Source organism: Loxodonta africana, chromosome 3 (assembly GCF_030014295.1).
Source record: "Loxodonta africana isolate mLoxAfr1 chromosome 3, mLoxAfr1.hap2, whole genome shotgun sequence".
NCBI lineage: Eukaryota > Metazoa > Chordata > Mammalia > Proboscidea > Elephantidae > Loxodonta > Loxodonta africana.
In genome coordinates, this window is record NC_087344.1 from 195,621,479 (window position 1) to 195,682,426 (window position 60,948).

The window sequence follows — 60,948 nt, forward strand, 5'->3', positions numbered from 1 at the left end:
CTTGAGTTAATTTAGGAGTTTATGTGTTTCTAGGAATTGTCCATTTCATTTATCTAATTTGTTGACATACAATTGTTCATAGTATTCTCTTATGATCCTTTTTATTTTCATAGTGTTGGTAGTAATGTCCCCACTTTCGTTTCTGATTTTAATATTTGTATCATTTCTTTTTTTTTTCGGTCAGTCTTGCTAAAGGTTTGTCAATTTTGTAGACCTTTTAAAAAACCCACTTCTGGCTTTGTTGATCCTCTCTATTGTTTTTCTATTTCCTCTTTCATTTGTTTCTGCTCTGATCTTTGTTATTTCCTTCCTTCTGGTAGTTTTGGCTTAGTTTGCTCTTCTTTTTTTAAGTCCTCAAGTTGTAAATTTAGTAAATTAATTTCAGATCTTTCTTCTTTTTAATGTAGGATTTACTGCTGTAAAATTTCCTCTGAACACTGCCTTTGCTGCACCTCTTAACTTTTGCTAAGTTATGCTCTCGTTTTCTTTTGACTGTATTTTCTGATTTCTTTTTTGATTTTCTTCCTTGACCCATTGGTTGTTTAGTTTTCATATATTTGCATATTTTCCAGTTTTCCTTCTGTTACTAATTTCTAGCTTCACTTTATTGTGCTGGGAAAAGATACTTTGTATGATTTCAATGTTTTAAAATTTATTGTGATCTAGAATATGGTCTATTCTGGAGAATGATCCATGTGCACTGGAGAAGAACATGTATTGTGCTGATGTTGGGTGGAGTATTCTTTATATGTCTGTTAAGTCTAGTTGGTTTATAGTGTTTTTCAGGTCCTATATTTCCTTATTGATTTTCTCTCTAGGTGTTCTATCAATTACTGAAAGTGATGTATTGAATCCTTCAACTACTATTGTAGGATTGTCCTATTTCTACCTTCGATTTTGTCAATGTTTACTTCATATTTGGGGTGGCTCTGTTGTTAGGCACATATATAAGTGTTATGTTCTTAATGAATTGACCCTTTTATCATTATATAATGCCCTTCTTTGTCTTTTATAACAGATTTTGGCTTATAGCCTATTTTGTCTGATATAAGTATAGCCACACATCTCTCTTTTGGTTACTATTTCCACGGAATTTTTTTCCATCCTTCCATTTTCAACCTTTTGTGTCTTTGGGTATAAGATATATCTCTTGTAGATAGCATATAGATGGGTCATCATTTTTAATCCTTTCTGAAAGCCACTCTCTGCCTTCTGATTGGAGAGTTTAATACATTGACATTTAAGGTAATTACTGATAAGGAAGGGCTTACCTCTGCCATTTTGTCATTTGTTTTTTGTGTGTCTTATACCTTCTTTTTTCTCATTTTCTCCAATATTGTCATCATTCATGTTTAGTTGATTTTTTTGGTAGTGAATCATTTTGCTCTCCTTCTTCTTTCCTTTTGTGTATATATTTTAGATATTTTCTTTGTGGTTACCATGAAGATTACATTAATATCTTAGATTTATAACAACCTAGTTTAAATTGATACTAACTTAACTTCAGTAACATGTAAACCCTTTAATCCTACCATTCCTTCCTCCTCCCCCTTATGCAGTTGTTATCTTTATACATTATGAGCCTACTCTAATCAAGAAATGGTGGGAAACCTCCCAAAACCCAAGTTCTTAGATGCCAGTCAAGGGCCAACTTTGTAAGCAGGTCTTTCAAAGGATAGCAGCCTCAGGCCTGTCTGTTAACTCTTTTCTCACAGGAGGTAAAATTAATAATATTTTTCTACTGCATTCCTAATCAAGGGTTTTATAGAACGGCACTGGGTTGGTTTTTATCAAGGAAATAAACTTAAGAGTAAATAAAGTGATATTTTTGTCATTGCAACATGTATCAAAGGATTGCCACATTAAAATGTAAAGAAGTTAAAAGTTGCACAGACTCTTGCATTTTCATTAATTGATCAAATATTATACATTGAGGACTTTCTTTGTACTGTGTACTGTGGGTACAAATTGTGAGCAAATCCAGAAATGGTCTGTGTCATGATGGAGCTCACAGTTCAGTGGGGACAGAGAGACATTAATCAAATAATCTTACGGAAAAATATTTAAAGACAAAATTTGAAAATTGCTCTGAGGAAAAGAGGCATGGTACAATGAGAGCAAAGAGGGGTGGTGACTACTATCTGGAGCACCAGGGAGGACTTCCCCCAGGAAGGGACATTTGATCTGAGTTCTGATGGCTGAGTGGGTGATAACTAGGTGAAGGTGTGTATTGGAGGTAGTGAGGGCAATGAGGGGGAGGTAAGACATGTAAGATAGAGGGAGAGTCCTAGCGCCGACGAGTAGATTAAATCAAATGAAATGTGCCATCAGAAGGCACTGGAAAAACACTATCCAAATTTTTGTGAATATTAAGTTGGAGTATAAATATAATAACTGTTATTGTTGCTGTTGTTATTATTGTCTCATGTGGTGGCTGTATCTGCTCACAGAGTTTCTGTACAGGGCCTCTGTAATTCTTGAGGTAGCAGTTTAGTTTTAGCCCCACAAGAAGAGGATGAGGTGATGTAGCTGCGGAGCTGGAAACCAAACACACCTGCAATGAGTGGTTCACAACAGAGGATCTGGGGCTTTTTTATAAGCAGGGAGTAAAGGAAGTGGCTTCTTAGGTCTTGCAGCTTCCATTTCCTCTCACAGGCAACACCATTTAGAAAGTCACTTTCCCTTAGGGTTTTGTAAAAACATGCTGAGGTCCTGAGTCAAAGAGACCCACAGCCTCATTCTCTTCACTGAAAAGTCTGGTTCTTTTATCCCTTTCTTGCAAGTGGCACTGTGGGTCACTCATACAATCCCTACTCTCTGATTTCCTAGACTCAGACTCTGGAAGTTGTTTCCAGTGCCTCCCATTCCCTCTCTTGGTACTCTGGACCCTAATCTGAGTTCAGTTCAACAAACATTTATTAGCCTCTAATAGATTTTGAGGCATTGAGGTTCAGTGGCAGAATTCTTGACCTCCATGCAGGATACACCCAGCCTTAATTCCTGGCCGATGTACCTCATGTACAGCCACCAGCTGTCTGTCAGTGGAGGCTTGCATGTTGCTATGATGCTGAACAGTTTTCAGCAGAGCTTTCAGACTAAGATGGACGAGGAAGCAAGGCCTGATGATCCACTTCGGAAAGTCAGCCAGTGAAAACCTTATGGATCACCATGGTCTCACCCCTAAACCCTCATGGGGATGGCACAGGACCAGGTAGCATTTTGTTCTGTTGTGCACAGGATCACCATGAGTCATGGGCTGACTTGATGGAAGCTAACAAAACAATAGCAATACTAGTGATTGGCTCCTGTGACGGAGTGCTGTGAATAAAAAGATGAATGAGACAAAGCTCCTGCCTTGGAGGGGCTTACAGTTTTGTGATGGAGATGAGCCCCAAAACATGTGACTTAAGTACCCGATTTCCTTCTCTCTAGATGATTAAGGTAGAACCCCCTTCTCTCTAGCCACATGATTCTGCTCCACTCTGGTTTCCCATTATTTCAGGCATTTGTACTCCCTGTCTTTTGCTTCTCAGTCCTCTCCCAGGGTCCCAGTCATCTCTCCAACATTGAACCTCCTTTTCTCCCTTCTCTGCCTTCCCATTCTTAATCCCTTGGTCTCCTTGTGTCTACTCAGGGTTTGGATTTTCAGGCTGCACAAAGTCTTTATCATGCTGACTATCTCCTTTGCTGTCTCAGTTACTTTATCTCTTGTCTGAAAACAGAACAAAGTAAAACACAAAAAGAATATATGCATTATCAAATAATATTTATTATGTTTACCTGATGAAATGGAGCCTGTAGCCCAATTTCTTAGACACTTACAAGGGAAAATATATGAGCAATATTTTATTAATGGAAATTTACAACTGCATGAAATTGAAGATGACTTGTAGAGAGGATGAGATATCCTGGCTTCTGATATTGGTTCAGCAGCATTCGCTACTAGTAAGCATAATCTTCATGTTTACATTAATTAATTAATACAATAAGCAGTTTTTGAGGATCTAAGGTTTATCAGATACCGGGGACACAAAGATGAGGAAGAAAGGTCCCTGGCCCCAAACAACTAATTGCCCAGTAGGAGACAGTTAAAAAAATACCACAGCTATATAAACATCTTAGGATGTAAAAAGTGCTACTACTATTCACTTCTTTTATAGAAGCTGGACTGTATGAAGAAGAACTCAACATCAGGACTGGAGAAGACCCATTAACAACCTGCCATATGCAGATGACACAACCTTGCTTGCTGAAAGCGAAGAGGACTTGAAGCACTTCCTGATGAAGATCAAAAACCATGGCCTTCAGTATGGATTACACTTCAACATAAAACAAAAATCCTCACAACTGGATCAATAAGCAACATCATGATAAATGGAGAAAATACTGAAGTCAAGGATTTCATTTCACTTGGATCAACAATCAATGCCCGTGGAAGCAGCGGTCAAGAAATAAAACGACATATTGCGTTGGGCAAATCTGTTGCAAAAGACCTCTTTAAAGTGTCAAAAAGCAAAGATGTCACCTTTAGGACTAGAGTGCACCTGACCGAAGCCATGGTATTTTCAATCTGCTCATATGCCTGGGAAAGCTGCACAATGGTTAAGGAAGACTGAAGAAGAATTGATGCCTTTGAATTATGGTGGTGGTGAAGAATAACGAATAGACCATGGACTGCCAGAAAAACAAACAAATCTGTCTTGAAAGAAATATAGTCAGAATGCTTCTTGGAAGCAAGGATGGCGAGACTTCATCTCACATACTTTGGACATGATATTAGGAAGGTCCAGTCCCTGGAGAAGGACATCATGTTTGGTAGAGAGCGAAATAGAGGAAGACCCTCAATGAAAAGGATAGATACAATGGCTGCAACAATGAACTCAAGCATAGCAACAATTGTGAGGATGGCTCAGGACTGGGCATTGTTTTGTTCTTTTGTACGTGAGGTCATTTTGAGTTGGAACTGACTTGATGGCACCTGACAACAACAACACTAAGCACTTGTATACTAAATGCTGTAGGAGTGTAAATACCAATTGCTGTCGAGTCAGCTTTGACTCCTGGCCACCTGATGTGTATCAGAGTAGAACTGTGCTCCATAAGGCTTTCAAAAGCTAATTTTTTCAGAAGTAGATCTCCAGTCCTTTCTTCTGAGGCACCTCTGTCGACTTGAACCTCCAACCTTTTGGTTAGCAGCTGAGCTCTTATGTATTTACACCACCCAGGGATTTCAGGAGTGTAAATCGGGAGCTATATATTTAGCTTTTGGTGGGAGGTTTGCTTTGGGAAGTACACACAGAGGAGATGTTCGATCTGGTTCTTGAAGTATGAAACAGCCAGAGACACAAGGGCAAGAAGGGCATTCCAGGCAAAGGACACAAAATGGGCAAAGGATTTGGTGGGAAAGAATTTAGGGGACTCACAGACCTGTGATAGTTCTGTCTGACTGGAACCTAGGAAGTGGGCAGGAGAGGGGACAGGAGGATCCGAGGGGTCAGATTGCTAAGGAGTCTAGTCCTGTAGGAAAAACTTTTCAGTAAGGGAATGGAGTGATAAGATTTGTGTTGTAGAGAGATTGCTTTTTGTGTGATAGCAGCCCAGGCAACATGATGTGGGAATGATCTGAAGAAGTAGGCATGGAGAAGGAGGGTGCATTTTAGAATTAGGTAGATTGAGGGGGTGCAGCTGAAAGGAGCCATGGAGTTGGAATTGACGGTATCTAATGGACTCTGGTGGCCAGTGGTTAAGAGCTACGCCTGTTAACCAAAAGGTCAGCAGTTTGAATCCCCCAGCAGCTCCCTGGAAACCCCACAGGGCAGTCTACTCTGTCCTATAGGGTTGCTAAGAGTCGAAATTATCTCAGCCGCAATGGGTTTAATGGTCCCTGGGTGGCACAAATGATTCAAAAGTTTGGTGGTTTGAATTCACCTGGTGACACTGTGAAAGAAAGACCTGATGATTTGCTTCTGTAAAGATTTCAGCCAAGAAAACTCTGCGGAGCATCTCCTCTGTAACACAGGTATCTCCATGAGTCAGAACTGATGCAACGGCAATGTTTTCTGTTTTTTTTTTTTTTAATGACTGATTGGATGTGGATATGGAAACCCTGGTAGCATAGTGGTTAAGAGCTATGGCTGCCAACCAAAAGGTCACAGTTCAAATCCACCAGGCACTCCTTGGAAACTGTATGGGGCAATTCTACTCTGTCCTATAGGGTTGCTATGAGTTAGAATTGACTAGACGGGAACGGGATTGGATATAGGGGGACGTTAGGGTGACAGGTAAGAAAGAGGGAGGAGCTTGGGTAGATGCCAACTAGTGAGGGACCCTAGAGTAGCAATTCAGCACACAGCCCCTGGAGTTGGAAGTCCTTGGGTTGAACCCTGGCTTTTCTATTTACTTGGATGACTTACTTAGCCTTTTTGTGACTCAGTTTCTTAATTTGTAAACTGGAAGATGATAGTATCTATTTCAGAGGGAGATGGGTTTTAATGAATTTCTTTTGGGTTTTAGGTGAGTTAGTACATTTGAAACTTTAGGACAGAGATTGGTACATAACAAGCACTCAATAACTATTAGCTATTACTATTATTGCAGATCATTAACTAGGATGGGGAAACAGAAGGAAAGCATGTTTGGTGGGGTGGTGATGGTGATCATGGAGAGACCCATAAGTTCAATTTTGAGCCCACTGAGTTTGAGGTGACTTTTAACATTCAGGGGGAGATGGCCTATTAACTGTTGGAAATATTGGTTATAAATGAAATGGTTGAGATTATATGCATTTAAAAAATTCCCTGACAGATAACTTATGTAGTTATTTGCCTACAGTAAGACCTCAAGAGAAAAACCTGTATTTCTCATTTGCAAAGATATGGCCATTTTCTGATCATATAGTTGGTACAGTCCAAACCCATAAACTTGAGTAGGGGTGTTCAGAACTGTCTGGGCAATCAGCCAGCGAGAGTTAATACTTATCATCCGAAGAGTGGCTAATTATGTTCCCTTATAAATTCTCAAAGTAAATTTCCCAAAGTCAGCACGTCTTTAGAGAATGTACTGATCATTATTTTATTTCCTCAAATCAGAGTTGAGGATTCTAGCTAATGGTCTTTTCATATGTTTTGAACAACAACCAAGGGAGGACACTTGGCCAGGGGCTCATTAAAATCTCAAGGTACACAGCTGATTTTGAAGCATCAGAAACAGTGCAGCAGAATTCCCCAAATTCATACCCTTTCTTCCTATCCTACTCTTCCTGTGATGTTAGTAGTCAGAATTCACACTGTATTTCTCTCGTTTTGTAACAACTCATCAGAAGTGCTGATGAACAGGATCTCTTGCTTGCTATAGAACCAGCTCTCTCAAAATGCAGACAGAGGGCTCTATCCAATCTTCTTTAATAGATATTTCCAACAGGAAAGTTGAGTGGTTACTCAGATGACAACAGGATCAATATTTAGTGCCTTTAAAATATTATTATACACACCTATTTATGCAACAGACATTTGTGACCCACCTATTATGCGTTGAGTAAAGTGCTACACACCTGGGACAAAATGCCAGGTGCTGGGAATCTACAACAGGTAAAGGGAGGCGGTGTGGCAAAGTGTAAGTGCATGGCCCTTGGTGACGATGGTCTTGAGTTCAAGTCCTATCTTCCCAATGTTCTGGCTTTGGTAAGTAAGATATTTATTCTCTTAGTCTTCATGGACATAGAAGAATTAATTTTTACCTTACAGGGTTGTTGGGAGTGTGGACAGTACTGTATAAAGCATCTAGTAAGTAAACTCTAAATTAGTTATTAATTTGGCACAGAAATTCAACTCTAATTATTACAGGCTCCTTGCCCTTGAAGAGCTCGCCATTTTAATGATTATTAATATTCAAACACAGCCTCGCTCTCTCAGTCTAGTTGGAGAGACAGGTAGAGCATCAGATAATTAGAGTGTAATTAGAGTGAGTGAAATAATACAGGGTCCCAGACATTGCATATAACAAAATAGATCTGAATTTAGGAGGACTGAGAGTTAAAAGTTGGGTATATACAGCATTAATATAGCATCGTATCAGCTGCACATCTATTGCAAGAAGCTTATTTCATAAGTTTGGATTAGCATCTTACGAAGGTTTCAGACCTATCAGAATAGCTTGGATAGCTAGCATTGACTGAAGGCACTGCCACGTGCAGGCATATTCTTGCACCTCTCATAATCCCCACATTAACCCTACAAGGTGGAAACTATTATTAGTGCTATTTTACAGATGGGCAAACTGAGGCACCCAGAGGTTAAAATAACTTGGCCAAGGTTACATAACTACTAAACCAGGATTCAGAACCAGGCATTCTAACAACAGAGCCTGTGTTTGGGACAGCTCATTACACTTCTTCCTGCGGCTTTTGTTTTTTCCAGGTTCACCTTACAACTAGTGGAGATTGTCGCTAATTACTCTTAAGAAAATTATAAAATCCAGAGGAATTCAGGGAAAACTCAGGGAAGAAAAGCAGTGGATCTGGAAGAAGATATATCCCAACCCACTGCCGTTGAGTCGATTCCGACTCATAAGACAGAGTAGAACTGCCCTATAGAGTTTCCAAGGAGCGCTTGGCGGATTTGAACTCTTGGTATATATAGCACTTAACCACAGGGTATATATCCCAGCCGTTGCTTTTTTCCAGGTGGAACCTAAGAGGTGCTCACAGTTGACTCAGCCCAGACCCACCAGGCTCGTTCTTACCTAAGCCCAGTTTCCAGAGATGGCCCAGCCAAGCTTTGTCTTGTGACTTATAAACTCTTGTAGCTTACAGTGTTTTAGAGATTAAAAAAAAAAATCGTATTTTCAGCCAGCCGCAGTTTCTTCTCCTGAGGGCTATTTGCTGCAACAATTCTCATTTTCTCAGTTCCCCGCTAAGGAAGCACTGAGAGGCTGAATGACTTGTCTGAAGCCAGTGGTAACTTGAAGGCAGAGGAAGGATTGTCCTGGTTTACTGGTGCTTTCCATGAGAGGATTGCCCTGGGATTTCAATTTTGTTGCACGCACATTTTAACAGCTGGAACATCTTGGTCTGGTACAAGATCCTGTTTCCTTGAAAGAGTATTTTGGTTTTATAGTACTGCTGGCCACACTCTAGTTAGTCTGGAAAGTTATGAAGGGGAAAACAAGATTACACTCATTTTACAGAAAAAGAACCTGAGAACTGATACCTAGTGAATGGGGTAAATAGCTCACGTCTTCATAAATCAGAAGATTCACAGGAAAGAAGCAATACATAAGAGCAGGGCGGTCCTGAACCCTCGAAGCCACCTTCAGAATTCCTTGGCACCGGCTTAATCCAATTTCACTCTCCTGGAAGCCCTAAGAAACTCTTGCTCCGGATTCATTATTATTATTATTATTTTTGGTGCTACATACTGGGACATTACTTCACACACACACCAGTTGCTGTCAAGCTGACTCCAACTCATGGCAAACTCATGTGTGTCAGAGTAGAACTATGCTCCATAGGGTTTTCAATGGCTGAGTTTTTTGGCCTTTCTTCTGAGGTGCCTCTGGGTTGACTTGAACCTCCAACCTTTCAGTTAGCAGCTGTTAACTATTTGTACCACCCAGGGACTCCACTGGGGCCTTAGGACACTAAGGATTTGACTGAATGAGCTCATCAGCGAGAGGCAAGGATGTTGCAGAGTGATTCCCCAACTCATCTGCAGGGTGAGGAGTGATTTTATTTCTAGGGAAACTCGGCCCGTTCAGTATCACTTTGGAACTTTTCCATCCTTTATGTCCAAGTCTCTTTATTCCTTCCTTCCTGCCCCTCCCCAGGACATCTGCCTTTCACCTCCTCACACATGGTTCATTGCTTTAGTTGACCTCTTAGTTGGCCTTTCTAACTGGGTGTCTTTTCTGTCCAATATGCCCTTTCATGAGAACAGGCTCTGAAGCCTACATCTTGATATTTAATGCTTACTATAATTTGACTTCATTATGTGACGCTGAGGAACAATACTGAGTCTACCATGAACTGCCAGAAGAACAAACAAATCAGTCTTAGAAGAAATACAACTGGAATGCTCCTTAGAAGCAAGGATAGTGAGGCTTTGTCTTGCTTAGTTTTGATACAACATCCTGAAAGACATCATGTTTGGTAAAGGGTCAGCCAAAACAAGGAAAACCCTCAATGAGATGAATTGATACAATAACCTCGACAAGACTGAAACGTATAGATCATGAAGATGGCACAGGACCGGACAGCATTGCATTCTGTTATACATAAGGCCATGAGTTGGAACCAGCTCGATGGCAACTAACGACAACAAATGTTTATCGGCTTCTTTCTACTTCTGCTTCTAACAGTTTATTGCTCACAAACTGGGTACAAGATGCTATGGTGGATGCAGAGGTGAATAAAGATAGGAATAAGTCATGGATCTTGCCATCAAGTAATTTACAAAGTAGTGTCGGAAACAAATAATAATCTATACTGTAAGACACAATGAGTTACACTGATGGGAAAAAACAAAACAAAACAAAAACCAAACCCATTGCTGTAGAGTCGATTCTGACTCATAGCAACCCCGTAAGAGTAGAACTGTCCCACAGAGTTTCTAAGCAGTGCCTCGTGGATTTGAGCTGTTGACCTTTTGGTTAGCAGCCATAGCACTTAACCACTATGCCACCAGGGTTTCCAGTGATGGAAGGGCTGGGAAAAAAAATGAGTACAGAGTCATGATTAATTTTGACTGGTGATACCAGGGAAAGGTTCATAGAGGAGGTGACATCTGAGCTGGGCATTGAAGGATGTACAAATGGACAGGGTTTGGGGGGTGCATATTCCAGTTCAGGTACTATGCCATGCATAGGCAAAGGACTGTCAACACGTATGGCATGTTTGGGAGGTGCCCTAGGTATACCACACAGATCCAGGCCTCTGCTAGTTTTTTTCATGCTTCCCTCTCTTGAATGCCTCTGCCTTCCTCATTCTCTGTCCAAATTCTATTTATCCTTCAAGGCCCACCTTCAGCCCTGCCTCCCCCACAAGATGTCTTCTGACTGCTCTAGCTCATGACTCTCCTTGCAGCATGCAGTTTGGGATTTAACTGTAGTGTCTATACTGGAATTGCCTCCACAGGTAGACAAAGGCAGACATTATATCCATCTTACACTTTGGGGCCTGAGGCCTTAACACAGTGTTAATGGCAGTTGGTGCTAGATGGTTCTATGGGTCCATACCTTCATTTTGCCTCAATGCAGCTTATTTCTGCTGTTTAGCCTGGAATTGTTCAAGGGAGTTTAGGATTTAGCTGGTTATATTTGATAACACTTAAGGGAGTTAATTCCGCAAATGACCATGTGAATGTCCTGTTCAGCTGTGGGTGATCCCTTCCCAGTGCTGGTAACCAGAAGTTAACGTCTGTGTAAGGCTGGTTGTGTTTTTGTGGGTGTTGCAGGGGTGGGGACACCCAATCTCAGCTTGAGCCTTATGGCTCTCTGGGCTGAGCCTTAGGAAATAGAATAAACCCTGGTAGTTTCATCATCCACACCATAATCTTCCAAGTTCTCTCTGTGGAATGACTGCTTCCTTCAACGTCTCTTGTTTTGATGGCTGGGTTATACCTAAAAAACAACCTAGTTCCCCTAAACTGCCTTGAAGTGCTTCTCAATTTCTTGTGAAGAGTAGGGGAACTGGGTAAGGCTTCTACTTCTTGCTGAGGCTGCTTGGAATGACACAGAAGGAGACTTTGGCCAGAAAGAAAACCTTACTTGGCTTCTGAAGAAGAGCCTGGAGAAAAGTGCTGCAGCAGTACAGTCCCTACAGAAAGAGATTTCTCATTTGGAGAGTGTCTCTGCACGGCTGAGATCCACAACTGTTACAGCCATGCCATCACGTGTAGTTGGGTTGGTTGAGCACAAGCGTTCCTGGGCAAAGGGGCTTGGAGAGCTGACATACAGCACCCATTCTGCTTGCCAAGCCATTCACTTGGGTGTGGAGCTGCCTCTGCCCCAGTGGAAGGGTGCCATTTCCTAATTTGCTTAAGCTGCTGTGTGGACTAGTGGAGACCATACATCAGGGCTCCTCACACAGTGTGAGCAGTTTCCCAGATGGTGTGCCATGGTATATTATAGGTGTGCAAAATATAGATCACCTCCACCCACAGGGTTGCTGAGCAGGGTCGTCAGCTCCAGTCACAAGAAGCCTCCAGGCATGTGCAGTCTACATACATCATAAGCAGTCTTGATTGTTTACCCTAGTGTGCCATAAAAAGATTATTTTCTATGTGTGCTACGAAGTGAAGAAGGTTGGGAAGTACTGTGCTAGGGAATCTGCCTTGTCATTCATCCAGAAGGGAGCCGTCTTAGAAAGGGTGCCAGCCCATTTGTCCATCTAGGCACAAGTTACGCCCAGCTACAGAGGGTTTCCTGCTTCGCTTGCATGTTGGAATGTGGGGATTTGCAATCTTCCAGTAAGACCTGGGCAGAGGATCTGGGTCCAGGACACCTGCCAGTAGAGTTGGTTGTAGTTCAGTTTCTGGAGAGAAAACGCTGCCTGGAGCCTAGATCACAACTTCATAGTTTGAAGTCCCAAGAGGTTTTCTGTCACATGTGCTGCTTTTCCCCATCTGTGCACAAGAGGGAGATGTGAGGACATGTTTACCAAAAGGTGCTGCTGAGGAACTCCAGGCCCATGGGGTACCCAGGGGAGATAAGCAAATAGCGTGGTGATGCCTTTGACTTCACCGGTGCTGGGGAAATCTGGAGTAGCAGATCCTTGTCCTCTGCTGAGTCCCACACCTCTGCTCCAGCCACCCCACTTGAGAACCCTTGGTCATTCAACTTTTTAGAACAGAAAAGAGAAGGAGGAGGGAAGGGGGTGTTATTTGGCATTGATTTACAATACAAGCTGAAGAAAAATTCCAGGCTGAATCTACCTGCCTTCCTTGTTCCTAAGTGAGCCCTAGTTCCTTCTGTACCCCAGTAACTCCACCTTTGCCTGTGCATGGTGGTGAGTCACTAGTAATGTTTCATGTGTTCTGGTCACTTAGAGTGTTACAAACAACATTCCCACTGATTTAAAGAGTCTTAGGGTTTAAATTACACAATAAGTAATTCAACTTGTCTGTAAAGATTTATTTTGAAATGCTTCAATCGAGGACCCCCTAATTAAACCCTCAAATCTAGTCCTTTCCAGCTGAAAAGTCAGGTTACTCATCTTCCTCCCACTCTCCTTCAGATCCTGGCTCAAACATTTTGGGTACCTGGCCCCTTACTCCTTGCTTCTCCTTCCCCTTTCCTCCTCCTCTTCTTTCCTCACTCCTCTCGTTTTCCTCTTCCCTCTCCTGATTACTGAGAAAGCAAAGGTCCTTCGGCCTTATTCTCCAGGACATTTAGTTGATCTTTAGATTCCAGCTGAACTCTGCTTCAAGTCCCTCTTCAAATGAAGTGGCACCTCCTTGCTTATCCAGCTCCTAGACATCCTCACTATGGCCTTGTAGAATTAGCTCTTAATTCTTATTTATGGATCCATTTGAAACCCTTTCATTTCCCTTTTCCCCAGACTCCTGGGTTCGAATGTATCTTTCATTATTAACTTCCTGTCTGGTAGCCTAGCTATTAAAAAGGAACATTTACAAAGGATTCACCAAGAGGCCTCAAAGGTGTCCTCCCCACTGTAGCAGAAGTGAGAACCCTCAGACGGTGATGACCCCTTACTGAATCCCCAAAATGCAAAGTCTTTGACAGAGCTGGGTTTATCTTCCCTCTTTGCATATTCCAAAGAGGGAAACTGAGACCTAGACCACTACACATGGTTGTGCAAGTTGTATACTGTGAAAGGGCCGCTGAGAGAAAAATTGGGAACTGAAATTCAGCCTTTGTTTCACTTGCTAATTCACACACCTGGTGTGAGGCTGTGTTTGCCCAGAGTAGGGCACCCCTGTTTCCTAATTGCCAAACTATGACCTACCACTGGCCCTGAGTGTCATGCAGGCTGGAGTTTCTACGCTGTAGTTCAAACATATGGAGGCTCCCGCACTTGAAGGGAGAGATCAGTATCCTCATCAGGCCAACTTATGGATGGCCGTGGACCTGGGAAGCAGGGCTCTGTGCGTGGATGAAAGCAGCCATAAACCAAAGCCCTAGACAACTACTCCTGAGAGGTACAGAGAAGAGTCCCAAGGGATGGATGGAAGAGGTACAAACTGAATGGATGTAACAGGGGTAAGGAGCCAGAAAGGATTTACCTTATCAGAGCACTGCACTATGGAATAAATCGTGTTCACTGTCTCTTCTTTGGAGGGAGGCACCTGTAAAAACACCCGTCTTCCCCTAAGTGAGTGTGCCCAGGCCAAATCTTATGAGTCCCACTTCCCATTTCTGTCCCTGCCCATCACCCCTCCCTGGCCCTACTTTTACTAGGCAGCCTCCTGTCCTGGCTTCAGCTCTGGTTCCATTCAGACCTGTTAGAAAGGATCAGGATCAGGTAGGGGGAGAGTGAGCAGCAGCTGAGCAAGACCTTCAGGCAAATACCTCAGGAGCCAAGAGGAGGGGTCTACATGGTTCAGACTGAGTCTTGCTCAGTCAACATATTAGCTTTCCATGGGCTCTATGGATCCAGGTGCTCTATCAGTCCAAACACAGTGCTAGATTGACCAGACGGACCTGTTTACTCCTTCAGTCCTTGTAGATTTGTGGGGAGCAGGCTGGTGGAGGCACAGGGGAAGGACACGTTGGAGAATCCTGATCCAGAGTGGAGGTAAGGGAGGGGCAGGCAGGTGAAAGGCAGGTGGGAGGAGGGAGTACATGACAAAGTGACTTGGAGTCTGAGGAAAGTAAGCTGCTGCCAGCTAAGAAAATCCTTCAAGGGGGATTGTGTCCGTTCTTTGACCTCTGAGAGCCCTTAGCAACCTGCTCACCCTGTCAGTGGCCACATAACAGCTCTCAGCTCACTCCAGGGCTTCCTTGTTTGGCCCCCATAGGAGCTACTCCAATCCTAGTCATGACTTTCCTCTAACATTGCAGCCAGGGCCTCATCCCCTGGAGGCTTCCATGGGGTGACAGTTGACTTGGTCCCTGTCCTCACAGAGAGGCTTGGGGCATCATTTCCCCAACAGTGATATTTCTTGGTTGGACCCTCCAGACTCCCATCTGTGGCTGCTGTCAAAGCTACACCAAGCAGAGGTCAATAGTTACCCTTGACTCCCTGTCCTAGGGCGCAGGGGATGGTGGTCCCTGAGTAGCATCAGCTCACCTTGGGCTGGGAGATTTCATCATAGATTCTGGTCTCTCCTGGCTGGGTGTCTCTTGGAACCGTGATTTGTTCATACACGATTTTCTTTGAAACAGCATCTGTGTCACACACACACATACACAAAAGGCACACAACCACAGTATATGAAAGGTAGATGAATTTTTAGAGATTATCTATTCTAATGCTTCCTTTTTAAGATGAAGAAATAAAGGTCTTAAGCCGTCAATGACTCCTAAATTTTCTTGACTCTGAATCGAGAACTTTTTCCAATATGTCTTGCTCTAGTGACCTGTACTTACCTCCTTCCATGTCCCCATCCAAGGTATACTGGCTCTGACCTCATCTAGATTAAGGCCTGGAGCTGCTCCCACTCTGCCTGGTGCCCACATTCAGGGGTCTCATCCCTCTTGAGAAGGATGCGTGGGTCCTCAGGCTGTCGCTTCCTTGTCTTGGAATTGTATGTGTAGAGGAGGCATCTGGGTCAAGCCTCACCAGAGATCAGTGAGAATTCTCTTCTATTCTAGAGGCTAAAGAAAATTCGCCCAAGGCCTCGTGTTTGCCATCAAAGGCAGCTCTTCCACCCAGGGTGGAATCCCACTGCACTTAGTGACACTGGCTTTTAGCATTGACTGCATTAAACAGCTAGTTGGCTTTTCATGTGAGTGTCTTAATTTCTTAACTATCTTGTATCTAGTTACATGCTGTGTTGGAGTCTTCTGGTACACACCTTCCTATTACTACTTCAAAGTTGAGCTCATAGTGATGCTCCACAAACATTTATTACTTGCTAGATTGATTCACAAGGTCTTTAAACATTTATTAAGCTCCTTCTATGTGTCAAGCTCTGTGTGAGGTTGCAAAGAAGCAAACAGGAGAGATAAGTTCCTATTTCTAAGAACTCATTGGCTGATAGAGGCATTCATCCCAGCGTACTCTTTTTCTTTGGTATGACATGGGGCCAAGTTGAAAGGAGATGGCAAGAATTTGGGGCCTTTGTATTCCAGGGCACCTTAACATATTCACAAGTAACAGACCCAGTGAGCTGAGCAATGTCACGGGGCTCCAATGTTTCAGAGTCTAGTCCCATCCCAACCCCTGGTCCAGGCTGGCCTGGACTGAGTACTCCCTCTTATCTCATTTATAGATGCAAAGAATAATCCTTTTTCCTCCCCAGGAGGCTGTCAGGGATGAGGACAGATGTCTTCTGAGGGACCCTGCAGATCACCCATGGCCTGAGCAGGCCATGCAATTCTCCCCATCGTGAGGCCATTTGAGTTCTATCACAAGCCCCCTTCCCCTAGGAGGCCTCCTTCTGTGCTATGTCCAGGCCTTTCAATTATAATAGCTAACATTTCGTGAGTGCTTAATATGTACCAGGTGGCAGATCAATTATTTTGTATGGGTAATTCCCTTTAGCCCACTTAATAATATGGAGCAGGCCTTATTATTGTGCTGATTTTACAACTGAGAAAACTGAGATTTACAGTGATAAAATAACCGGCCTAAAATCCCATAGGTTCATTCCAGGCTGACTGCAAAACACATGATTTTAGTCTTAACCCCAATCCCTTCCAATTGTTACCTAGGTAACATTGTGGCTGAGGACTTACCAGAGCTGTTATTGGAGGGCTTCAAGGAGGAACCTGAGGAATCAGACCCAAAGGAGAGTCAGAAAGATGGAAGCAGAGATAGAGCCTCTCTACGCCCTCACTTGTTATTGTGATTGGTGGAAAAGGAAGTGTTTGGGTGGACATGGGAGGAGGTGGAATAGCAGGGTTAATGATTTGCCCAAGGGCCCAAGATCAGGTATTCTGAATTGAGAATGGCATAATTACAGAAGAATCCAGAGGGGTTTAGAGGAATCTAGTGACGGCCATCGAATGCAGAACAAGTACATGTCCCTCGATGACTCTCCAAGAGTCATACTAGAGTTAGAAGTGACCCTGGAGACCCTCTGGTCCAAACATCATTTCACATATGATGACACTGTGCCAGAGAGGTAAGACACTCATCCAGTGAGGCACAGCTTGTTAATGACAGGACTGAACTAGAACTCATGTTCTGAGTCCACCACACTGGTGATCCTGGGAACAGATTCTGGAAGCCATTCAGGGTACTGTCATGCAGTTCTCAGAGCTATCCTTCTGGGAGGCAGTGATGGGGTGGGGTGGGAGTTGCAGAAGGAACTAAGGACCTCTCCACATCACCTTGGGTACATGACTTTTGTTTCAGGAAGAAGGAAGGGGCATTTCCACATTTTACCATCTGGTAAAATCCTACCTTGTCTTCTCTTGTACAAATGGAGCAAAAGCACTGGAGATAGAATGAGAACAAGCAAAAGGGACACAGCCAGCACACTCAGCAACCCAGTGTGGTAAGTACGAAGGCTCATTGCGGTTTCTGCAAATAGAAGATACAATGAGTCTTGACTTCCCAGGAAATGGACCCAAGGGGCTGGGTGGGCTTGGCTGCGCTCAGGGGTACCATCACAATTGGGTTCCTTCCTGGGGAGTACCAAAGCTCCTAGGGAAACCGTACTTTCTGCTGTTAAAAGCCAGGATTAGGAACTCAGAATCAGAGGGCCATGCCTCAGAACACCTTGAAATGCCTGGCATCGATCAGAAGGCTTTGGGCTCTTTCCCAGTGGGCTTACTGGGAGGAGAAGCCCTGAGGGACCAATTCTGGCATAAGGAGGTACATTCTCCCAGAGAATGGGGCCCAAGTTCAGGTCTTCAGAGTGATTTCTGAGGCTCCAGGGAGGCTAGACAGAGCTGGTTACCTGTACAGAGCTGCTGGGCGGAGATGGAGTCAGAGTTGTTGCTGACAGGATTCCAGGCTGTACAAGTGTAAGTCAACTCTTGGTCCTCAGAGGTCTGGAAGATTCTAAGGACATTACCCTCTTCTCCCAGGGGACTCCATTTGTATGTCACATCCTTTTCTTCTTTCTCCACAGAGCAGGTCAGTGTGACATTACAGGAGCTGTTCATAGATGTCATTAAACTCTGTGTAATTTTTGGCTTCCCAAGCCGACCTATGAAGGGAAAACGCACAAGCGAGTAGTGAGCTGGAGCCATTGTACCAGCTTGTAAGAGCCCATTGTTAAATTTTCAGGAATTTTGCAAGATGGTTGTTGAACACAAACATCATTAAAAATTAAAAACTTACAATTAAATTATATTAAAAACAAAGGTAACAAATACTCAAAACTCCTCAGTTCTAATAATTTTTTTGACATTTGACTATTGTTTATGTTCTTGAGGTTATGTACATCTTTTGTATTGGCCCTTTGTAATGGTGTACTTCTGAGCCGGTCTTTCCAACTCTGCGTGTCTTGAAATCAGCCACAGAAACTGGCAAATGCTACAAACCAGGGCTTGATTTACTATTTTATTGGCGGTCTCTCTAGACTTACAAAATGTTATTAATGCAGATTGAACTCAAAAGTAGATCATGTCTGTAGCCATGATATTGTAAATCGCACACACACACACAAAGTCCAGTATTCAAAAACTTTTATCCAATTCAGCAAAGATGTCGCTCATGTCATTGATGAACAAGCAAAGTTCCAATATATATACATGTCTTTGTTAAATCACTCTTTTCTTATTTTGTTGTTGTTGCTGTTTGGTGCCGTCAAGTTGGTTCCGACTCATACTGACTATATGTACAACAGAACTTAACACTGCACGGTCTTGTGCCATCCTTGCAATCATAGCCATGCTTGAGACCATTCTTATTAACTTAAATGACAACATTAACTAATATTCATTTTGGAACTACACTCACTCATTAATTGTAACCATAGGTTGGCTAGGGATATAAGTGTTTGGAAAAGTAAACAAAAGCATTTTGTAACAATCAATTGGTTATATGGAATTTACAATAAAGAATATTGTATATTTTATTATCATTATGAAATTGTGTTCTACAAAACTTTATATCAGTAAAATCTATAATAAATTTATATGCCCTATCCGAAAGGTCAGCAACTGGAATCCACCAGCTGCTCCTTGGAAACCCTATGGGGGCAGTTCTATTCTGTCCTGTAGGGTCGCTATGAGTTGGAATTGACTTGATGCCAATGGGTTTGGTTTTTTAAATATATATATGTGTGTGTGTGTGTGCTATTGACCATATAATGGCTACAGACATGCCCTACTTTTAAGTTTAGTCTGTATACAGGCACACATGCCATGGAGAGCTAGTCGAACATTTATCAGCCCACTGCTGCTGGAAGCAATCCTTTAAAAAATTTTTTTTGGTTCTGTTTTCTGGTGTATGTGTGTTTTCCTTAAGTTTTTTTGTTCTGTTTTGTTTTAAAGTGTCCATGGTGAAAAGCTACTTCTTTACAAGTCAGTTTTTTTAAATGCAGCTCTAACTCATGGTGACCCCATGTGTTACACAGTAGAACTGCTTCATAGAATTTTCTTGGCTGGATCACCAGGCCTTTCTTCCACACTACTGCTGGGTGGGTTTGAACTGCCAACATTTAAGTTGGTAGTCGAGAGCAAATTGTTTGTACTACCTAGGGTTACTACTAAAAAATAGTCATGTTTAGGCAAAAGGACAAATATTGTTTAAGACCACTATTATAAGATCTTGAGAAATAGTATAAACTGAGAAGAACACATACTTCTGTGGTTACGAGGGGGGGAGGGAGGGAGGGTGGGAGAGGGTTTTTTACTGATTAATTAGTAGATAAGAACTGCTTTAGGTGAAAGGAAGGACAATACTCAATACATAGAAGGTCAGCTCAACTGGACTGGACCAAAAGCAAAGAAGTTTCCGGGATAAACTGAATGCTTCAAAGGTCAGCGGAGCAAGGGCGGGGGTTTGGGGACTATGGCTTCAGGGGACATCTAAGATTGTTTTTCTAATGTTGAACCATCCTTGTATACCTGGGTATGAATCCCACTTGTTCATGGTGAGTTATTTTTTTGATATGTTGTTGAATTCTATTGGTTAGAATTTTGTTGAGGGTTTTTGCATCTAAGTTCATGAGGGATATTGGTCCATAATTTTCTCTTTTTGTGGTGTCTTTACCTGGTTTTGGTGTCAGAGTTATGCTGGCTTCATAGAATGAGTCTGGGAGTATGCCACCCTCTATGCTCTGAAATACCTTTAACAGTACTAGTGTGAACTCTTCTTTGAAAGTTTGGTAGAATTCTCCAGTGAAGCCGTTGGGGCCAGGGCTTTTTTTTTTTTCTTGGGAGTTTTTAAATTACCTTTTGAATCTCTTCTTTTGTCATAGGTTTATTTAGTTTTTCTGCCTCTGTGTTAGCTTAGGTAGGTAGTGTGTTTCCAGAAATTTGTCCATTTCCTCTAGGTTTTCAAATTTGTTAGAGTACTGTTTTTCATAATATTCTGTTATGATTCTCTTAATTTCAGTTGGGTCTTTTGTGATGTCCCCACCTAATTTCTTATTTGGGTTATTTGCTTCCTCTCCAGTTTTTCTTTTGTTAGTTTGGCCAATGGTTTATTGATTTTGTTGATCTTTTCAAAGAACCATCTTTTCGTCTTAACTCTTTCAATTGTTTTTCTATTATCTATTTCATTTAATTCTGCTCTAATTTTTATTATTTCCTTTCTTCTGGTACCTAAGGGCTTCTTTTGCTGCTCTCTTTCTATTTGTTCAAGTTGTAGGGATAATTCTTTGATTTTGGCCCTTTCTTCTTTTTGGATGTGTGCATTTATTGCTATAAATTTACCTCTGAGCACTGTTTTTGCTGTGTCCCAAAGGTTCTGGTAAAATGTTTTCATTCTCATTTGATTCTGCAAATTTCTTTATTCCATCCCTAAGGTCTTCTATAACCCAGTAGTTTTTGAGCAAGGCATTGCTCAGTTTCCATGTGTTTGATTTTTTTTTTTCCTTGCTTTTTCTGTTATTGATTTCTACTTTTGTGGTAAGAAAAGATGCTTTGTAATATTTTGATGCTTCAGATTCTGTTAAGGCTTGCTTTATGACCTAATACATGGTCTATTCTGGAGAATGTTCCATGTGCATTGGAAACGAAAGTATACTTGGCTGCTGTTGGGTGGAGTGTTCTGTATATGCCTATGAGATCTAGTTGGTTGTTTGTGACTTTCAGATCTTCCATGTCTTTTTTGAGCTTCTTTCTGGATGTTTTGTCCTTCACCGAAAGGGGTGTGTTGAAGTCTCCTACTGTTATTGTGGAGCTGTCTATCTCACACTTTTCAATGCTGTTAGAGTTTGTTTTATGTATTTTGGAGCCCTGTCATTGGGTGCGTAAATATTAATTATGGTTATGTCTTCCTGGTGTATTGATCCTTTAATCATAATATAGTGTCCTTCCTTACCCTTTGTGGTGGATTTTACTTGAAGTCTATTCTGTTGGAAATTAATATTGCCACTCCTGCTCTTTTTTGATTGTTGTTTGCTTGATATATTTTTTCCTCCTTTGAGTTTTAGTTTGTCCCTTTAAGTCTAAGGTGTGTCTTTTATAGGAAGTATGTAGACGAATTGTGTGTGTGTGTGTGTGTGTTTTAATCCATTCTGCCACTCTCTGTCTCTTTATTGGTGCATTTAGTCCTTTTACATTCAGCATAATTATTGATAGGTATGAGTTTAGTGCTGTCATTTTGATCTTTTTTTGTGTGTGTCATTGACAGTTTTTTTGTTACACTTAATTTTCTATACTGAGCCATTTTTCTTTATGTATTTTCTTTTCACTTTTTTCATTGTTGTTGGTTTTGTATTTGCTGAGTTTTTATGTTTTTCTTTGTGAATTTCTTTTGCTTTGGTTTTTATTGAGACTTTATTTTATTTTTTCTCATTTTGATGAGTAGGTTGTTAACTTTCTTCGTGGTTACCTTGAAATTTACTCTTATCTTCCCAGGTTTGAACCAGTCTATTATTACTTGGTATCACCTTGCCTTCCTCTCCATTAGAAAGTTCTATACCTACACTGTTTATTCCTTCTTTTATTGTTCTGACGTTGTCATTTACAGATTAACCTCTCTGGCCCTGTTGTAGTTCTTTTGGTTTTGGGTAGTTCTTGAGAGTTCATTTCCTAGGTTGGTATCTGGCTGGTACAATCTTGCATCCTAGATCCAGGCTGTGGTCTGATGTTGTTTGTTCTCAAAATATGTCATCCCATATGTTACCCATAGCCTTCTTGCCTGCATGGTTTCTGCCGAATAATCAGAGCTTAGCCTCATTGTTTCTCCTCTGTATGTGACTTTTTGTTTTTCTTGAGCTGCTGTCAGGATTTTTTGTCTTTGGTTTTAGTGCGTATGATTATGATATGCCTCGGTGATTTTCTTTTGGGGTCTATCCTCCATGGGGTTCGCTGAGATTCTTGGATAGTCAGCTTTTCATCTTTCATGATATTAGGGAAGTTTTCTGTCAGCAACTTTTCAATGTTCCTCTCTGTGTTTCTGTTTTCTCCCCCTGTTCTGAACCTCTGATTACTCGCAAATTTTTGCTTTTGATTGTATCCTACACAATTCTAAGGTTTTCTTCATTACTTTTTCTGCTTTTTCCTCAAAGAGGGTTGTATCCAAGTGTTTGTCTTCTGCTTCGCTGATCCTGTCTTCCATCATTTCAATCCTGCTCCTCAGCCCTTCTATAACACTGCCCATCTCTGAAATCTTGTCGTTTAACTTTTGGATTTCTAGTTGTTGTTTTTGTGTGATTTCTAGTTGTGAATTTATTTTGGCATTTTGTTCCTGTATTATTTTCCTGAATTCTTCCATTTTTTTGTCATTATTTTCCACAAATTTTTCTGCCTTTTCCATGAGTTTGTCTGTTTTTTCCTCATTTTTGTCTACTTTTTGCTTCATCTCTTGGATAGCTCTGAATATTAGATATTTGAATTCCCTATCAGGTAGTTCTAGTGCCTTTTCTTCTACTGGAAAGTCATCTGGTGTTTTATTTTGGATGCCTACTGGAACCATCCTGCCCTTTTTCTGAGCGGGCAGGCTGTGCGTTCTTTGTTGTTTAGTCATCTGTAGTCATGATACTTTTCACCTCCTTGTCCAATGGGCAGGGCCAGTTGCTCAGTTACAGTGCAGCAGGGCAGGTCCAGCTGAAGAGGAGGGGTTGGGATGGGTTGTTTGTGGCATGTACTAGGGCTGACAGGGTGGGTCCAGAATTAGTGCTGGGTAGGTTCCAATAGGCAGTACCTGTGCTGCTCGGGGGTGTGATGTTCAGTGCCTGGTGCAGCTAGGCAGGAAGGAGGGGGGAGATTGTGATGTGTGGAGCTAATATGGGTATAGGAAAGATGAGAGAGAGGAGAGAGAAACAGGAGCCAAAAACAAAGAAACAAACAAAAGAAGTGCTAAGGGAGCTTGAGTTTGGAGTGATGAGAAACCAAGAAATGGAGAAAAGCAAAAAGGAAAAAATAAAGAAAGAAAAAGGAATAAGAAAAAAAAAAACTAGACAAAAATTTGGAAAAAAGAAAAGCCCCCAGGGGTCCCACTGGTGCAGCTGCAAAGATCAGGAAAGTGGCTTCTAGCCTGCCCAGTATAACCTGGTTAGAGGGGGTATAGATGTCACCTAGTGCCAGGTATTCAGAAGACAGGAAAAGAAGGTAAGTACTGAGAGACAAGAACTGAGAAATGAAGAAAGACAGAGAGGAAAAGAGAGAAAAAAAAAGAAAAGAAAAAAGAAATGCCTTCAGGGATCCCACCTACCTGGCTGCATGGATTGGGGAATTGGCTCCTAATCCATGCAGTGCAGCCCTGCTAGAAGGGGCTCCCAAGCCACAAGAAGAAAAGCAAGTGAATAAACCAAACAAAACAGAACAAAGCAAAACAAAACACAGAAATAAAAAAGTCCCAGGGATTCCATCAGTGTGGTATCACAGGCTGGGGGAGTGGTTCCCCAGTCAAGTCATGCTTCACAGCCTTTCAAGAGGAGGCAAAGATGGCATATGGAGCCAGGTGTTTGAGAGAAAGGAAGGGGAGGTAGTGGGAGGCATGGAAGAAACCAAAAGAAATGGAAAAAAACAACATCAGCAACAGACAAATGGCACTCAGAGAGTAGGCTAGTGTGGGCGGGGCGAATCCTAGTGGCCTGGGGCTGAAGCAGTTGCCTCTGGGCCAAGAGAGTGCAGCCAGTGGGAAGCAGAGGAGGCCGGGGGGAGGGGCGAGGAGGAAGAGTGGGGTTCAGGAAAGTGTGTATTGCTGGTTACCAGGTGCTCTGTCTCCTGCTCTGAACTCTGTGAAGCTGCTTTCCCGTACTCCCTGTCCACTGATCTCTGATGTGGATGGGACAAATCCAAGTGGCACGGATGCTGCACTTTCTGGCAGGCCAAGCCATTGCTGCCAGCCAGGAAGCACGTAGGTAGAGCAGCGGGGAGAGGATGGGAAGTTGGAAAGTGTGTATCACTGGTTACCAGGTACTCTGTCTCCTGCTGGGAGCTCTGTGAAACTGCTTTCCTGTGCTCCCTGTCTGCTAATGTCCGACAGGAGTCCAAGATGATGAATCCATGCTGTGTTAGCTGATAGTGGACCTTGCACGTATCTCTCCTATTCTCTGTAAGTTTCTTATTCAATTTGTGCTTGGCTGAGTTCTTTATCTCTTCATTTGACACTTCAGGTTCCAGGGCTGATGTTTGTCTCTGTTTTACTTAGTTTTTCAGGTCTTTGCTGTGGAGGGTCGGCGTGGTGCTTCTGTCTATGGCACCACGTTGGCCAGAAGTCCTGCATGCTTTTCTTTTGATTTGTAGGATTGTTAGTTTCCTTTGTGGTTACCTTAATATTTATCCCTATTTTTCTAAGTTTAAACCAATCTTTTATTTCTTTATATCGCCTTGACTTCCTCTCCATATGAAAGATATATGACTACTTATTTTAATCCCTCTTTTTTGTTTTAATGTTGTCATTTTTTACATACTGACATCTCTGGTTCCCTATTTTGAGTGTCTTAGCTTTGATTTATTTTTGTGACTTTGGTCCTTTCTTCTGGGTGGATATCTGGTTGCTCTGTTCTGTGTTCCAGTCTTGGTTGTTATCTAATGTTATTGATTTTCTAACCAGAGGACTCCCTTTAGTACTTCTTGTAATTTTGGTTTGGTTTTTATAAATTCCTTAAACTTCTGTTTATCTGAAAATATCCTAATTTCACTATGATATTTGAGAGACAATTTTGCTGGATATATAATTCTTGGCTGGCAATTTTTTTCCTTCAAGGCTTTATATATGTCATCTCATTGCCTTCTTGCCTTCATGGTTTCTGCTGAGCAGTCTAATCTTAGTCTTATTGACTGTTCTTTGTAGGTGACTTTTTGTTTATCCCTGGATGCTCTTAAAATTATCTTTGGTTTTGGCAAGCTTGATTATAATCTATCTTGGTGACTTTCTTTTGGGATCTACCTTGTGTAGGGTTCAATAAGCATCTTGGATAGATATCCTCTCATCTTTCCGATATCAGGGAAATTTTCTGCCAACAAATCTTTAACAATTCTCTCTGTATTTTCTGTTATCCCTCCCTATTCTGGCACTCCAATCACTCAGGTTATTCTTCTTGATAGGGTCCCACATAATTCTTAGGGTTTCTTCATTTTTTTTTTTTTAATTCTTCCATCTGATTTTTCCTCAAATAAGTTGGAGTCAAGTGCTTTATCCTCAAACTCACTAATTATGACTTCCATTGCCTCAATTCTACTCCTATGACTTTCTATTGAGTTGTCTAATTCTGAAATTTTATTGTAAATCTTCTAGGTTTTTGTTGGCTGTCTCTCTGTGGATTCTTGCAGCCTGTTAAATTTGTCATTATGCTCTTCTATAATCTTCTTAAGTTCCTCTGTTGCTTTGTTTGTGTGTCCCTTGGCTTGTTCTGCATTTTGCCTGATCTCCTTCCTGATCTCTTAAAGAATTCCATATATTAATCTTTTGTAGTCTATCTCTGATAATTCCAGGAAATTCTCTTCCTCTGGAAGATTTCTTGATTCTTTGTTTTGGGAGCTTGTTAAAGCCATCATGGTCTGCTTCTTTATGTGATTTGATATTGACTATTGTCTCCAAGCCATCAATGTTATTATATTTATTTATTTTATGTTTGCTTACTGTGTTCTAGCTTGTTTTATTTTGTTTTGATGTGCCCATATATGCTGCTTGTGTGAGCTAGTTTGACTATTGATGCCTTTTTCTAAAAATAATTTTTATTGTGCTTTAAGTGAAAGTTTACAAATCAAGTCAGTCTGTCACACAAAAACTTATGTACACCCTGTTACATACTCCCAATTACTCTCCCCCTAATGAAACAGTCTGCTCCCTCCCTCCACTCTCTTTGTATCCATTTTGCCATCTTCTAACCCCCTCTACCTTCTCATCTTCCCTCCAGGCAGGAGATACCAGCATAGTCTCCAGTGTCCACCTTATCCAAGAAGCTCACTCCTCACCAGCGTCCCTCTCCAACCCCTTGCCCAGTCCAATCCATGTCTGAAGAGTTGGCTTCAGGAATGGTTCCTGTCCTGGGACAACAGAAGGTCTGGGGGCCATGACCACCGGGGTCCTTCTAGTCTCAGTCAGACCATTAAGTCTAGTCTTTGAAGTGCATGTATAACGGATGAAATCTACGCAAGCTCTGTAGAGTGGACCAGTGTCAGTTTCCGGCTTTTGACATTGCACTGTAGCTATTTAAGATGTTAACATTGAGGGAGGCTGAATGAAGGGTGCACAGGACCTCTCTGTATATTTTTTGTTTGCATTTTTCAATGAATCTATAATTATTCAAAATAAAAAGTTTTAAAAAATCAAGCACTTTGTATACATTTTCTCAGTTAATTACACAATAACTCTGGGATATAAGTACTGTGATTATTCCCATATTACAAAAAAGGGAAACAAGGTCCGGGTACAAATTGTTAAAGGAAGATTACATAGCTAAAAACTGGCAAAGCCTGGACTAAACTAATGCCATGTTTTCTTTATAAATGTCAATGATAGTAAGAAGATTTAGGGAATCTAATTGTTATAAACACAGATGTTCTGTAGATAGTAAATTTGCAATGTAAAAACAAACAAAAAGCCCTCTGCCTTCCCACAACTTACGGTAGACTTGAAGGTTGTAGTTCTTGGTGATGGTGTTGGCAGAGGATCGTATATTTATGTCTGCTTGGTAGAACCCTGCATCTTCCATCCTCAGATTGCTGATCACCAGGTTGTAGTTCTGACCTGAGACATTTAATCTCTCATAATAATTTCTGTGAGTCACAGTAACTTTAGGTGCTATTCCTGCGTCTCCTGGTTGCACAAAAGCAACAGACGTTTTGGAAGTCCAAGCAATGTTGATAACTTTTTGTGGTTCTTGGATATTTATGGGGAAAGTAACTGACTCTCCAAGAGTCCCATTCACCACGAGGATGTCTGTTTCTTTTCCAGTTGCTTGTGGCCCTGAGGAGACAAATAGAAAACTGTAGACGTCTGACTGTTGCACCTTATGGAGCTCCCTGTTTGCCTAGCTCTGAGTCTCTCTGAGCTGCCATGAGCCCAGCTCATCCAGTTTCTTAAGGGTGACCTTCTTTTTGGCATTCTAAGTATGTTTAGTATGTTGTGATTACTAAATTTTCTAAAGTATTCTCATTCAAAAACTAAGTTTCTCAGTGAATTTCAAGGGATCCATTTTACTAAAAACATGTTTATCTAGAACTTTTAAACTCTGAGATCTAGAAGAGATTTGAGAGGAAAAGATCATAAATCTCCATGAGGGCCAAAATTAAGTGTGTTCCTTTCCCAAGATCTTATTAACAGATGGTGAAAGAGCCAGGACCAGAGATTGGAAGGTCTATGTTGCTGGACTCTGATCATTGCTTTTTCCTCTACTGTGTTTTCAAAAAGCAAGTTATATTTGTGTCTCTATTCCTGGAAGATATAAGCAAAGGGTGCTTTGTAGGCTCTGGAGTAAATGTTCCCCAAGTTAGTGAATCTTGGGGGTCTTTTTGTTCACTTCTATAGCCCCAGTTTCTAGAATAATACCTGACACACAGTGAGTGCTTAATAGGTATTTGTGGATTGGAGAGTGTTGTAAGGCAAAATGGCAGATTAGGAAGCTCTGAAGGTCAGTTTCTCCAGCAAAGCAACCACTAAGCCGAAAAAGCCTTTAGAACTAACTATACTAGAACTTTGGAACTTGATAAGGCACTTATAACAACCAGGGGAGGGCTGAATGAAGGCAGAGGCTGTTGTTCTTAGGTAAGAAAGCATGCATGAACCACCTACCATTCTTCATTCCTCAGCCCCACCATGGCTGTTAGGATAGTGGCCCACATTGCTGGACTTGCCAGGAAAGGCAGTGGGGACCCTTTCCTCCAAAAACCTGGAGCTGCACATTTTAACTGGTCTGGCAGTTTTCTGAGGGACTGGTGCAGGCACTGCCCTGGGGGGATGCTGTGGCTTCTCCTGGTGGAATTTAAGGAAATATCTAAAGGAACAGAACCCTTCCCTGCTCCTTTTGGGAGCCAGACATTTAAGAAAATCTTTGTCAGGTCTCTGGCTGACTGCAGAGATAACAATACAGAAACTTCAGTGATCACACACAACAAGGAATGCACACTTTGTGAAAGTAGTTTGGAAAAGTCCGAAACATGGCTGCAGCCCTCAACAAGCAAAAACCACCTGAGAGGTGGGAGAATCAGAGCTGCAGAGTATCATAGTATAATACTTAGAATATTCAGTTCTCAACAAAAAAAATTACAATGCATACAAAGAAACAGGAAATTATGACCCATTCACAGGGGTAAAAATGATGGAAACTATCCCGGAGGAAGCCTGGATGCTGGAATTAATAGTCAAATGTGTTACACCAACAGTTTTAAATATGAGCTAAAGAAAATCATGAATAAAAACTAAACAAAATCAGAAAAATATTATTTGAACAAAATGAGAATATCAATAAAGAGATAGAAATTGCAGAAAAAAAAAAAAAGAAGAGCCAAACAAAAATTCTGGACCTGAAACTAACAGTAACTGAAATGTAAAATTCAGTAGGCTAGCTAACAATGGATTTGAGCAGACAGAATAAATGATCAGTGAACTTGGAGATAAGGTCGTTGAAATTATTCAGTCTAAGGAGCAGAAAGAAAAAGAATGGATAAAAATGAACAGAGTCTGAGAACCTGTGGGACACCATCAAACATGCCAACATGTGCATCATAGGCGTCTCAGAGAGAAAGGGGCAGAAAAAAAGAATATTTGAATATATAATGGTTGAAAACATCCTAACTCTGATGAGAAACATAACTGCAGACATCTAAGAAACTCAACAAACTCCTAGTACAATAAACTCAAAGGGGTCTACACTGAGATAATTATATTCAAATTGCCAAAACCCAGAGACAAAGAGAAAATTTTGAAGACAGCAATAGAAAAAAAAACTTGTTACACGCAAAGGATTCTCAAGAAGATTAACAGCTAATTTATCATCGGAAACCATGGGGCCAAAACCAAAGCAAACCCATTGCCACAGGGTCGATTCTGACTCATAACAACCCTATAGGACACAGTAGAACTGCCCCATGGGGTTTCTAAGGAGCACTTGGTGGATTCGAATGGCTGACCTTTTGGTTAGCAGCCTTAGCTCTTACCCACTATGCGACCAGGGTTTTCATGGGGGCCAGAAGTCCTGAAAAAAGAAATAACAACTGTCAACCAAGAATTCTATCTGGCAAAGGTATCCTTCAAGAATGAAGGGGAAATTAAGGCATTTCCAGATAAACAAAAGCTCAGGGAGTTCATTACTAGTAAACCTGCCCTAAAGAAATGCTAAAAGGAGTCCTTCAGGCTGAAATGGAAAGACACTAGACAGTAACTTGAAGCCATAAGAGAAAATAAAGAACACTAGTGAAGGTAGCTATATATGTAAATATAAAAGTCACTATTATTGTATTTTTGCTTTGTATCTCACCTTTTTATCCCATATGATTTCAAAGATAAATGTATAAAACAATAATTATAAATCTGTGTTAATAGGCAAACAATGTATGAAGATACAATCTGTGACAATGACAATATAATGGGGGAGGACAGAGATGTATAGAAACAAAGTGTGTATACTATTGAAACTAAGTTTGTATTTTTCAAACTAAGCTGTTATAACTTTAAGATGTTAATTGTAACCCACAAGGTAACCACTAAGAAAATAAATTTAAAATATACAGAAAAGTAAAGAAGATACGCTACACAGAATCATCTAAACAAACAAAAGGGAAGTAATGAAGGGTTTGAGGAACAAACAAAAAAAAAAAACAAGACATATGAAAAACAAAAAGTAAATGACAGAAGCAAACCCTTCCTTATCAGTAATTACTTTAAATGTTTATGGATTAAACTCTCCAACTAAAAGGCAGAGATTGGAAGAACAGATTAAAAAACTAGATCCAACTATATTCTGTCTACAAGAGACTCACTTTAGATACAAGGACACAAAGAGGATGGAAAAATGTATTCCACGCAAGTAGTAATCAACAGAGAGCTGGGTGACTATATTATTGTCAGACAAAATAGACTTTAAGTCAAAAAAGAATACAAGAGACAAAGAAGAATATTATCTATTGATAAAAGGTTCAATCCAACATGAAGATATAACAATTATAAACATATATGTGCCTTAACAACAGAACTCCAAAATAAATGAGGAAAAAATTGATAGAATCAAAGGGAGAAATACACAGTTCTACAATAATAGTTGGAGATTTCAATATCCCACTTCTAATAATGGATAGAACAAAAAGACAGAATATTAATAAGGAACTAGAAGACTTGAAAAACACTATAAAACAAACAAACCTAACAAATATTTACAGAACATGCCACCTAATAAAAGCAGAATACACACTCTTCTCATGTATATGGAACATTCTCCAGGATAGACCATATGTAAAGCCATGAAATAAGTCTTAAATTTTAAAATATTGAACTCCACAAAGTATCTTTTTGATCACAATAGAATGAAACTAGAAATCAGTAAGAGAAGGAGATCTGGAAAATACACAAATATATGGAAATTAAACAACACGCTATTAAACAACCAGTGGGTCCAGGAAGAAATCAAAGAGAAGTCAGAAAATACTTTGAGTCAAAAGAAAATGAAACCATAACATACAAAAACTTATTGGATGCACCAAAGGCAGTGCACAGAAGGAAACTTATAACAGCAAATACCTATATTAAAAATAAGAAAGATCTCAAATTAATAGCTTAACTTTACAACTTGACAAACTAGAAAAATAAGAGAAAACTAAGCCCAAAACTAGATTTCTCCTACTCAACTGGCCCTCTGTTAATCTCTGTAAATAGAAGGAGCTAGAGGGAGACTGTAAGACTGGAGGAGAAGGAAGGGACAATAACTTTCCTGTTTGCTTCCTGTATCTAGCAGTGTCAGCCCCAAAATGTATCTTTCTCTGAGCAATGGTAGTTTGTTCCAGTAACAGCAACACCTGATTTCAATTTATAGTTTTTTCATTGCTCCCAGAACCAGCCTTATTCTGGAAGCACCAGCATCAGTGGATAATGCCTCCTCCTCAGAGGCCTGGGTCCCAGCTCCCCGAGGCTCCTTTCCTGAGCCCCTCAGGCCCCAGTACCAGCTGAGCACTCCCTCCTCTGAGGTCTTAGTTATAGCTCTGTGGGGCCACTCCTCTGAGCTTCTAAATTTTAATAATTTCAACATCTTCCATTCGTTCCTCTAGTTCTAGGGGTGGTAGCTGTTTCCTGAGGTTGCCGTCTCCATGTTATCTTTTTGCCTTTTTACTTTTCCAGTTACAACCAGAATCTTCCTTAGAAGGAAGGATGGTGAGCTTTCAGCTCGCCTACTCTGGACATTCATCAGAAAAAACGAATCACTAGAAAAGGACATCATGTTTGACAGAGAGTCAGGTGAAACAAAGGAAATCCTCAATGGATTGACATAATAGTCACAATGGACTCAAACATGCTAATAATCATGGAGATGACAACGGATCAGGCAATGTTTCATTTTGTAATACACGGGTTGGAGCCGATTTGACAGCAGCTAACAAAAACAACAGTTCTCCAGTACCTAGTTATTAATTATTTACATTAACTTTTCTCTCTCTCATTTGATCCTGACTAATCCAATAGCCAAAATGAGTTTGTCCCAAAAATGCAAGGTTCTTTTAAAATTAGAAAACCAATTACTGTAATGAATGGATTAACACTGAAGGATAAAAAATATGATCATATCAATAGATGAAAAACAAAAAGATCAACAGATGCAATAAAATTCAACATCCATTTGTGATCACAAAAAAAACCCTAGGAGAATTTGTAATAGAAGAAAAATTCCTTAATCTGATAAAAGATAGCTACAAAAATCCTAACGCACACATTATATCTAATGGCGAAATGTTCAAAGTTTTATTTTAGGTTTGGAAAAAGACAGTGATGTCTGCTAACACCTCCTTTATTCAACGTTGTAATGTACATCTGGTCACGAAATAAACAGTTAAATAATAGTATAAGCATTTAAAAGAAAAAAGGCTCAAAACAATACTTACATGTGATGTGATTGTGTATATAGAAAATCTAAAAGAATCTACAGGTGTATTTATTAGTATTAATAAGAATCTAACAAATTTACTGAATATGAAATCAATATATCAAACAAATTTCATGTCTATAAACTATCAATAAACAGCTGGGAAATAAAAGGAACCATTTACATAGGATAGAAAAATTATAAAGTACCTGGGACTAAATCTAACAAAAGATATGGAAGATCTTTCTATGGAAAAGTTCAAGTGTTTAAAATATTAACAACAACTTAAATAATTAAGAAGGTATACTGTGTTTATAGAATGGGAGACTCAATAATATAAAGTTGTTAATTTTCTCCAAATTGACTTGTAGATTCAATGTAATCCTTACCAAAATCCTGACAGATTTCTTTTGTAAAAATTGATAACCAGGTTCTGAAATTTATATGCAAAAGGTCAAGAATAGCCTAGACATCCTTGAGAAAGAAGAGCAAGATGAAAAGACTTGTCTTACTAGATAACTAAACCTGTTATAAAATAGTTATTAAAACAGTGTGGTACTGATGTAAAAAAAAAAAAGTAGATATGGGCAAAAGACCGGTAGAACAAAACAAAGACTCAGAAAGAGACACATGCATAAATGAACATACAATATATGACAGAATGGCATTGCGGATTGTAGGGAAAGGATAGGCCTTTCAGTAAGTGGCGCTAGGATCATTGGGTATCTACCTGAAAGAAATTTAAAAAATCAATATCTTCCTTATACCATATACAAAAATCAATTCCAATTGGTTTAAAGATCTAAATGTGTAAGTCAAATGAAAGGCAAAATATCAAACTTCTGGCACCATAAGGAAAAAAAAACGTTAAACTACTTTAAAATTAAGATGCTCTTAATGAGAATGAGAGTCGGAGAAGAAAGCTGCAAGAAACGTAATTGAAAAAGGATTAGCATTTAGCGTGTACAACTATGTTCTATGAATTGAGAAAGAAATATAACCCAGTAAAAAATTGACCAAGGGAAGAGAGAAAATTGAAATAGCCAACAAATACATAACATAAAGGCAAATTAAAACCACGAGATACCATTGCACACTTACTATTTAGTCACATTAAAAAATTCCATTCGATGTTGATTGAAATTACATTAAATCTATAAATTAATTTGAGAATAGACATCTTTGCCATATTAAAGCTTAAATTACAAACTCTGTAAAAACGGTATGTATCTCTCCTTATTAAGTTTATGTAATTTAATTAAAATTTCACTAAATGTATCTGGTTTCTACAGGTAAGTATTTCACATTTCTTTTTTATTTGGAGCATAAGCCCTATTTTATTCATCTGGAAAATTGAGGTAATGTTTGTTATCTTCCCTGCCTTGTGAGGATCAACTGAGGTAATGAAGAACAGTATTTTTAAAATGGAAAAAAAAATTAAGGTTTATTTTCTCTGTCTCCCCCTTTCCTCCATTTCTTTGTGAAGATAAATTGATGTAGAGTTTATAAAATGAAAGGCAATATTATAAGGTGTTATTTTCTCTTCATCCTCTTCCTCTTCCTCCTTTATTACCCTGTGTGAGATAAAACTTGATTTAGCCTTTGTCTTTGGTTCCTGAAAGATAATTCTTAGAATTTCCTGAGTAATCAAGGTGTCTTTGTTATTTAAAACCATCAGGCGACATTTGAGAATCTGCAAATGAGTAGAGGCTACACAGACTCCACCTGGTCAGCTAATCTCAGGAAGGGAGGAGAGTATGATCTAATCAATCATGCATATTCAGTAAGTCAATCAATCATGACTATGCAGTGAGGCCCCAATAATGACTATGCAGTGAAGTCAATAAGAGGTCCTGAACATGAAAGTAGCTTGGGCATTCCTGTTGGTGAGAACGCATGGAAGAGGCCCATGCATCCCTGGGGACAATGGAAGCTCTGCTCTGAGGCCCCTCCCGGACTTTACCCTCTGCATCTCTTTATGTGTATCTTTTTTGATTATAATAAATAACTGTAAGTATAGATTCTCTCCATGAATTCTGTGAGTTGTTCCAGGGAATTAATGAACCCACAGGGGCTGTACTCTACCTATTTGACAGCCTGAAGGACTGTGTTCTTTTAACTTGTGTGCCTAGCTCGAGGTGGCTAAGATCAGAGAAGGCTCAACTAATCTGAAGTGGACAGAATCATGTGAATTTCCAAACTTGTGGTTAATGCCCACTGACCTGGCCCCAGGTGCTAGGGATGAGGGAGAAGACACCAGTTGGTGTGAAGTGGAGGGAGTTGGTCCAGCTACTAACCAAAAGGTTGGCAGTTTGAACCCACCAGCCACTCCACGGGAGTAAAGACCTGGCAATCTGCACCTGTAAAGATGAAACCCAGTGCTGTCGAGTCGATTCCGACTCATAGCGACCCTATAGGACAGAGCAGAACTGCCCCATAGAGTTTCCAAGGAGTGCCTGGCGGATTTGAACTGCCAGCCCTTTGGGTAGCAGCTGTAGCACTTAACCACTGCGCCACCAGGGTTTCCCCTGTAAAGATTACAACCTAGGAAATCATGTGAGGCGGTTCTACTCTGTTCTATAGGGTCACTGTGAGTTGGAATCGACTCAATGGCACACAACAACCAGTCTCCAGAACTGTAAGAAAATTAATTTCTGCTCTTTAAAGCTACCCACTTGTATTTCTTTTACGGCAGCACTAGGAAACTAAGACAGGCTAGCATGGGTAACAGTCAAATTATTTAGTAATCAATATGACCTGGGCACTGACCAATTAGAAAAATCAGCCATCAACAACCCATTGGCTGTTAGGATGAAACTGGCTGCATGTCAGCCTTGAGGATCAGGGTCACTTTATTTTCCACATAAGTAGGTTCAGGCTGGCCCCAAAGTTTATCCAGGGCTCCACATATTGGGATCAAGAATAAAGGTCATAGAGCATAAAGGTCACTTTGGGATGTCACTAAAACAAAAGATTTCTTAACCTGTGGGTGCTATCTCACCATGGCCACAATTGCCCTTCAGTTCAGCAAGTACTGAAAGAGCCCCAGTGGCTGTTGATGTAAACTCCTTTCCTTTCAGACCCAACTGAGATTTTTCCTAAGAAGGAATTTCCTGGGTGTTATGGATTGAATTGTGACCCCCAAAATATAAATTGGAATCCTAACGCTTATCCCTGTGGCTGTAATCCCATTTGAGAAGAGTTTTCTTTGCTATGTTAATGCAGCCATGTTAGCATAGGGTGTATGCTAAACCTAATCACATCTGAGTTATAAAAAGAGGAGATTAAACACAGGAGCAAGCAAAAATGGGGGAAGATAGATGGCATGTTAAGATCGCCAAAGAATCGAGGAACGCTGGGGCTAGAGAAGCTGAGACAAGGGTTTTCCCCCAGAGTGGACACAGAGAGAGTCTTCCTCTAGAACTGATGCCCTTGAGTTGGACTTCTAGCCTCCTAAATGGTGAGACAATTAATTTCTGTTCTTTAAAGCCACCCACTTGTGGTATTTGTATTATAGCAGCACTAGCTAAGATATCAGCAAGGCCTAAGATGAGGCAAGAAGGAGATGTAACATGGTTCTGGGGTTGATGGAGAAGACCAGGGACACTTATCCACAGTTATTAAGTGCCAACTATGTGCCAATGCTGTGTCAGGGACATGGGCATGAATAGGATATGACTACAGCCCCAAGTAGCTCACAGCCTAGAGTACAAGACAGTACAATGGAAGACAGGACAACGTAATGAGTGCTACATGGTAAGAGTGATAGAACAAAGAGGCTAATACTGCCTTCTGGGGTAAGGAGTTGCAGTTTGTCAAAATCTATTTGTTTGAACATAAATTCTCCCCAGATAAACTGTTACACTGGGATGATGGGGTCTGGCAGAGAGGTGCCTGGAGTGTCCCAACCTCCCCAGATATCCCAGACAGGGCTGCCTCGTGGACATGTGACACATGCAGACACACAGCATCCTGTGCTCAGAAGGGCCCCATGCTTGATTTAATGCTGCCGTGCTGCCTTGAAATTCTTAATAATATTTGAACAAGGGGCCCCACATTTTCATTTTGTATTGGGCCCCGCAAATTATGTAGCTGGTCCTGGTTCCAGATCCCCCATGTCTCTTAAGGCTTTTTTGAAGTCAAGACCCAGCTCCTAATTGCCACTCACTCTTTATACTTGATCTTAGCCAAAAGGTTGAGACACAATTGCAACTTGCTGTTTAGTTTCAGGTTAGGTATGAGGAGTTGGAAAGGACCTGCCTTTCATAGACTTATAATCCTGGTGGGGTTTCCCACCAAATCACAGGACGTGTGGGGCAATTTGCTAAGGAGGAGACTTTCTCAGTAGCAGCCACATAGCAATGTAGGTGTGAAATGCAGTTATTCTTCCATAGCAAGTTGTCCAGGAAGTGATGCTAGGGTATCAAAGGGCTATGAGGCAGAGAGGAGGAGGGTAAGTGAAACCGGAGGAAATCCTGCTGCTATTTATGGCACTGATGGTGTTGCTGACATCGCTGTGCTTCCTGAGCTGGGGCTTGCAGAGGCGTAAGGTGAGGACTCTGTACAATTCAACACTTCATCTGGGGTCTTAGGGGGTGAAGGGTCTCAAAGTTACAGCATGTAGTGGAAAGATAGGTAGGCAGAAGATGCAGGTGCTAGTACTTCCACTTACAAGCTGAGCAACCTTAAGCAAGTCTCAAAATCTTACTGAGTCTCAGTTTCTTCATCTATAAAATGAAAGTATTGGCTATATTTACCCCATCTATTTTGTGAGCATAAATGATGTGATATAAATCAACGTGCTTTGTGAACCATCAAGACAAAATAAATATTAGTTATTTCTGAGGTTATTATTAACGATGAAGAGAGGATCATCATCACCATCTCCTTCATCATCTTTCTAACAATTGGCACATATCTTTTAGGGCTTCCCTAGTCTGTCCCTAATGATCCCTTATGATGACCTGGGTAACCCCAGGGCCATATTGGAGCATGTATGAAGAGCTACTTTTAAATGCTAATTTAAGTAAAGCCTGAAGGAATGGTTTCTTAGTCATCTAATGCTGCTGTAACAGAAACACCACAAGTGGATGGCTTTAACAAAGAGAAATTTATTTTCTCACAGTCTGGTAGGCTAGAAGTCCAAATTCAGGGCATCAGCCCCAGGGGAAGGCTTCTCCATCTCTCAGCTCTGGAGGAAGGTCATTGTCATCAATCTTTCCCTAGACTAGGAGTTTCTCTGCACAGGACCCTGAGTCCAAAGGACGCGCACTGCTCCTGGCACTGCTTTCTTGGCGGTATGAGGTCCCCAACTCTCTGCTTGCTTCCCTTTCCTTTTATCTCTTGTAAGATAAAAGGTGGTGCGGGCCACATTCCAGGGAAACTTCCTTTATATTGGATCAGGGGTGTGACCTGAGCAAGCGTGTTACACTCCACCCTAATCCTCTTTAACCACAGGCAGAAATTAGAACACATAGGAAAATCACAAAATGGAGGACAACCACACAATACTGGAATCATGGCCTAACCAAGTTGACGCATATTTTGGGGGGACACAATTCAATCCATGACAAATGGCTTTGGGTATTCTTGGTAGAGTTTACTTTGCTGTTAAAGAGCTTCAGATAAAAAAAAAAAGAGAGAGAGAGAGAGAATCTCCATATCAATTAACACCAATATTTATTTTTCTAGGTACTGAAGGGACTCAAACATTATATAACTTCTGAATGAGACCTTAACCTGAGCCAAACCAAATCCAATGCCACCGAGTCAATTAGGAAAACCTAATTTCTGGGAGAACTTGTAGCACAAAACTATCTTGAGGATTAATTATGAAATGTATTATGAGCAAGACAAGTTCTATTTTTTTTTTTTCAGCAATTTTATATCTGGTTAGAGAAATATGACATGCACACACATGTAACTCGCACTTGCAATATGAGAAAATAAGTGGTAAATTCCAGTGAATAGTAGAGATTTCCAGTGAATAGTAGAGACAGTAATTGCAGTAGGAATTCAAAGAAGGGCGAGATCACTTTGAGCTGCAGTGGTTAGAAAAAACTTCTTAGAGAAAGTAGACTTGGAGGAGTACCTTAAAGAGTCAATAGAATTTTACTGGATCAAAAGGGAAAGCACCTCTTGGGCACAAGAAGCCCCCTGAATAAAAGTTTAGAGGCAGGAGAACTTGTGCTGTAGGTTGGATAAATATAGATCTGCATAACAGAGTAGAGAGAGATAAGGCTGGAGATAAAAATTGAGTTTAGATTTAAGACAGTGTCTTAGTTTTCTAGTGCTTCTCTAACAGAAACACCACAAATAGATGGCATTAACAAATAGAAATTTATTCTTTCATGGTTTGAATTGTGGTGTTGGTGAAGAATATTGAATTATATCATGGACTGCCAAAAGAAAGAACAAATCTATCTTGGAAGAAGCACGGTCAAAATGCTCCTTACAAGCAAGAATGGTGAGCCTGCATCTTATATACTTTGGCATGTTATCAGGAGGGATCAGCCCCTGGAGAGGGACATCATGGTTGGTAAAGCAGAGGGTCAGCAAAAAAGAGGAAGAACCTCAATGAGATGGATTGAAACAATGACTGCAACAATGGGCTCAAACGTAACAATGATTGTGAGGATGGCGCAGGACCTGGCAGTATTTTGCTCTTTTGTACATAGGGTCACTATGAGCTGGAACTGACTCAATGGCACCTAACAACAACAACGTGGTGTAGGAGGCTAGAGGTCTGAATTCAGTGCTCCAGCTCTAGGGGAAGGCTTTCTGTCTCTTTTGGCTCTGGGAAATGTCCTTGTCTTCTTTCAACATCTGTGGGCCCAGCCTTCTTTGGAAATCTTCATGTGTCTTGGTATCAATCTTCCCTTGGGTCTAGGAGGTTCTCAGTGCTGGCACCCTGGATCCAAAGGACACGCTTCGCTCCCAGCATTTCTTTCTTGGTGGCAATGAGTCCCTCTTCTCTGTGCACTTCTCTCTTCCTTTGTCTTTGTAAGATAAAAGCTGTGACTCAAGCAAGGGTGGTGCATTCTACCTAATTCTTATTAACATAACCTAATCATGCCTCCTTAATATGATGGACAACTCACTCCCAAATGGGGCCATAACCACAGGCATAGAGGCTAGGATTTACAACACATAATTATATCAGACTGCAAAATGGAGGACAATCACACAATACCAGGAATCATGGCCTAGCCAAGTTGCCATGAATTTTAGGAGGACACAATTCAATCCATGACAGACAGCCTTGAATTTAAGGTACACACCATAGGTAGAGGGGAGCTATGAAAGTTTTTGAGGATGAAGTTTAAAATGATGTTTTAGGGTCATAGTAATATGGTAATGATGTGTAGAAAGAGTAAGACAGAAGAAAATATGGGGGTAGACTTTCAGAAGACTATTGAAAGTCTAGGCACGAACCAGGGGATGACCGTGGGGATGGGAAGGAAGGGCTGAATTTGACAGATAGTGCCAAGGAAGGCACTGGACAAGGAGATATCTAATAGAACTCAATTATTCAGCAATATTTTTTGAGTGTGTACTTTGTACTAGAAAACTGATATAATGAAAATAAGTCAAAAGGGGAGACAAGCCTACTGTTAGAAATGTTGAATTTGAGATGAGGGTGAACCATCTGTATAAGAAGTTGTAAGGATGGAAGACAAAGAGAGACAATAGAGCTTGAATGGGGTTGTGGCAAAATCTGCCAGGTGATTTCCAATATCTGTTCTCTCCTTCCTTCTTAGTAATAGAATTCCTAAGTTTTAGTTGGGCACACGGTCACCAAGAATACAAACTACGTTGTCTAGCTTTCTGCTAGCTAAGTTTGGTCATGGGACTAATTTCAAGCTAATAGGATACAAGTAGAAGTGTTGTATATGACTTCTGAGTCTTTAAAAACAGGACAATTTGGTTTTTGTTTTTCCCCATCTCTTCCTTGTTTCTTTCAGGCTGGAATGCCATGGCAGCTGGATCTCAGACAGGTATTTTGGACTATGAGGAGGAAGCCAAGTATTAAGGAGGGTGGAGTAGGAAAATAGAAATAAGTCTGGATCTCTGATGACCTTCACAAGAACTATTCCACCAGCTGTGAACTGCCAACTCCAGGCTTTTTTACATGAGCAAGAAATAAGCTTCTTTCTTGTTTAAGCTGTTCTTACTTTGAGTCTCTGTTACTTGCCATCAAACAGAAATTCAAGTGATTTAGGAGTCATCCACAGAGGGAGGATTATTGAAGGAGAGGAGGGTCATTCAGGAGGAGTAGAGCTGAAGTTCAAGGCTGAACATTGTATTTATAGAAGAGTCACTATCAAAAGAAATTGAGTAGACCAACTGGTAATAGAGGCAAGAGAGGCACCTATAGCAGACAATATGATGGAACTCAAGAGGACAGAGAATCTCAAGAAAAGAGTCATTGCTGATGTCTCATGATTCAGAGTGTTCGAGCAGGATAAAATTGAAAATGGCTTCTGGATTTGTCCATTAGGAGGTTATCGACGGCCTTTGGGAATGTTGTGCTAGTAAAACAATTCAAGTAGAGGCCAGACTATGGAGGATTGAGGACAGAACAGGTGACAAGGAAGTGGAGGAGAAGCTTGGTAGTGAAAGAAAGATGATAAAATAGAACAATAGTTAGAGGGTCAAGTAAAACTAATTTATCTAATTTTTTTTTTTTTAAGATAAAAGAGATTGGTGGGGGAGAGATGGTAGGGAGGGAGAGCAGAGAGAGATTTCTCTGATCCACCCTGCTCTATGTTAGGTACTCCTACCCATGGCATCCTTGGTGTTCTGTTTCCCTTTCATAGTACTTGCCACAATATATAGTAGTCATGAATCCACAAGTCTGTATTTCTGGATACCATGAACTCCTTGTGTGCAAGAACCGTTCCTTCAAATCCCCAGTACCCAGCACAGTGCAGAATGCAGGTTTGTCATGGAAAAAGACATGAAAGAGAAAGGATGGGCAGTGGAAGACATAACTTTTCAAACAGAAGTGGAAGGGATGATGGGGAAAGGAAAGGATGACAAAGGACAAGGAAAGGTATTTTGAGGGGTTGTTAAGGGTAGGGTTAGAAAAAAGCCTGATTTGTGAGGTAGTAGGGCACAGATTTGAACTAGATGAGCCTGTGTTCAAGCTCTAGCCCTGACATTTACTGAGGACCTTATCTTACACTACTGAAACCCCAAACCAAAGGAGTTGATTCTGACTCATAGTGACCCCATAGGGTTTCCAAGGTGTAAATCTCTACGGAAGCAGACTGCCACATCTTTCTCCCACAGAGCAGCGGGTGGTTTCGAACCACTGACCTTTTGGTTAGCAGTCAGTCACTTTAATACTTTACTAAAGGTGTACATAATGCCTGCCTCATAGAATTGTTGTAAGGGCATACAGAAGGCACTTAATACATAGTGAACATTTTGGGGTAAAGAGGGTAGAATGGAAGAAGGTCATGTTTGATGGCATTCATCTCTTCATAAATGTCAAAGGTGTGGGCATCTGCTGAGAGTCAGGAGGCAAAGGTGGGACTGGTTAGGAAGTATAAAGATTAGGGGTACAGGTTTTGAATCCAGGTATATTCAAACTTGGCTATATTCTCCTGAGCAGACTACTGAAACTCTCTGATTCTCAAGTTCCTCACCTTTTAAAATATGAATAATTATTAAATGTGATTATGGAGATAAACCATTTAGCACAATTTCTGGCACATATAAATGGTAGTTGTTATTTTAACATTTATTAATGCCACGATGAAGAATGGAGTCCTGGTGGTGCAGTGGTTAAGAGCTTGGCTGCCAACCAAAAGGTCAGCGGTTTGAATCCACCAGCTGCTCTTTGGAAACCCTATGGGGCGGTTCTACTCTGTCCTATAGGGTTGCTGTGAGTCAGACTCGACAGCAACAGGTTTGGTTTTTTAGGATTTATGAGGAATACCATAGAGAGTCACCAAGAGATTAACGAAGAGGATTAAGGGGTTGCTGGCCTTGGGTGGAGAAGAGGTAACCTGAATGTATGACATCCCTAATGAGTGTGATTTCCTGACTTTTACATGCCAGACCACAGAGAAAGGCAACATCTCCAGAAGAGAGGTGGATGGAAAAATCTGTTTACTGTGTCTCTTAGGTACCTATATGGTGAATAGGAAACCTGGGATTGAAGGACAGGATGACACCAACTTGGACAGGGAGCATTGTGGGCAGGCTGTTCATTGCAGGTGGCCCTCCTCTTCTGGTTGGACCTGGAACACCTTCCCTAATGCACCTTTGTGTATTGGGTTGTAACCGGTAACCCTTGTTTTCTTGAATGATCCCATGCATATGAATGGACTTTACAAATATACATTTCATGATTAAGTATCTGCCAACAACCTGTGTACCAGAAAATGCCATAGGGGTAGCAAGAAAAAGAAAGATATTTGACAAAAAAGGAAATTTCATCTGGGCTAGAAAGGATAGGAGCCTTTAACTGGCTAGAGGAAAATTCTTCAGGGATGGAGAAGAGAAATTTTTTTTAAAAAGCGTTGGGTGAAACCAAAAGAGATTTTGAAATATTAAATATTGATGATAATGGAGAAAACATTTTAACTACTAAAATCTAGTAGTTCTACTCAGATTATCCTTAAAACCCAAAACCAAACCCAGTGCTGTCAAGTTGATTCCGACTCATAGCGACCCTATAGGACAGAGTAGAACTGCCCCATAGAGTTTCCAAAGAGCACCTGGTGGATTTGAACTGCCGACCCTTTGGTTCGCAGCCATAGCACTTAACCACTAGGCCACCAGGGTTTCCAGATTATCCTTGGATTCTATTAAAAACAAGAGATAGTATGCATTTGGGGCTTGTGGGGCTCCCTATCTCCTTTTCACATACTTTACCGTCATCTACTGCACCCTATCTGATCTGGCCCCTCGTTCCCTTTGCCTTCTCATTTCCCACTCATGTCTCCCTCACTCATGCAACCACACTGGCTTCCTTGTTGTACTTCAGACAGCCCAGGAACACTGTTAACTACAGACTTTTGCACTTGCTATTCTTTCTACAACACTCTTCCCAGCACTCCCTCGCTTCACTTAGGTCCCTGGTTCAGTATTTTCCCATCAGAAATCACTTTCTCTACCACTAAATTTAAAATAGCAACCCTCACCCCATCATTTTCTATTGCTTTGCCTTACTTTATTTTTCTTCATAGCAGTTCTCACTCACTACTAAAGTACTGTATTCAAGTATTTATTTATTACCTCCCCCTCACACACCAGTACTATAATGTAGGTGCCAGGAATGAAGAGTCTTTGTTTTGGTTGTATTGTTTCCCCAAGATCATGAGTGAGTCGTTTACTTGCTAAGTCTCAGGGTCCTAGTCAGTAAATGAAATAAAAAAGATCTGCTTTGCCACTTTGAGGAACTGTGAGGATTATGTCTGAGAATGCTCTAAAGTATGTATACTGTCTAGAGAATAATCTAGAGATCTAAGGGGAGTCCCACCATGAGGAGCACTCTTTAGCTGCCCCCAAGTAAAGCACCATGACTTTATTGATTAAGAGCCACACTATTCAGGCTTAAATCCTGGCTCTGACAAGTACTAGCCATGAGACCTTGGGAAAGTTAGTAAACTCTCTCTGCTTCTGTTTCCTCATCTCCAAAATTAAGCTACCTGTAGGATTTACCTCATGGAAGTATCATGAGGGTTAAATGAGTTAGCATTTGTAAACCTCTTAGAACAGTGCTTGGCATATGCTGAGTGCTATATGTGTTTGTTAGACAAAACAAATACTCATTGTTACAGATATTTAAAAAACACCTCTGGCAACTCTGAAGGGAAGAGGAAGTATTGGGGGTATCGGGAAGATGTTCCAGACGGTTGCCTTGTACCTATTAATGACAGTGGAAATGAGGAAGACTGTATTCTTGCTTAATAACCACAGTGCTCACATCCTTTGCTTCTTCAGGATCTTTCAAGTAAACGTTTCTGATTCTTCTTTTGTCACTAGCTAACCTTGCCCTCCTCTCCTCCCATCTACTGTTTCCTACAGTCAGTATGCACTTTACTTAAGTAGGAGTACGTGGGCACTGGGAGTCACTGGGTGGTGCAAATGGTTAACATGCTTGAGTGCTCACCAAAATGTTAAAGGTTTGAGTCTACCCAGAGGTGCTTGGGAAGAAAGACCTGGCAATCTTCTTCCAAAAAATTAGCCACTGAAAACCTTATGGAGCACAGTTCTACTCTGACACAAATGGGGCTGCGGTGAGTTGGAATCAAATTGACAGCAACTGCTTTTCTTTGTTGTTGTTTGTTTGTTTTTAATGTAGATGCTGCATGGGACAGGGCACCATAAGGTCGCCCCAGCTTTTCTATACTTAAGGCATCATTCTCTTCTCGGGTGGCTGGAGTCATCAGGCCCAAAGAGGAAAATCTGCTTTTCCATCCACCTCCCATGACTGCTGTGTGCTGTGTGTCACGCACGCTGATTCAGACACTGGTCTCTGTTCTTACTCCTTTGATTAAACTGTGATGGGACGGGGCAGCTTTATCATAACTGCCTCTATAAAAACAGAAGAAAAAATAACATTTGAACAAACTTGAGAACAGTATCTTGGTCACAGGGAATCCCAATGACAAGGCTTAGAAATAACACAGCCAGTAGCTCAGGAACTCAGGTAATAGGCAGCGTTGATGGCCCTGTGAGATTCACAGGGATCAGTGAGTGACCTCAGGGAGATCTACTGGTCAGAGGATGGTTTTAGACTGGGAAAAGGCAGGAGAGAAAGGAATTAATCCAGCTCCTCATAGACTTTTGCCAAGTGAGTACCTCAAAGGAAACTTTTAGAACAGAAGGAATGGGTGGGGGGAGGCTTGGCCTAATACTTTGTGGGGAAATTAAGAATGACACTGATGATGATTATGTCCTGTCTGTGTGATACTTCATCGAGTTTGATAAATGTAACCAACCTATTCAGGAAAGTAAGTCAGACATACGAAAGAGAGTTCAAGGTACAGAAAATTTCTGTTCTGAAGGGGGTTGATAGCCATCACTATTTCCTTCTCTAAAATCAATTGTGTTGCTGGTCTCTGAATCTTCCATCTTCCTAGAAGCACCAATGTGCTGTAGCATCTTTGGCCAAAGGTAAATATTAATTGCTCTCATAAAGTAAAGAAATATTTGCTTACCCAATAAATTCTATTGAGCACCTTCCTACTCTGGCCAGGCACTGGGCTAAGCATGGGGAATGCAACAGCAAGAAATTACAACCAGGGGTCCCCATTTTATCTTTAGTTACTGGGTGGTGGTTTCAAATGATAGTTGTCTCTATCTTCTTTAGTTTTAATATTTTTCTTCAAAACCATCATAGGAATTGGACTGCGCAGGACACACATTTATAAAATTGCCATTTGATACAAATGTACGATCCAACATATGTACATTTGGCAGAACTCGGCTTCTGCAATGTAGGGAACTAGTGGGGGGAGAAATGAAAGGTGGAACCTCCCTGGATATTGCAGCCCTGGGAGGGTGACCAGAGATAGATGAACCATATAGCATCCAAAGGAGAGTCAGATGTAATGGTCATACAGAATGAAGAAAAGTAGAAGGAAAAAGGAAACAAAGGATTGGGCAACCAGAAGTTTTGTGTAACTACCCATATTGACGGGAAGTCCTTAGTCATGATGTTTAAAGAAAAGAGACCTATGACTGCCACATAACAGTAGGACTATTTCTCCCTGGAATTTTTTCTAGACGTCATTTTTATTGAGATGTGGGTTGACTTGAATCAGTTTCTTCAACACACACACACATTCTTAAAACAAAGATGGGTTTGAGGCTATCCACTGTTTATCACTGCTCCCCTCTATTAGCATACAATCAAAAACTGAGTATGACAAAGGAAACATGAGCACTGGGATGACTCTACCAACATCCCTGCCTCCCCACCCTCCACTCATTGCTTTTACCTTTCTTTTCCAGCTTCTCACATAAATGAGCTTGTTGTTAGCTCTCATCAAGTCAGTCCTCAACTTGTGGCAACTCCAGGCACATCGGAACAAACTGCTACCTGTGTCATTCCCACGAGTGGTTGGGGGTCAGGTTGTTGTGATCCGCAGGATTTTCACTGGCTGATTTTTCTGAAGTAGACTTTCAGACTTTTCTTCCTAGTCCATCACAGTCTAGAAGCTTCACTGAAACCTGTTTAGCATCATAGCAACACGCAGGCCTTCACCGACAGACAGGTACTGGCCGTGCATGAGGTGCGTTGGCCAGAATTGAACCCAGGTCACCTACGCGGAAGTCAAGAATTCTACCACAGAACCACCGCTACCCACTAGATGAGCTTAGTTGCCCCCGAACTTGGAGATTCATCCCTCTCCAAGGTTCAAGACAAGAAAAGCTTGATTCAGGAAATCCTTAGCAGCCTGAATGGCCTGGCACTGATCTTTGAGCACCTGTCGAGAAGGTGCTCCGGCTGCCTCATCTGCCACCATATTGATCTCCAGGCTATTTCAGCAGAGGAGTTGAGCTTCTATTCCCTCCCTCCAGAATCCTGTTTCATCACAGAGATGTGATAAAATCCCGCCTCTATTTGGAGACTGGGTTTTTGAGATGATGTCTTGATATTCAGTTTTCTCCAAATGTAATACGTCCCCATTTCTGTAACTGGGCTTCTGCTTTTGAGCCCATTTTGAGTGTCAGTGGTAGTAAATGGCTCAAATCTCTTTCTACAACAGAAACTTTGTCTTGATCTTAGAGGCCCCTCTCTGCGAGGACTTCAGACCAGTGGTAGACCTGGCCCCTTCCCCAGGCATGAAATCCTGTCTCTGACCCCCAGAATGATGGTCGGGGCCTAGATATCCATGTACAGATATCTAGATGGGGCCACTTATCTCTTTTGTAAGTATTGTAAGTATTGACTGCTGTAACGCCCCATGACTGTGCTCTACATCCAACAGGATATCAAGATGTTTTGGAAGCTCGTTTCTTTTGAAGAAGCTAATTTGAGTCAACCTAAATCATAACGAAGTGAATGGTACTTGAACCATGTCTGGGAGGGTCGTTTCTTTGAATTTTCTGCCTTGCTGGTCTGCCTAAATATTCCTATTGGCAAGGACCTTACCACCAGCCTCTATGCTCCTCTGTGATTGGGTGTAGAGACAGGCCCAGCCTCTGCCTGAACAATCCTGTCTTGGGACTAAATAAATCACTTCTCTTTACTGGCAGATTTCAAAATGTGACAGCCATCAGTAGTGGGGACAGCATTTTACTCTGCTTCAGCACTGAAGTGGGTGAAGGCAGCATGATCAGTGTTTAAGACTACAAACACTGGTGCTCAAACCCTACTTTGACTAAATGACCTCTAACTTTCTGTGCCTCCGTGTTTTCATCTCGAAAATGGGGATGCCACTAGTACCCATCTCACAGGATTTTGTGAAGATTAAACAAAATAATAAATATAGACAACTGAGAGTAATGATGGACATACAGTGACTGTTCCATAAACGGTTAGCTATTGCTATTACTGATGGGAGTTAGAAGAAGAGAACAAGAGGAGGGGCTGAAGAAACAGAAGCTAGGAAGGGGTGGAGGAAAGGAGGATTTAAAAGAGTATGAGAGAACATGTAGGGGAAAATGGGCATGGAGCAAAAGTGCTGGACTCTTCTGTCCTCCTGTCCCTGAGGGTGAGTGACTACTAGGACATGTGGAACGACAGCCAGAGTCAGTGTTCCTAAAGTCATGATGAGAAAGCTGAGCTCAAACCACGAGACCGTTAGTCTTGATCCTTAACAGAGAACTTTTCCCACATAGAGCAGTCATGAGTCTGCAAACTCAGCGTTCTCCTATTTTAGGGGAACTCAGGGGAAAATACAGATTTTAACTTCATGTCTCCATTGTGTCGTGGCTGCTTCAACTGATCTGAATTTCAGAGTTCACTCCTAAGCCCAATGCCGATAGAAGGGACCACGTATGCCAGGAATGGCAGCAGGAGGAATTTAGGGTAGATTTCTGCACCCCAAAAATGCTCGTAGAATAATGTTTAAGAGGTGAACATGGCCATTTAGCAAAGGTAAATGATATCTGAAGACACTTCTGGCTTTACTTCTATAAAAATAAAGCCCCAACCCCCATTTTATGGGTCCCTGACAAAATTAATGTCTCATCCTCAATTTTCTTTCTCAGAACCCTGACAGCCCACACCTGAAGTAAAACTTCCAGCATCTTTTCTCCTTCTTCTTTTCTTTGAACCGTCCTAAAAACAAGAGTGTGTATTGCCCAGCATTTCTGTGTAAAAAACCACAGGCCCTTTCAAATTTGGCATAAGAGTAAGTGTGAAAAACAATAGGAATATTAGCTAATATTTGTGAACACTTATACTATGTTTCAGGTACTGTGCTAAATACTGTACGTGTATTATCATTTTGATTCTGATATCCAAATAGATATCATTATAGGTGATTCCTACTGGATAGGTACCAATAGCTCTCCATTTTGAAGCTGAAGTTTGAATGATTTACCACTTTCCAACCTGATCACTTCGACTTCAGTTTCAGTAGATCAGAGAAGACAAAGAGGATATTTAAATGACTGAACAGGCACATGAAAAGATGTTCAATGTCATTAGTCATTAAAAAAAAAAAAACCCAAACCCATTGCTGTTGAGTCAATTCCTGCTCATAATGATCCTATAGGACAGAGTAGAACTGCCCCACAGGGCTCCCGAAGAGTGCCCGGTGGATTTGAACTGCTGATCTTTTGGTTAGCAGCCATCACACATAACCACTATGCCACCAGGGTTTCCCATTAATCATTAGGAAGATGCAAACCAAAACCACAATGAGATACCACCTCACTCCCATTTGAATAAACAACAACAAAAAAAACCGAAACCCATTGTTGTCAAGTCAATTCCGACTCATAGCAACCCTATAGGACAGAGCAGAACTGCCCCATGTGGTTTCCAAGGAGTGCCTGGTGGATTCAAACTGCCGACTTTTGGTTAGCAGCTGTAGTTCTTAAGCACTATACCACCAGGGTTTCCCCCATTAGAATCGCAATGAGGAAACAAACAACGGCGTTGAAGGGTGTTGGTGAGGTTGTGGAGAAACTGGAACTCTCATTCTTTGCTGGTGGGAAAGTAAAATGGTATAGCCACTATGAAAAACAGTTTAGTGGTTCTTCAAAAAGTTAAACATAGAACTATCATATGACCCAGCAATCCTAATCCTAGGTATACACCCAGAAGAAGCCAACGAAGCACGGCAAACAGAAACCTGTACACCAATGTTCATTACAGCACTTTTTGTAATAGGTAAAATGTGGAAGCAACTTAAATGTTCATCAACGGGTGGATAAAGGAAATGTGGTATATACATACAACGGAATATCATGCAGCCATAAAGAGAAATGAAGTTCTAATGCATGCCACAACATGGATAAACTTTGCAAACATTATACTGGGTAAAGTCAGTCAGTCACAAAAGGACAAATATTATATGATCTCACTTATAAGGACTAGGCAAATATATAGAAATTGAAGTGTATTATTAGTGGTTACCAGGAGTGGGAAGGAGGGGGAAAAAGGGAAGTTTTTGCTTAGGGGACATTGAGTTTATGTTAATGGTGGTGGAATAATTTGGAAAAGGATAGCCATTATGGTTGCACAATTGAGTTATTCATGTAGAAGTTGTTGAATTGGCGGAGTTTTGTTGTGTATATTTTCACCACACACACACACAAAAAAAATTATTGAACACTTAAACAAAAAAAGAATTCCAACTCATAGTGATACTATAAGACAGAGTAGAACTGCCCCATAGGGTTTCCAAGGAGCACCTGGTGGATTTGAACTGCCGACCCTTTGGTTAGCAACCAAACTCTTAACCACTACGCCACCAGGGTTTCCTAAAACCCATTGCCATCGAGTCGATTCTGACTCACAGCGAGCCTATAGGACAGAGTAGAACTTCCCCATATAGTTTCCAAGGAGCATCTGGTTGATTCAAACCGCCATCCTTTTGGTTAGCAGCCTTAGCTCTTAACCACTACGCCACCAGGGTTTCCAAGAACGTAGGCATGAAAATTGTGGACTGCTTTGCAAATTAAGTAGTATCAAATGCCACACTGTCCAGCTTGTCTCTGGATGACTGGATAGGACCTGAGAATTCCACTTAGGTTCTACCCAGCTCTTTTCCTAATTTACTTGCATTTTCTGTCTGCCAGACCAGGGCAACCACGATAGGGTTCAAAAACTTGACCAGCCTAGAGGTTGCAATCTCCACGAAGCTCAAATTAAGGGAGCTACAGCTTTCAATGGTCCAGGAAACCAGAAACCAAGGTGCATTATCCCACCTTAAGAAAATCTTTACTCTTCAAGTTCCCTGGGTTCTAAATCGTGCCAGAAATTTACTATAGCATTTTCAGAGCTGTAAGACACACTAGAAATAATGATTCGGAAATGTCAAACACAGTCAATTTTTATACAAACAGGACAATTGTTTGCAGTTAATGAGATAAATATGTGAAATAATAAAGCATCCTCAAATCTATGTTAATGCTACATAGTTCTCCTTGTAATAACAACAACCAATTTTTATTTTGTCCTTTATAGTTTACCCTAAAGCCATAAGTGAGAAAAACAAGATTTTTAGCTCAAGTTCTCCACCTCATTTTTGAAACTTAATTTATTCGTAAAGTAGGGTAATAATCTCTTCCCCATTTATTTTAGAGGGTTTTGGAGGATAAAAGCAGAGTACTAGCTCTGAACATGCTTTGAAAATAAAGGGATCTTATAGAAACGAGGGCCTGGTGGTGTAGGGGTTAAGAGCTACGGCTGCCAACAAAAGGTCGGCAGTTCCAGTCCACCAACTGATCCTTGGAGCAATTCTACTGTGTCCTATAGGGTTGCTATGAGTCGGAATCGACTCCACAGCAATAAGTTTCATTGATTTTTATAGAAATGAGGTTTTTACGGTGATAATCATAAGTAATGCATTACTATAACATGATAGAACAACGAAATATAATCAGGAGAGCGTATCTTTGTCAAAAACCAAATAACACATTCTAATGGGTAAAAGAAATTGTTTTTTAAAATTTTTCAAGGTTTTAGATTATCTATGTTTTTGCTGGGCTCTGTGGGTGGGTCTACTGAGCGCTGACTGTCCTAAACAATGGGTTTTCTCTCAGACCTTTGGAGACTGGGCACAGATAAAATTCAGAAACGTCAACTCCAGAGCTGAAAAATATTTAGGTTGAATCTTAGTTTCTCCCCAGCCTTTTTTGAGTACAGCATATACAGATTTTTTTTTATACAGAGACTCAAGGTGTTTCTGTTAAAAACACACAGCAAAAGGGCACTTCAATATCTTCCTCAAGGACAATTTCTAAAACTTTGTGGAAAGACTAGGAGAGGGTCAGCAAGGGTCAGAACTTACAGGTTTGCACGCAAAGCAGCAAGATCCACAGGCGGTGCTGAGCCATTTTCTTCCAGCGTCTAATCTTCTGTGGACAAGAAAGGCAGCCTTCAAGAAGACAGTTTGTTTCACTTGACTTTTCTTTTTATAGTCACGTTTTAAGAAAGGAAGTATGAGTTAACTGTTTTAAGGGGCACTGGTCTTTGTATTATGATACTAGTTTTTCCTATTACATAACATAAAGAGCCTGGTGTTAGTGTATATATTTATTTCTTCAACAAATATTTATTGAGTGCCTACTATGTGCCAGGTAAAAAAAAAAAACAAAACAATTTTTGTTTTTTTTTACTACGTGCCAGGACTATTATTCTAGGCACTGGCAATATAAAGATTAACAAAGAAGCTGATCTTTCTTGGTTAGTTGCCACTTAGTTACCATAAAGAGTTCACAGAGTGGTCACAGTTACACAAAAGCCCCTTGGAAATAAACTGGCAACATTAGGTTTTGGCTAGGTTACAAGGGGAAAAAAATCACAATTTCTTAACAGGCAGAACTAATTCCACAGGTTTTCTTACACAGAATGGATGAATATTTAGGCTGTTTCTAATTTTTGTCTATTGTAAAAAGTGCTGCAATGAACATTACCCCCATAGAGTTTCCAAGGAGTACCTGTTGGATTGAACTGCTGACTTTTTGGTTAGTAGCTGTAGCTCTTAACCACTATGCCACTAGGGTTTCACTTCATCTGGGTGTATACGTAGGATTAGGATTGCTGGGTCATATGATAGTTCTATGTTTAACTTTCTGAGGAACCACTAAACTGTTCTTCACAGCGGCTATACCATTTTATTTTCCCACCAGCAATGGATGAGGGCTCCATTTTCTCTATAACCTCACCAACACCTGTTGTTTTCTGTTTGTTTCATCATTGCTATTCTAATCGGGGAAACACTGGTGGTGTAGTAGTTAAGAGCTACAGCTGCTAACCAAAAGGTCGGTGGTTCAAATCCATCAGGATCTCCTTGGAAAGCACATGGGGCAGTTCTACTCTGTCCTGTATGGTCACTATGAGTCAGAATTGACTTGATGACGATTTTTTTTTTTTTTTTTTTTTGGTTAATTCTAATGGGGGTGAGCACTTAACTATTGTACCACCAGGGCTCCTTGCTTCTTCCATCAAAAACCAAAAACCCATTGCTGTTGAGTCAACTTGTGACTCATAGTGACCCTATAGGAGAGAGTAGAACTGCCCCATAGGGTTTCCAAGGGTATAATATTTATGGAAGCACACTGCCATATCTTTCTCCTGCAAAGCGGCTGTTGGGTTAGCTGGTGGGTTTGAACTGCTAACCTTTTGGTTAGCAGCTGGCACTTAACCACTGCGCCACCACTGCTCCTTGCTGCTATCCTAGTTTCCTGTATTTCTCCTCTTGCAACATTTATCACACTATATTGGAATTGCCTATGTAATCTTTAGTCTCCTCAATAAGAGTATAAGCTCCATGAAAGGAGGGTGCTGGTTCGACCTTACCAGCTGCTCAGCAGGAGAAAAGACCTGAGGATCTGCTCCTGTAAAGACTATAGCCTACAAAACCCTACGGGGCAGTTCTATTCTGACATATAGGGTTACTATATGTCAGAATCCCCTTGATGGCACACAACAATAACAACATAAGAGTAGCAGGGGCATCTAACCCAAACTAGGGGGGTTTGGAGAAGGCTACCTGATGGAACTCACAACCAAGCTGAGACAGATTGATGAATGAGTCTCTGCTCACTTCACTCTTTTACATCACAAAAGAGATTGACTTCATCTTGTAGATCTAGTCTTGCCTTACTAACATAACTGCCTCTAATCCTGCCTAATTAACATCATAGAGGCAGAATTTACAACACATAGGAAAATCACATCAGATAACAAAATGGTGGACAACCTCATAATACTGGGAATCGTGGCTTAGCCAAGTTGATACACATTTTTGGGGACACAATTCAATCCACAACAGCAGCCAAGCACATTAACTGTTTGTACTACCCGACGACAGGAGCTTAATAAATGGTAGCAATTAATATAATGATGATCATACCTTATTAGGGACAAAATAAAGTCATGATAAAGTTCAGAGTTCAAAGGGATTTTGAGACTATATGGTCTATTTTGCAGATAGGGAAGCTGAGACTCAGAGAGGAAGTGATTTTTCCCAAAATCACTCAGTGAATTAGGGAACTCAGGTAAATATCAGCGTGTCACTTGCTAAAGATTGGAACTCATGGGCATGAGATAGCAGGCACAGAGAGGCATGCTTAGGCTGGGTTTGAGCCCCCAACCCTGTTACAAGAATAATTGTGTGTGGCCTTGTATGTGGGGAAGTGGAGGTGGGGTTGGTGATAGGTATAAACATCTGGACTCAGAAACCAAGCAGCCTGAACTTGGACCCAGCCATTTTGGGGAGTACTGGGAAAGCCGGGGACATGGCCCCTGGTGACCTGGGAAAAATAGGATTGTGTACAGCCTTTCCCGCTTAGAGAAGGAGTCCTCCAGCCAGCTAGCTCCTTTCTAGACAACTTAAGCCTTTGGAATCATTCACTGGACAATCCTGCTGATGGTTCCCCCACATATACTTGCTCTGTGTGGAAGAGTTGAGTGCCTTTATGTAGATACAATGAAATGAGCAGATATTTCAAAGAAGGGTTGAAAATAAAAATGAAATTTCCCAAATTCATTATGATTTCATTTCACAAGGTTAAACCATATTTCCTTCGTGTTTTTTTTTAGCAAACACACTGTGATCACTAGGGTTGTGTATAAACTTGGCTGGGCCATGATTCTCAGAGGTTTGGTAGTTATGATGTAGTTTGGCAGTTGTATGATGATGTGATCACTTCCATGATGAGATTTGATATAATGTGATCTCCCCTATAATGGGATCTGCTGTGAGTAGCCAATCAGTTGAAAGGGAGTATCCTTGAGTGTGTGACCTGCATGGGATATAAGTGAACATTCTGCTCACGGGCTGTTTGCTCACTCTGCATCCTGCGGCTGGCTCCTGTTCATCTGACTCCAGTTCTTGGGACTTGAGCTAGCAGATTACTTGCAGCCTTGCCCACTGATCTTGGGATTCGTTGGTCTTCACAGCCTGTGAATAGGAACCCTGCTTTCTCACTTACCAGTCTTGGGTTCCTCAACCCCTGTGGCTATGTGAATTAGGAGAAGCCTCCAGTCTGACCCATGGATTTGGGACATGCCGGTTTTTACAACTGTGTGAGCCATTTTCTTGATATAAATCTCTCTCTCTCTCTATTTGTTTACATACTTTACTGGTTTTGCTTCTCTAGAGAATCTAGCTTAAGGCATGCTTTACTGAAATATGGAATTACTACATGTACAAAAACACATACCTATGATGTGTTAGTTGTATAGAGAAGTGATATGGAGACCCTCTTAGGCTGGGTTCTCCAGAGAAGCAAAACTAGTAATGCTTATAAATATATAGAGAGACATTTAATTAAAGAAACAGCCCACACGATTGTAGGGGTTGGAACGTCCCAAGTCCTTGGATCAGGATAGAATCCTTTCCCAATTCATGGAGCTGCAGAAGATGGTGAACCCAAGATGAACAGGTTGGAGAGCAGGGATTCCGCTCTCAAGTTGTGACGGTCGAGGAATCCCAAAGGTCAGCAAGCAAGACTTCAAAGTTTCTCCTGAGTCAGCTGCAGGGGCTGGCAAACCCAAGATAGGCAGGCCGGGAGCAGGACTCTTGCTCACAGGTTGTGACGATCGGCTAATCACAAGATGGACAAGTAAGCTGCTAGCTCAAGTCCCAAGAACCAGAAGTCAGACAAGAATCAGCTGCTGGATCCAGAACAACCCAAAAACCTTCGCAAGGTGAGCAGGAAAAGGAAGTAGACTTTGGAAGGCGGAGAGATGAAGAACTTACCCCCACCGGTACTGCTCAGCACATTCCATCATGGGAGTGATCACATATCAAATTTCAACAGGAAAGTGATCACATTATACAACTGCCAAAACACTAAGTATCATGGCCCAGCCAATTTGACACACGATCTTAACCATCACAGTCTACCCCTTGTCAGCTTGGCATCTGTACACATCCCCCCAAACCATACATAAGCTCTGAATAAACACAGTTACAAAGTTATACTTGTGCCTAACATGATACAACAAACAGACGTAAACCAAAAATGCACTGGCCCTGTTTACATCTTGTATTTTATAAGTGAAGAGAACAAAAATATCTGATGCACACGTACAAAGCAGAAATACTCATAACAATTACAGTCCTCGTTTCTGCAACTGGTCAAGTGGCCATAACTGGTATTTAGTTCTACCTTCTTCCACTACCCATTCTGTATTCCCTTTACCTTCAGCAGGCACCTCAGCTGCTCTTGGTTCTTTGCCTGGTAGGGTAACCCAAGCCTTCATTCCTGAAGGGTCTGGGCAATTAGTAGTCATGTCAGAATTGGGTTGGTGTAGTTTTTCATTGACTTTAATCACAGGACATGGTAGTACTAAGAGACATCCTAAAGGATCTCCTGCATTCCAGACACACACTTTTTTACCTCCACCATGTAATATCAATCTGATTTCCTCTTGGTAGTCTGGATCGATCACACCAGCCAATATGGTAACTCTGTTCTTTGCCTGTTGATCCAGAGGCATAAGGAGCCCAAAGTGGCCAGGTGGCAATTCTTAGCTTCCAGTTCAATGGAATCAGTGATGTGTCTCCAGGTGGGAGCATTCCTCCCTTTGGAACTAAGGCCTCTAGGCTTGCAGAGCATAAGGTGGTAGGGACAGGAAGCAAAAATCTTGGAAGTGGGTTACTAGGGGTAATAGTGAGTGGTGCCACTCCCATTTCCACCCCTTGATTCCTGGACTTATGAATCCTTGCTATGAGAGAAAAAGCACCATATATTGGATGCTGATTTAGAACATATACAGCCTCCTGGCGAACACTGTCCCAACCCTGCAAGGTATTGCCACCTAGCTGGTGCCATAATTGTGTCTTTAGGAGACCATTCCATTGTTCTATCAATCCAGCTACTTCAGGATGATGGGAAACATGGTAAGACCAGTGAATTCCATGAGCACGGGCCCATTCCCGCACTTTGTTTGCCATGCAGTGAGTCCCTTGATCAGAGGCAATGCTGTGTGGGATACCATGATGGCGGATAAGGCATTCTACAAGTCCACGGATGGTAGTTTTGGCAGAAGCATGGCGTGTAGGGAAGGCAAATCCGTATCCAGACTAAGTGTTTATTCCAGTAAGGACAAAAACACTGCCCTTTCCACTATGGAAGTGGTCCAATGTAATCATCTTGCCACCAAGTTGCTATCTGGTCGCCTTGAGGGATGGTGCCATATCGGGGACTCAGTGTTGATCTCTGCTGCTGGCAGATTTATCACTCAGCAGTGGCTGTAGCCAGGTCAGCCTTGGTGAGTGGAAGTCCATGTTGCTGGGTCCATGCATAACTTCTATGACTGCCACCATGGCCACTTTGTTCATGAGCCCATTGGGCAATGAGAGGAGGGCCTGGGGAAAGAGGATTAGTGGTTTCCACAAAATGCATCATCCTATCCACTTGATTGTTAAAATCATCCTCTGCTGAGGTCATCTTTTGGTGAGCATTCACATGAGACACAAATATCTTCACTTCTTTGGCCCATTCAGACAGGTCTATCCACATACCTCTTCCCCGTAAATCCTTGTCTCCAATTTTCCAATCATGTTCCTTCCAAGTCCCTGACCATCCAAACAAACCACTGGCCACAGCCCATGAATCAGTATACAATCACACATCTGGCCATTTCTTCTTCTAAGCAAAATGAACAGCCAGGTGCACTGCTCAAAGTTCTGCCCATTGGGAGGATTTCCCTTCACCACTGTCCTTCAGGGAGGTCCCAGAAACGGGCTGTGGTGCTGCTGCTGTCCACTTTCGAGTGGTCCCGGCATATCGCAGAGAACCATATGTAAACCAGGCTCAAGTTTTCTCTTCTCCAGTCAACTGGTCATAAGGAACTCCCCATGAGGCCATAGGTGCAGACTGGGAGATGGAAAGCAATGTGACAGGAGTGGAGACCATGGGCATTTGGGCCACTTCCTCATGCAACTTACTTGTGCCTTCAGATCCTGCTTGGGCCTGATCTTGTATATACCACTTCCGTTTAATGATGGGAGTGCTGCCGTGTACATCCAACTTTATGACTCTGTGTTTCAGACAACACCCAGTTCATGATGGGCAGCTCAGGCTGCATGGTGACTTGGTAGCTCATGTTTAAGTGTTCAGTCTCCACTAAGGCCCAATAACAAGCTAAAAGCTGTTTCTCAAAAGGTGTAGTTATCTGCAGAGGATGGCAGGGCTTTGTTCCAAAATCCTAAGGGCCTATGCTGTGATTCACCAATAGGGACCTGCCAAAGACTCCAAACAGCATCCCATGGACACAAGAACCATTGGATCAGCTGAATCATATGGCCCAAGTGGCAGATCAACTTGCACAGCAGCCTGAACCTGTTGTAGATCCTTCTCTTGTTCTGCACCCAACTCAAAACTAGCAGTTTTTCGAGTCACTTGATAAATAAGCGAGAGGAGCACACCCAAATGAGGAATATGTTGCCTATGAAATCCAAAGAGGCTCACTAGGCACTGTGCCTCCTTTTTAGTTGTGGGAACAGCCAGATACAATAACTTACCCTTCACTTTAGAAGGACTATCTCGACATGCCCCACACCACTGGACCCCTAGAAATATCACTAAGGTGAAAGGTGCCTGAATTTTTGTGGGATTAATTTCCCACCCTCTAGCACACGAACGTTTTACCAATAAGTCCAGAGTCATTGACACTTCTTCCTTACTAGGTCCAATCAGCATAATGTCATCAATGTAATGGACCAGCATGACATCTTGTGGAAGGGAAAGGCAATCAAGTTCCCTGCAGACTAAATTATGACATAGGGCTGGAGAAGTGATGTAACGTTGAGGTAGGCAAGTAAAGGCGTATTGCTGCCCTTGCCAGCTGAAGGCAAACCGCTTCTGGTGTTCCTTTGAAGCAGGTATGGAGAAAAAGGCATTCAGCAGATAAGTAGCTGCATACTAGGCACCAGGAGATGTATTAATTTGCTCAGGCAATGAAACTACATCTGGAACAGCAGCTGTAATCAGTGTTACCACCTGGTTAAGTTTTTGATCATTTACTGTCATTCTCCAAGATCCATCTGTTTTTTGCACAGGCCAAATATGAGAGTTGAATGGGGATGTGGTGGGAATCACCGCCCCTGCATCCTTCCAGTCCTTGATAGTGGCAGTAATCTCTGCAATCCCTCCAGGAATGCAGGATTGCTTTCAGTTTACTATTTTCCTAGGTAGGGGCAGTTCTAATTGCTTCTGCTTGGCTTTTCCTAGTGTAATAGCCCTTATTTCATGTGTCAGGGATCCAGTATGGGAGTTCTGCTAGCTGCTGAGTATACCTATTCCAATTATGCATTCTGGAACTGGGGAAATCACCACAGGATGGGTTTGGGGACCCACCGGATCTGCTGTGAGACGGACATGAGCCAAGAGTTCATTAATAACCTGACCTCCATATGCCCCCATTCTGACTGTTGGGCCACAGTGATGTTTTGGGTCTCCTGGAATTAATGTCAGTTCAGAGCCAGTGTCCATAATCCCCGATTATGAGTATTTCCCTTTCCCCAGTGAACAGTCGCTCTTGTGAATGGTGGTAGATCCCTTTGGGGAAGGCTGGGAGAGAGATCAACAGTATAAACTTTTGGCAGTGTATTGGAGTCCTTCCTTAAGGGGACCTAGCCTCCCTTTCCTTCCAGGGGTTGTGGGTCTTTAAAATCTCTCAAGTCTGGGAATTGATTGAGAGACCATGGCTCTATTCTGGTGATTTGAGTTAGACTGCTGTTCACCTGGCCTAGAATTCACCCACTTGTACAGATCAAGTAAATATTTAGTAGGTCTCCCATCTATTTCACTCCTAGGGACTCCATGACTAAGTAGCCAAAGCCATAAGTCCATACGAGTCAGACTATTCTGATTACTGCTTTGACCCTGCTGTCCATTACTGTAACCATGTCCACCTTGTCTTTGTCGACTGAGTGCAGCCACTTGGCTCCTGCTACTACGGGGTCCAATCAGCCCCATTGTAGTTAGGTGTCTTAATTCAGCTAGGGCAGCTCCCACTGTCAAATCTGATTTACATAAAAAGGCAATCACAGCAGTCTTCCAGGATGCTGGAGCTCCCTTCTCAGATTTGTTCCTCACCAAACCTGAAACCCTCTGCCGTTGAGTCAATTCTGACTCATAGCAACCCTTTAAGACACAGTACAACTGCCCCATAGAGTTTCCAAGGAGTGCCTGGTGGATTCGAACTGCCGACCTTTTGGTTAGCAGCCGTAGCTCTCAACCACTACACCACCAGGGTTTCCTTGTTCCTCCTCTGGGCATTCTATGTGTGGGTCTGTGGTACTAACCTTATAAATCCACTCTTGCACCCCAATTTCCCTAAGCCTTTGGATACCTCTTCTATAGTACACTAAGGCAGGTCTGGTACTTCAACTTGGTTTAGTGTACGCCACTGTGTAACCCATGCCTCAGCAACCCAGCCAAACATACTACTAGATTCTTTCCTAACTTCTCGAGCTGAAACACTGAATGAAGGATCTGTGCTTAGTGGACCCAGATCAATAAACTCAGACTGATCTGTATTTATGTTCCTTGCACCATTATCCCATACCCTTAATAGCCATTCCCACACATATTCCCCAAGTTTCTGTTTGTACGTATTAGAAAAGTCAAGCAGTTCTTTTAG

The 60,948-nt window shown here is 41.5% G+C and overlaps 1 protein-coding gene across 4 annotated transcripts; it reads right to left on the reverse strand.

Annotated features, from left to right (window-relative positions):
• Window positions 1–6,024: 6,024 nt before the first annotated feature.
• Window positions 6,025–52,268, reverse strand: CD84 (CD84 molecule). Of its 4 annotated transcripts, XM_023554169.2 has the most exons (8): window positions 52,136–52,268; window positions 27,263–27,604; window positions 18,024–18,275; window positions 17,525–17,644; window positions 16,855–16,887; window positions 15,245–15,342; window positions 14,238–14,300; window positions 6,025–12,617 (listed from the first exon to the last, which is right to left on the reverse strand). In XM_023554169.2, exons 1-8 carry the CDS (start codon window positions 52,179–52,181, stop codon window positions 12,552–12,554), a joined length of 1,020 nt encoding a protein of 339 aa, XP_023409937.1. In that variant the 5' UTR covers window positions 52,182–52,268; the 3' UTR covers window positions 6,025–12,551. The 4 variants fall into 4 exon arrangements, with proteins under 4 accessions (XP_023409937.1, XP_023409938.1, XP_023409939.1 ...); XM_023554170.2 differs by lacking the exon at window positions 14,238–14,300; XM_023554171.2 differs by lacking the exon at window positions 6,025–12,617 and having other exon boundaries at window positions 14,270–14,453.
• Window positions 52,269–60,948: the final 8,680 nt, after the last annotated feature.

Coding starts and splice junctions, on each gene's coding strand:
- CD84 (XM_023554169.2), bottom strand. CDS start 52,181: ATGGCTCAGCACCGCCTGTGGATCTTGCTGCTTTGCGTGCAAACCT. Junction 27,605..52,135: donor GCTGCTTTGCGTGCAAACCT/GTAAGTTCTGAC, acceptor TTGTCTCCTCAG/GGCCACAAGCAACTGGAAAA. Junction 16,888..17,524: donor TTTGTACAAGAGAAGACAAG/GTAGGATTTTAC, acceptor CTGATTCCTCAG/GTTCCTCCTTGAAGCCCTCC.